The sequence below is a fragment of the Aethalodelphis obliquidens genome, unplaced genomic scaffold (genome assembly GCF_003676395.1).
Source record: "Aethalodelphis obliquidens isolate GAN/ISIS:26980383/991018 unplaced genomic scaffold, ASM367639v1 scaffold2, whole genome shotgun sequence".
In the NCBI taxonomy this organism is placed as follows: Eukaryota; Metazoa; Chordata; class Mammalia; order Artiodactyla; family Delphinidae; genus Aethalodelphis; species Aethalodelphis obliquidens.
In genome coordinates this window covers 62,162,479-62,223,426 of record NW_020837946.1, presented here as the reverse complement: position 1 = coordinate 62,223,426, position 60,948 = coordinate 62,162,479, and the positions used below count along the sequence as shown (strand labels likewise).

Below are 60,948 nucleotides of genomic sequence, written 5' to 3'. Positions count from 1 at the left end.
GAGCGCAGGCTCAGTAGTTGTGGCACACGGGCTTAGCTGCTCCGTGGCATGTGGGATCTTCCCAGACCAGGGCTCGAACCCATGTCCCCTGCGTTGGCAGGCAGATTCTTAACCACTGCACCACCAGGGAAGTCCCGGTTTGGACAATATTCTTGTTTTTGTCTGAGTTCAGGTATAATTACAGAATGGTCTTGTTTTGGTCTTGACCCATCAGTCAGAGAGTAACCTTGTTTCATGTTGGCATTCTGTGCAATTGTTATGTTCAACAGAATACCAAGGCTGAGCTATGAGTGCCAGGTCAGCTCCTGGCAACAGTAAGGCCTAAATGATAGTGACAGGACAGTTTCTTCACTTGTTAGGGGCTGTTTGTCTCCTTCTCACCTGTTTGTGGAATTATTAGGAGATGAGTCTAAGGAACAAACAGATGCCAACAACTTGCCTTCCTCTAGAAACACTGTCCATGTGAGAAAAGAAAATCCTTTTTGTTTAGTCACTGTTAGGGACTTTTTCCTTTACTTGCAGCCTACGGCATTCATAAAATACATATTTATATACAAATCACACCTGAGAACAAAACTAGGGTAATAATTTAAATCCACAGCTATAAAATTTCATTTTAGCTAATGATTTAAGTCATGAAGAAGTATCTTTTACAAGGGCTGACAAGTGGTTAACAAAGGGTGGCTCTAACTTTCCTCTTAGTAAATGTCAATGCCCTTCAGCCAAAACCCACCAGGAACCTGCAGTTGATGGACTTCTTGTTACAGCTCAGGAAAATGAACACTGTAGGAAACCATTTGGCAGCTCAATAAAAGAGTGTTAGAAAGAACCTCTTACAGGATTTGGGCTTTGGTGGGTAATTTCGGGGAGGGCCTAAGGAAGATGAGGTTTGCCCTATCTTGGGTGCTGTCAGGAAACAGGGCAATTCTGTGATTGGGTACCTTAATAAATTTTAACTATAGAGAAGGCTGACCGAAGTGGGGATAAAGCTGAAATTGGTAAAGAAGTAGCATTCATTCATTTAGCAAAAGGGGAATCTTTGGTATTTTGTGTTGCATAGTGAATTTGTCTGATCTTGATGTTCTATGAGATTCCTTATTCCCACAGGAGGCCAACATGCTTTAAATTGTGCCAGATTAGTTTGAAATAACATTGATGCTTAGCTATGAACATCAGATCAGTTTCCAAACATCAGGAACTGTTTTTCTTTTTTATCACAAGTTAATGAATGCTTTTTCTCCTGGAGTAATTCTGCCAGTAAAAAAATGTGTTTGTTGGATATAACACCAAAATTATTGGCACCAAGAGAACAAAATAGGTTAACTGGACTTCATCAAACTAAAAAAACTTGTATGCATCAAAGGACACTATCAACAGAGTGAAAAGGCAACCCACAGAATGGGAGAAAATATTGCAATTGATGTATCTGCAGGGATTAATATTTAGAATATGTAAAGAACTCCTACAACCCAATGACAAAAAGATTTCTTTAATGGGCAAAGGACTTCAATAGACCTTACTCCATGGCCACAGGCACGTGAAAAAATGTTCAAGGGGCTTCCCTGGTGGTGCAGTGGTTGAGAGTCCGCCTGCCGATGCAGCAGACACGGGTTCGTGCCCCGGTCCAGGAAGATCCCACATGCCGCGGAGCGGCTAGGCCCGTTAACCATCGCCGCTGAGCCTGTGTGTCCAGAGCCTGTGCTCCGCAACCAGAGAAGCCACAACAGTGAGAGGCCCAAAGTGTATGTATTATGTGACCCAATAATCTCACCTCTGGCTATCTTTCCTACAGATTTATAAACTTCAATATATAAGGATATACATAAAAGGATGTTTATTACAATATTGTTTATATTAACCAAAACTTGAAACAACTGAAATGTCCAATAGGAGAATGACTAGATAAATTATAGTATGCCCATACTATGGAATGCTGTATAGCTATCAAAGATGTTCATGGTTTTTTTTTTGTTGTTTTTTTTTTTTTTTTTGTGGTACGCGGGCCTCTCACTGCTGTGGCCTCTCCCATTGCAGAGCACAGGCTCCGGACGCGCAGGATCCGGGGCCATGGCCCACGGGCCTAGCCGTTCCGCAGCATGTGGGATCCTTCCGGACTGGGGCACAAACCCATGTCCCCTGCATCAGCAGGCAGACTCTCAACCACTGCGCCACCAGGAAAGCCCCTATACTTTTATTCAAATGAAAGCATAACATGTAATATGTGTGATGTGATCTCATTTTTGTCAAAGGGAGGGAGGAAGGATACTAAATAAGGATTTTTTAATGTTACAATAGGAATAGAGAAGAGTATCATTGGATACCTCAAGGAAATGTAATTGGAAAGGGTTAGGGGCAATTATTAAATTTTAAACCTCTATAGAATGTTCAAATTTATACACTTGTTTATATTACTGTGAAATATATGTGACAATAGACATGCACTTTTAAAAAGTTAAACATAATATTGGCAATATAATAGAAAATTAGAACAATAATTTATTTATCTATGGGTAGAAGCAAAAATTTTCATTGTTCTAAAGTAAATGTAGGTTAATTGTAGTAGTCCAGCCCATCTACTTCCCCTCTCTTGGTATCAGACTCCATACTTCACACTACAAAGACTGAAATGACCCAGGCTAGACCAAATCTAGTACTGCTTCAGGACCTTGGCCTATTAGATGGGTAATGATGTCTGCTGTAATGAATAAAGCCAAATATCAATGGCTTAATCTACAGAATTTGATTTCTCAATCACATCACATTACAACCAGTGGGTATCCCTGGTCAGTGGAGGACTTTTCTCCACACAGAGATTGAGGAAACTAGGCTTCTTCAATAATCTCCCAAGCCTTTAAAATACTCTGGATCCAGCTGATGGAAACAGGAAGACATGACATGGAAAAGCACAGCACTTCATAAATATCTTGGTCTGGATGTAATACACATCATTTTCATGCACTTTCCACTGATGAGAAGTATTTGCATATGCTTACTCAGATGCAAGAAAACGTAGTTCTTAGCAGGACAGACATTTCCCCGTGACACCCCTTACTTTGTAAGGGGAGGCACAAACATTTCCCAGTGACATCCCTCACTTTGTAAGAGGAGGCACAAACATTTCCCTCTCACTTTGTAAGGGAAGGCACAAATTTTGGGGCTGTCACTGCAATGCTAATCGAAGACTTTTCTGGCATTTTATAATTGGAGCTGGCAGAGACTCCGTTTATCAAGATGTGACATAGCCTCTTGAAGGAGTCAGTCAAGAGAATGAAGCCAAAAAACAGGTAAGTAGAATTAGACAAGAGAGAAGTTCTGTGACATTCCATCTATTTTTTCTTCTCTGTATTGGTTATACACTGCTGTATAAAATACATGCCCAAACTTAATGAATTAAAATAACATTTATTATCCCACAGCTTCTGTGGATCAGAAATTCAGAAGTAGCTTAGCAAAACAGTTCTGGCTCACAATTTCTAATGTAATTGAACTCAGATGTCAACAAGGACTGGAGTTATTTGAAGGCTTGACTGAGGCCAGAGGATTGCTTTTAAATGGCTCACTCACATGGCTGTTGGCAGGAGGCCTCAATTCCTCTATGGCTTTTTCCAGGAAGCCTGTTTCTTGCCACACGTGCCTCTCCATAGTCTGCTTGAGTGTCTTAAAGACATGGCAGCTGATTTCCCCTAGAGTGACTGATCCAAGAGACACAGCAAGGAGGAAATCAAAATGCTTTTATGACATAGTCTCCAAAAATCACAAACTATCACTTTGCCTTAGTCGTTGGAAGAAAGTCACATTAAGGAACTTACGGACATGTTTTTAAAGCCACCACAGTGTCCAACAGTTTTGTTTCACGAAGCAATACATTCCCAATTTTACCTAAACTACTTCAAGCTGGGCATCTCTTATTTGCAAACGAGAGTTCTCACTAATATTGGAATCAAACGGCACATACAGGGCTTCCCTGGTGGTTCAGTGGTTGAGAGTCCACCTGCCGATGCAGGGGACACGGGTTCGTGCCTGGGACCGGGAAGATCCCACATGCCGCGGAGCGGCTGGGCCTGTGAGCCATGGCCGCTGAGCCTGCGCGTCCGGAGCCTGTGCTCCGCAATGGGAGAGGCCACAACAGTGAGAGGCCCGTGTACCACCACAAAAAAAAAAAAAAAAAAAAAGGCACATCCAACAAAAATATTGTACAACCACTTCAGAAAACTCATTGGCAGTATCTACCAAAGCTGATTCTATCCACACCCTAAGATCCAACAATTCCATTCCTAGGTATATTTCCAACGTACGTGCAAAATATATGTGCTCCAATATACCAGATTCAAGAATTTCATAAAAACTTTATTCATAATATCTAAAACTCAAAAACAACACAAATATCCATCTAAAGTAGAATGGATAAATTATTCAATACCCATTGAGATGGTCAATTTTATGTGTCAACTTGACTGGGCCACGGGCTACCCAGATTAAACATTATTTTTAGGTGTGTCTGTGAGGGTGTTTCTGGATGAGATTAGCATTTGAACTGGTGGACTCAGTAAAGTAGACTGCCCTCCCCAATGTGGGTGGGCATTATCCAGTCCATGGAGGGCCTTAATAGAACAAGAAGGCACAGGAAGGAGGAATTCACCCCTTCTGCTTCCTGCCTGGCTGCTTAAGCTGGGATATTGGTCTTCCGCCCTTGGACTGAGATTTTCACCATCAGCTCCCCTGGATCTGGAACTTGGACTGGAATTATACCACAGGCTTTCCAGGGTCTCTAGCTTGCAGACAGCAGATTGTGAGACTTTTCAGCCCTCATAATCACGTGAGCCAATTCTTCATAATAATTCACTTCCTATTTATATCCTATTCCTTCTGTTTCTTTGGAGAACCCCAACTAATACACACATATAATGGAGTACTATACGGACATTAGAAATAACAAACTATTGTTGCACGCAGCAATATTGATAATCTCACAAACACAACATTGAGCAAAAAAGCCAGCCACAAATGAATATATATGCATAATTCCATTTATATAAGTTTCTAAAACAGAGAAAACTAATATATGCTGATGGAGCTCCAAATAGAAATTATCTTTGATAGGGGTGGGGTGATAGCATTATGGGGTGCGGGTATGAGGGGCGCTTCCAGGATGCTGATATTGCTCTATGTCTTAATCTAGTGGAGGTTACACCTGTATGTTCACTTTGTAAAAATGTATGAAGCTATACTTACGGTTTATGAATATATGTTAAACTTTAATTTTAAAATCCTACCCTTAAAAAAGGCATACAAAGTAAGTTAAGGTCTAACTGAAGTCACCCCTTGAAACCCCGTTTTGATGATTATAAAATTTTTTTCTTTAAATCTGTTAATAAAAGTGATTCTAACAGTTCACCTACAAGTGCTAGAGTCTAAATGTATTTCAAAATGCTAGCAACATCACAGCAAATCTTGTGTGCTCATAGTACGAAATGGTCACATAAACTAATTATGCAAATAACTATCTTTTTTTAAAAATAAATTTATTTTATTTTTGGCTGTGTTGGGTCTTCGTTGCTGAGCACAGGCTTTCTCTAGTTGCGGCGAGCGGAGACTACTCTTCATTGTGGTACACAGGCTTCTCATTGCAGTGGTTTCTCTCGTTGTGGAGCATGGGCTCTAGGTGCATGGGCTTCAGTAGTTGTGGCACACGGGCTCAGTAGTTGTGGCTCACAGGCTCCAGAGCACAGGCTCAGTAGTTGTGGCATATGTCAATATTACATTTCTCAGTACCTTGTAATTGGGTTTGGCCTTGTCTTATTTCTGGACACATGTCAATATTACATTTCTCAGTACCCTGTAATTGGGTTTGGCCCTGCGATTAAGTTTTTGTTGATGGAATTAGAGGCAAAGTGGCATGTATTACTTCCTTGTTTAGGCCTTAAGACATAACCTCTTTCCTTCCTGCTGCCTGAAACCGGCAATACACTCTAATCATGCAATGTCAAGGCCCTGGAGCATATTGGAATTATATATAAGGAACTCAAGGTCCTGACTGACTATATGGAGTAAAGCTGCCCTCTGATCTGGCCCTCTCACCTCAGATCTATTATGTAAGAGAGAAATAAATCCTTTGTTCTTTAAGCCACCATATTAATGTAGATAATAATACTTCCTGTTACTTGCAACATCTTCCTTCTTGGAACAATAAATCCATGTCAAATCTATTTGGGAAAGTTTTGGATTTCACAGACCAATGAAATTTCAACATGTTTGAGACCCAGCAAAGCATGCCAATTTTTCATTTGTCCAAGTAAGGACATCTAGAGAAAGAAAACAACTATCACATTCTATAACCATCTGAGAAAAGGTGATATGCTTAATTAAAATGAACAACTTATTTGGCTGTGCCACATGGCTTATGGGATTTTAGTTCCCCGACCAGGGATTGAACCTGGGGCCCCAGCAGTGAAAGTGCTGAGTCCTAACCATTGGACCAACAGGGAATTCCCCCCAAAACAACTCTTCTTAAGAAAAGAGCAGTGAAAACTTTGTCATAGTTCAGCACCAGCCACCAGTCCTTGAATGGACATTTGTAATGCTGCTTCAAAACTTCTTTCAAGAATCTTCTAAAATCTGACCATTTATAATGTATACTATATCTAAGTACTTATTAATATTTTACTGTTAAATAATTCTTCAGTCACTTCATATGAAAGTCTATCTCTCTAGGAAGATAGTATATCCTAGAACAAGATTAGTAATGTCACCTTTGTACACCTCAAAATGTTAACTATGGTATAATCTGTAATATATCCTCAAAGATGTCTCTGACTGAATGGGTGGGAAAGAGGGAGAATACACCAATGTCACAGCAATGCCACACATTACCTCTACTAGTAAGTAGAAATCTAAAAAATAAATCTGTATATCATAGCTAAATAAAAATATATTCTGAAGGAAGCTGAACAAACAAAAGTCAAACAAACCAACGCTTAAAAAATCTATCTTAATAGAGTGCTCAGTATAAATCGGATTTTTAAAGGTATTGTAGAATTCCCCTCCTCACTGCAAAGTGTAAATTCATACAACCTCTGAACTGTTCAAAGAGGAGTATGCTGCTGCTCCCCTGCAATGAAGGCAATGGCTTAAAAGTGGCAGGGATTGTCCTCTCAGTTTTACATTTAATAAAATTGGTGAAGATGCTTAAGAGTACCACATGCCCGACTGCTGTTGATAATTACTAATTTACCTCAGGTAAATGAGTGAAAAATTTAAATGATTGTAACTTAACGTTCTTTTCATATAGTAGTAAAATCTAAGTCCTCTCAGCTGTTTCCTTTAAAACTCACTCACCCCATATCTCCACAATGATTGCCGCCAACTCCCCTGAATAGCAGGGGGAATTAATTCTAAAAATCTAGGGATTCTCAGCCTGTTAAAACAATTAAATAACAATATATGTCCCAAAATAGTGGTCTCCCCTGGAGAACTGGATTTGCAGTCAAAGCCTTGCTCTGGTATTTAGGAACAGTGTGTCTGGGAGGGAGGCACTTATCTTCCCTGAGCCTCAATTTCTTTACCTGTGAAACAAGGATAATAATCTGTATCATGGGGCTGCTGTGAGAATATTTAAAAACGACAACAAAGAGCGTCAATGCCCTTTATAATTTCCTCCTTTTGTCAAATAGCACTTTGTTCATCTGTTTTTTAGAACTTGTGTCATAGCGTTAACTGGAAGCTGAACTGGAAGCTCCTTGAAGGTAGGGTCTCCTTCCCAGTAACCTGGCAGAGGATCAATAAATGTTTATTAAGTGAAGCACTTCATTTCACGAACGACATGGCGGTTACAAACGCTCTCAATCAACTCACACAGAAAGCATTAAGTTACCTATAAACCAGGCATTTAACAGACACCAAAATCCTAGAACTCCGGGGAGAGCGAGATGACGCGAGCGACGGATCACCCAAAGACGAGGTCCGCCGCGCCGTGACGTACTTCCGGCGCGACGCTTTCCCTCCACGCCGGGACTGGGGGGAGGGAGGCGGTCATTGGCCTTAGCGCCTTTTCTGGCGGCGGTAGATTTGAAGCGATTTAAAGGACTGGACCCCGGGAAGAGGAGAGTGTACTAGTGCAAGTAGGTGGCGCGGGGCCCGTGTTGTTTTGGTGGCGTCCTTTGCAGCAGTGCCGGGGTACGAGAGCGGGAAGGGCCCGAGGAGAGGGGCGGAGCCGACGCGATAGGCCCAGACCGACTTTACCGTCTTCCCCTCGAGGTATCGGGGCTGCCAGGTGCCAGAGGCGGCCCCCGAGGATCGTGACGCTAGCTTTGTAGCTCTTGCGGCCTTCTAACCGTGCCTCACGGGCCTGGGAAACGGCCTTCCCCCTGCCCGCCCCCGCCCTCTCCGCTCGGGCGCACACCTCCCTCCCTGACGCATTTTGCCGCACAAGCTGTAATATGGCGGCAGCGATGGTGGCCTGAACTCTAGGGAGCCGGGGTGATTTTGATGCTTCAAAATCGTAAGACTAAGCACGAATGCGGGGTAGGTGGGAGGACAGGTGGGGAAGTGGGACGCGTTACCTTCCGTCCTGTCAGATTAGGGTTGGAGAGTGGCAGGCGAGGAGCCAGGATCTCAGGGTTTAAGATTAGGCTAGGCTTTCCCCGTACTCCGACCTTTTCCTCTCACAGCCGGTTATCGTGCGTGGTGAAGTGACACAGGCCACTTAGTTCTCCTGAAACTCAAATCCAGGCTCTTCGCTTCTCATCCCAGAGCTGACTCCAAGTTCTCCCACGGTTCCGAGGAGCTGTGAGCAGTGCAGGCCTTTTTGGAGGAGATAGTTACTGTTTTGGAGGAGGGTGATGGCTTCGGAGCTCCATATGCCTTGGGGGAAGTGTGCGAATTTGCTTCGTCTTTAGTCTTTTAAGGTGTTGAATCGAGGTCTGCGGGAATGGAAAACTCAGTCGTTTTGGAAATGTTACAAAAGCACCATTTTGTGCATTGATTTTAATTTTTTCCCACAACAGTACTTTATGCAGGACCAAGTTTTTGCAATGGTGATCAGAAATACAACCAAGGAACAATTAAGTGTTTTGGAAATTAGGGGGTACGTTAATTTTCAGTAGCTTAAAACCAGATAGAAAAGTATGTGAGTGAGTCTTTGGATTACCGTTTGGCAAAGAATGGCCAGTAATTTCCCGGTTTGTATAGACGATGGAGAGGGGGTGCGTAAACATTTTCTGAAATCGAGGTATAAAATCCAGAAAAGGCACAGATATCTAGAATGGCTGTTTCTCTCATTCATATTTTTTATGCATCTGAAAATTTACTCATTTTATCTTCCGCTCCTCCTTTTTTTAGTTTAACCATTTGAGATGGGATTATTTCTATAAGAAATTACATACTTCCGTTTTAAACAGAGCTCATTTTACATTAACGTTTTCTAATTTATGATTCAGGATTGTTGGTGTCCTGAGATCCTAATGGGTCTTGTCTTGTAGTAGGATTCTGTGCTTTTTTCGTTTTGTTTTTTAACTTTGTTTACCTTTTTAAGGTTTTTGTCTTTGCAGACTCTTGTCTTCCCCTGTTGTCGGGGGTGTACAAGTATACAAACTTCCTAGGTCAGAAACTTTGAATTTGTTTCTGGCCCAGCCATCTTTCTGAACCTCAGTTTTATTTCATCTATAAAATGATATTTGATTTCAGACTGTCGTCAGCTGTGGGCTTCAAACATAAATATTCAAGGTTGCTAAAATTCTGTGTAAAAGAACTCCGCAGTTCTCGAATGAGTGAAGTGAAGAGCATACATTACATTTATTGTGACTTGTTAAAGGCCTTTGATTTTTCGTGCTTGTTATTGTGGTCTTGCAGTATCGGTGGCCTCTAAGTAAAGTCTTTGTCCTTTTGATATTTTGCATATTTTAAATTAGATTTCCTATCAGGCAGCATCCATTCTCTATGCAAAGGGAAATTGGTAGCCTTCATAGTAGGATGAACTAGTTCTATTAGTTATCAGGACACCGTCTACAATTAATTCTTCAAATGTTGCTCTTTTAAGAAATACATGTTGATGTTTTCACTTGTTTTTTTTTTTGTTTTTTGCGGTACGCGTGCCTCTCACTGTTGTGGCCTCTCCCGTTGCGGAGCACAGGCTCCGGACGCGCAGGCTCAGCGGCCATGGCTCACGGGCCCAGCCGCTCCGCGGCATGTGGGATCTTCCCGGACCGGGGCACGAACCCGTGTCCCTGCATCGGTAGGCGGACTCTCAACCACTGCGCCACCAGGGAAGCCCTCCCTTGTTTTATTTGTAGGATATTTCAACAGAATTATAATGTATTTATTTTCTGTATCCTGATGTACTAAGGTGTCTTACTTGTTCTATGTAGTTGGAATCCATAGATAATTAATTCAAGTGATTTGAAGAGTTTGTTGCAAATCTCACTGCTACGTAGTGGTATTCTTTTTTTTTCTTTAATGTTAGCACCAAGTTTCAGTTTTCATTTGATTAAGTGTCAGTAGTTTTGACCTGGTTTAATGCATATATGGTCTCCATAAGAACTCAGTATATTTTTATTTCCGTAAGGCAAATCTTGCATCTTGAAATTTACTACAGGCAGTATTATAAATACTCAGAGAAAACTACTGTAACTGGGACTGTGTACTTTTAGTGCCAGACAGGAAATCTTTTGCACTTTGTTTTAGTTTGAGTAGTGGCTTAAAATGATTACCAACTTGTTCTTGAAATTTAAATACATCATACTTATAAGTATAGATATCAGTTTTTGGTATTAAAATGGTTATTTTTAAAACATGAATGATTCCTTAACTTACTGATTTTTAACTTGCATGAAGCCTGGTGGTTTATATATTAAGCTACTGTTAATTGTGCATAAAGTTTAGCTTAAGGTTTATTCATAATTAAATCATTGCATTGTGGTCATATGGCGAAAAGTAAAATTATGTAAGCCATTATCTGGAATATTTGTGAATAAGCTAGTTTCTACAGTGAAGCTGTAGTCTTAACCAGAAAACTCTTGCTTTTTTTTCCGCTTGTGACTTTGAGCCAGTCACTTCAGCTCTCTAATCCTCTTGTTGTCGGTCTATTTCCTTCAAACTTCAAAAGTGTGTAATTTTTTATTTAGGAGTTACTGGATTGAATAACATTGCTAGTATGGTGTGATTCTATCTCTGAAGACAGTGGGATAAATTTATCATTATAAGAGTTTAGATAATTGCAGGTAAAATATTAATATTAGGAGAGATTTCCCAGTTAGTATATGCTTTTTAGTTTGATACTAACATAGTTGTACTATGTTTTTATGTCTCTCGGATTGTATGTGCAAAAAGTTATTTAACACCGAACTTGGCAACATTACAGCTTTTCTCTTTAAGTTTTCTGAAGGATTTAAGAATTTAGTAAGTGCCTATACACTGTTAATTATGTTTTTACCAGGGCCGAGGTTTGTGACTGTCAGAGACACTAAGGGAAGGGGAACTGTGCAGAAAATCATAGTTGCCTTTTTCTGACACCTCAGAACGTTAACTTGTTTGTACTTAATTCGCTAGCAATCTGGCATTCGTAAACGTATTTATATGTTTTTTAAGCAATCCTTTTTTTTTTTTTTTGCTGTACGTGAGCCTCTCACTGTTGTGGCCTCTCCCATTGCGGAGCAGAGGCTCCAGACGCGCAGGCTCAGCGGCCATGGCTCACAGGCCCAGCCGCTCTGCGGCATGTGGGATCTTCCAGGACCGGGTCACGAACCCGTGTCCCCTGCATCGGCCGGCGGACTCCCAACCACTGCGCCACCAGGGAGGCCCTAAGCAATCCATTTTTATTTCTCATTTGATATCTGTGAATTACATTAAGGTAGGGTAAAGAATGAATGTAAAATGTGAATGTTAGATTGCCATCTTTGAAAGTAATCTTCAAGATCTGCTATAGTTTTAGTTAAACTTAATATGATTGCACTTAGAGGTGGAAGACTTATATGAAAATTGTTACCTTTTTATTAAACTTAAGCAAATGAGAACTTCCCATCTTTGTTTCTTGGTTTTGAACTGAAGATGTTCTCTCTTATAGTGGATTCTGTTTAAAGAAAAAGAAAAGAAAAAGAAAAGAAAATAGACACTTAATAGAATGCAGCCCTAGAAGGCAGATCTAGAAAACAGGCTCTATTTCAACTGTGGAATAGGCCGAGAAGATTTACTAACTACAGATACGTATTAGCGATACCCCAGGTGAGAAGCAGTACATATGGGAGAAAAGGTACTGAGTAAGAGTCAGCTTCTGCTCATGCCTTAACTCGCATTCTCTTTGGTAATGTAGTCCTGGGCCAGACATTATGCTTGGTGTTGAAGATATAAAGGATCTGAGTTCAAGGAGTTTACAGACAAGTTTATGATAATGAAAATAAAATTGAACAAATGAGAATCATTTGAACTTTAGAGAGTTGGGGTGAAATTCCCAGAGTGTACTCTGGCTATGTTAAATTTTTAAGGACACTTAGGAATTAGCCAAGGGAATCAGAAATGTCAAAGACCCGCTTGTCATCTTAATAGTTAAAAGTATTTACTGTCTCCTTTTTCAAGACCAAATGCTATGCTGACTCCCTCATACTGTGTGAAACTTGCAGGTAATTCTTTGAATGTAATAAAGTCACTGCATTATTTATTGCCTAATTACAAATACCATGTTCTTTACTATATATTTTAATAATTAGTTGCCTGTGTCCTTCTCCTGCCCCCCCAATCCTTCATGTTACTTTAGGGTGAATATGGAAATTATTTTATGTATGAAACTACAAGATTAAACTTTTTACTTATGAATTTGTTACATCTCTCTGATATTTTTATGAAATACATTTGTTGCAGAAGTTTATACATCCTGGCATTTAATATTTTGAAATTTTGTTACATTATATATTGTTGACACACAAAAATGACTGATAGTGTTGATAAACATTTAAAACAACATATTGTAATTCTATCTGGTTAGAAGAAAGTGGAAGAATGTATATAAAAGTGTTAAAAGTCAGTATTTCATGCATTTTTGTGTACTCTTTTTTCAGTGAGCTTATTAACTTTGCTGATTATCTTTAAAAGTATTTTCATTATAAATAAAGTAGATGATATTAAGTATGAAATACTTAGAGAGTCAGGCAGGTGAGGTGAATGCAAGAGGTCAAGTAGATGATAAATGGTAACGGCTAACATGCAATAGTGGAAACTAGGTCGAACTGGAACATATATACCTCATCTAAAGGGGCACACTATGCTAATTGCTGTACAGGAGTGGGGCATGTTGCTACATATGGTGATTTTTTTTTAAAGAAAAATTTATATCTGCATTTTATAAAACAGCTGCAACTCATTTAGATTAAACAACTTTGCAGTGAACAGTTCGCCTGCAGACTACTGCTCTGAAAGCTGTCTTTATGTACTATCCTTAGGAAATTCATGACTTACTTTATTGAAAATTGCATAGACTTGAAAATTGCATAGGCTTGACTTTTTTCCCTGAATTGTATTTTTGATCTCTCAGTATTTTCTCTTTACTCTTTCTTGAAAAAAAAAAAGGAAAGAAAAATTGACCAGATATTTGTCTTGTGTTTGATTTTAGATATTGTAATACCAGGAAATAATAAAGAGGAAATACTGTGTCCTGCTTCTGATTAGATAAAATTTGATTTCAGTAATGTTAGAGACATAGCATTGAGCCATCTTTTGTGTCACCATTGTTCTTCATTAGCTACTAATATTAGAACATTTACATACTCAAGATATTTGTACAGTGCTTTTAATAATAATATGGTGTCTTTCATCTTTCTTAAACTTAAGGCATATTTGATTTGTTATTTCAAGCAACCATTTAAATCTATTTCTATGAAAAGTACAGTATCCCCACATGGTATAACATAAATATATATTATAAACACACAGACATGTATATTATAATCTTAGAAAATTATATGTACATTTTCTATTCTATTATGAATTTTTTATTATTAGCAGCAGTTATGTTTGTTAAAGAAAGTAGAAAGAAGTACAGTGAGGCAAAAACACTCTCCAGTCTTAAAACCAAACACCGTAGTGATTATTTCCTTTCAATCTTCCTTTTTTTTTTTTTTTTTGGCTGCATTGGATCTTCCTTGCTGTGCACGGGCTTTTCTCTAGTTGCAGCGAGTGGGGGCTACCCTTTGATGTGCTGCGCAGGCTTCTCATTGTGGTGGCTTCTCTTGTTGCGGAGCACAGGCTCTGGGTGCGCGGGCTTCAGTAGTTGTGGCTCATGGCCTCTAGAGCTTAGGCTCAGTAGTTGTGGTTCACGGGCTTAGTTGTTCCACAGCATGTGGGATCTTCCCGGACCAGAGCTCAAACCCATGTTCCCTGAATTGGCAGGCGGATTCTGAACCACTGTGCCGCCAGGGAAGTCCTCCTTTCAATTTTTTTTTTTTCTTTTTGTAAATCTTTGAATTTCAGGGTTAGGAGTAGTTTATAATTATTATTATAATAATATTGCATATACTGTTTTATATCTTGATTATTTTTAACAAATTATGAGCATTTTCCAAATTATTAATCTTTGTAAGCATTGCTTCCATAACTATGATATTTTGTTCAACTAGAGACCATAATGTAACCATTTGTCATAATATTGAATAGATTACTTGTGATAGTATATTACTGAAAGGAGCACTAAGATGGCCAACTTTATACATGAAGGCTTTCTAAATTTAAGATAGTTCCTTACAGTAGATTCCTAGCAATTGGATTTTTTAAGGTATAAACCAGTTTAAGGTATAAAAACTTAAGAGGTTTACATATGTTTCCAGAGGAGTTGCTTACTGTATTGGGAATTATTCTTTTAAAATATCTTTGCTATTTTAATAGGCAGAAAATTATCTCATTAGTATTTCTTTAAAAATACTTTTCCTGCTTATAAAATTAGTACCTGTTTGTTGAAGAAAATTTGGAAAACAGAAATACATAAATATTACCCTTAAATTCATGGCTCAGGTATTATCAATGTTAATATTTTGGTGTAAATCCTTTTTTTTTTAAGATGTAATTGACATATAACTTTATATTTGTTTCAGATGTACAGCATGCTCACTTATTAAATGTATACATTGCAAAATGATCACAGTAAGTCTAGTTAACATTCATCACCTCACATACTTACAAAATTTTTTTTCTTGTGATGAGAAGATTGTCTATTTAGCAACTTTCAAATATGCAGCACGATATTACTAGCCATGCTGTACATTACATTCTCAGTACTTTATATGTTCAGGTTTTGGATTTTTTTTAAGATTCCATGTGTAAGTGAGATTGTACAGTATTTGTCTTTCTCTGTCTGACTTATTTCACTTAACATAATGCCCCCAAGGCCCATCCATGTTGTCACAAGTGGGAGGATATTTTTCTTTTTTGTGACTGAATAATACTCCCTCTGTGTATGTGTGTGTGTCACACATTTGGAGTTTGTTTTCAAGAACATAGTAAATAGGAAATCAACTATAACTGTAAACAATTCAATATGTTTTGGGCAGTGCTATCTATACTATACTCATTTTGTAAGAATAAAAATCTCTACCTGAGATATGTGGCTAAACAAATAACTTTAGAAGGTTTTTTTTGGAGGAAAATAAATAAATCACTAAACTTCCTCTTCTCTTCTTCTACCCTCAAAAGTAGAGAATTTAAGAAGGCCTGTAAAAGTTATTTAGAAGATAAAAGATAATCAGGTACTAAGTAGTAATTTAATATTTCTCTTTAAGATAGGATAGTTTCCTCAGATTTATGGATTCAGTGTATTCTCAACTTCAAATGTGCATGAGTTGAAATTCTATACAAAAAAACTTAATGCAGCAAACTTGGCAAGATTTAAAAATTACTAAGTTTTGTTTTGTTTTATTGTTTTCAGGAAGTCTATGTCTGTAGTCTCCTGGAGGATTGAAAGGCATCTTTTTTGCTTTATTTCATGTGAAACAAATTTTTAGTATATATATTGTATCTTTTAGAAATAAAAAATGGAGGAAGTTGTGAGAAAATGGTATTTCCCCCCCATTCCATGCAATAAAGAATAAATACATAGAATTTGTATTTTTCAAATTGTTGGTAATTTGGGCAAAGTCTTCCATGCTTTTATTGTTGAGTATTCTGACTTGTGGTTTGTGGTATGTGTAAAATTGATAGGAATGGTGGTAGTTATATGAACCTATATGTGTGATAAAATTGTGTAGAACTAAATAAATACACACACATATGAGTACAGGTAGAACTGGGGAAATGTGAAGTGTATAAGCATTGTTATGCTTTTATGCTACAGTTGTGCTATTATACACAGTTGTGCTATTATATAGTTTTGTAAAATGTTACCATTGGGGAAACATGTATCTATGTATTATTTCCTATAACTGAATCTAAAATTGTCTCAATAAAAATTTCACTGGATTTAAAATATCATTCACTGCTTACTGAGCTACCAGCCTAGATACTATAATTTTCAGAAACGCATAAACATTTCAGTTAGTCTCTGTTCTAAACAGATGAAACTGTTATTTTTATAGTGCGCCATTTTGGATGCTATTTTGTTTCTTCTGCTTTTCACCTTACCCTGTCATTCTCCACCAAGTATTACAATTCAAACATTCTAAGTCCTTAAAATAAACGCCTATCAAAAGAATGTCTTGGGGCTTCCCTGGTGGCGCAGTGATTGAGAGTCCGCCTGCCGATGCAGGGGACACGGGTTCGTGCCCTGGTCCGGGAAGATCCCACATGCCGCAGAGCGACTGGGCCTGTGAGCCATGGCCACTGAGCCTGCGCGTCCGGAGCCTGTGCTCCGCAACGGGAGAGGCCACAACAGTGAGAGGCCCATGTACCGCAAAAAAAAAAAAAAAGAATGTCTTAACTAATAGCCATCTGTTATGTAGATAAAACTTACATAGAGTATCTCACTTACTGATATTTTTTGTGTCTACACTAGTGTATCAGTAAAGGCTATTGTTTCTGATCAAAAAATAGCTTTATATGTAAAATGTAATATATTTTTACTCAGAATGTAAATCTACCATATGTTACTATTACTAAAGTATCCCACTTTCTTTCTTCCTTGGGGAATTATTTTTGGCATTTTTGGGGAATTTGAATGTTTTTCTTTTAAAAAGTCCACCATTTTAATCAAAATTTATTTTGTTTTCTAGGCGCAAAAAGATTGGATCAGCTTGTCCTTGATTTTTCTCTATTTAAAGGTAATCTGCCTGCTTAGTTCACTAATCATACAGACTTAATACAATTTTCTGTTTGAGGTGGCAATCTATATTTGGTTGTTAAAATAGAAATTGTGTTATATAATGGCTAGACCTATAATGTCTTTTCTGATTGCCTCACAAGATGCAATCTAATCTCTCAAAGAAAAGAATAATTCATGTGATTTATGTCATGGAAATAAATAATAAAATAAATTCAGACTACATTTTTCATTTATGCTCCACAGTTTTGTTTTGTTTTCAGAAATGTATGAAAAATCTTTGCTGTTTTCGTCTGTTTGCCTGAAACTGTATTTTACTCATAGATTGAAGTACTGAAGCCATGGGAATAAAGGTTCAGCGTCCTCGATGTTTTTTTGACATCGCCATTAATAATCAACCTGGTAAGGAAATTAATGTCCCTATTTAACATTTATATGTAAGTACTTAATATTTTAAGTTAGTAAAGAAATTTAAACCAACTACCTTCTTTTTTAGCTGGAAGAGTTGTCTTTGAATTATTTTCTGATGTGTGCCCCAAAACATGCGAGAACTTTCGTTGTCTTTGTACAGGTTTGTTGACATTTTCACTTGCCCTAATAGTAGTCCCATTTGATTTCAGTTTGCTTTGATTTTTAATTTAACATGTTTTAGATTTTTTCAGGCATATTATTTCCTTCTCAGCATGCTGATGATGCAACATTTACTAGACATGAAAGTAATTCTTATACATATTAATTGTAATGGGATTGTATCTGAGATTGATTTCTACACTCAGTAGAAAAGCATGGGTGCTTTTTAAATGAATTTTTTAAAAATTCCTGAGGAAAGTTAAAATTCTGTAATTTAAAGAAGTCTGTATAGGTCAAGAGAGGTGTATTTTACTGGGCAAAAGCTTTCATCATTAATTTTTTTTTAACTTTTAAATGTTTTATTTATTTTATTTAAATTTTTCTTCTAGTTTTATTGATGTAATTGACATAAACTGCTGTATAAGTTTAAGGTGTACAGCATAATGATTTGATTTATTTGCATCATAAAGTGATTATCACAGAAAGTTTAGTGAACATCCGTAATCTCATATAGATACAAAATTAAAGAAGTAGTGAAAAATTTTTTTCTTGTGATTTCATCATGAATTTTGCTTTAATACTACTTCCTTAATTTCTTTTCTACTTAACAGCCTACTAATTTTTCTTCCTTGTAGGTGAAAAGGGGACAGGGAAATCAACTCAGAAGCCATTACATTATAAAAGTTGTCTCTTTCACAGAGTTGTCAAAGATTTTATGGTTCAAGGTGGTGACTTCAGTGAAGGTAAGACTTTGATTCCCACAAAGAAAATCATATATTTATATTCTTTGTTAAATACATGAATCTCAAAGTTAGACAAGTCTCTAGAAGTACTAGGCCAGTTTTCTTCTCAGCCCACTTAATCTTTGGTCAAACAATTAGAAGTACTGGGAATTCCCTGGTGGTCCAGTGGTTGGGACACGGAGCTTTCACTGCCGAGGGCCTGGGTTCAATCTCTGGTTGGGGAACTGAGATCCTGCAAGCTGCCTGGCGTGGCCAAAAAAAAAAAAATTAGAAGTACTCATAGAAATAGATAAAAAGGAGGAAACACATAGGAAAAAATTTCATGTTTGATATATGAATTTCAGAAATTTGCTTCTGGATTAAAAACAAAACACTATGCATCTCTTAGTAGCCTATCAGTGTTCATGTTTGATTTTGTCACAGCCAGTAATCCTTTACTACAGTATGGTTTTTACCTCTATTATTGTAAAAACATTGAAACTGTTTTTAAAGACACTTTGAGAAGCTACTAGTAATTTCTGTTAAAAGACCTACATAATCATTAGGATCTGAACATTCTTTCTTCTACAGATCTTAATAAACTTTGTTACACTCATACTGTTGTATCATAGAGGAGAGAAAGTAATTTGGGGTCTTGTCAGTATTGACTTTAAGTTAAGGTCTTACAATTTGCTGTGAACGTTTGAGTATTCTTGATTCAAAGTCATTCAAGTACCTACTTTGTAAGAAGCATTGTGTTTAGGTAGGACCTTCAAGGAGATTGCTGACTTATCAGTTCTAACAGTCCCATGTTTTTTCATTCTTAGGAAATGGACGAGGAGGGGAATCCATTTATGGAGGATTTTTTGAAGGTAAAAACGTTTGTTTAAATTGTTTTTAATGTTTTCTAGTATTCATTGATTTTTCTCTCTTGAATCAATAAGATTATTGATATACTAATATCCAACTACCTTCAACTAAACGAAGTTAATTTTCTTGTGAAAAATTTTATGTGATAGAGTTTTTATAAAGGTAGGATTTTTTTGTAATTAGTACATTCGTACATTATATTACTTGAAGGGTTTCAGTGATCTGTAATAAACTTTTAGAATTGTAGTGCTAGAATAGGAACTTCCATAGCTTGATCCTAATCTTTATTAAAAGAGATTCAGCTATATTTCGTAGTGACAATATCAACATTTTTGTGCATCCATTTTTCTGTGAAGATTTTTTTTTAATCTTTGATATTCTGAATTTGGCTGTAATGGTTTTCCCAAATTTAAGTTTTCTGTCTGGAATTTTTTATTAATGTGAAGATCATTTGAAAGACTATAAACATGTGATTGTGGAATTAATTTCATATTTCCCATCTTTCACTTTTGGGAGTCAGTGAAATTTTTTTTCACGTTCCACCTGCTTTTTTCCAATTCTAATCCAAGATTCGAAGGCAATCTGCTCTTTCTATCATGGCAGATATTAAGTTTAATGAGTACCTCTCTGTGCTAAGAATAATATTGAAAGGGGGTTGATAAAGTATTTCTATTTTATAGCAAGGGATTGAAAATTAGAAATATTTTAATCTGAAAAGATGGAGGAAATTGGTTAATATTGGATTTCTCTTCTTTTAACCTTTTATCTAAATTTTGTCTGACACTAAAGAGCACATGATATGAACACAAGATATGAAGAGGAATGAAAATGAATTTTGGGGGGGAGTTATACCTATAACTGAAAACTTTGCTTCTCTATAGATGAGAGTTTTGCTGTTAAACACAACAAAGAATTTCTCTTGTCAATGGCCAACAGAGGGAAGGATACAAATGGCTCACAGTTCTTCATGTAAGAATTAATGATCTGATGATTTAAAATATCACGTTTTTGGTGTGTCGTTTCTCTGTGTGCCTGCCACTGATCACTAATAAATAGGAGAGGGACGTATGAGGGAGAGAATTTTTGAAGGAGGAAGAACAAAGAATTGTTGAAAGGGGAGTTGAACTGTACTGCTAAAGTTTTCAAAAGATGAAGACTTTTGTCAAGAGGACTCAGGAGCCAGCTTGAAGGGGTGGCATTCCGCCTGGCCAAATTAGGACAAGTTGAGCATTGATTATCTTGAAAATAAATAATGATGGTATCATATTATCAAATAAAATGGAAATCCAGGAGTCCATTCAGATATAAATAATAAATGAATAAATAACAAGGGAGAAAGAAAAACTGTTCCTTAGTAGAATGCAACTAATAAATGTAAAAGGAATTATAGAGTTAGAAATGTCCCTGTTTTGCAGTCATCTCAGTAACATTGATTCAGGAAAGAATTACCTATGGATGGTAAATTTATAGGGTAAGTTTAACAAGGAACAGGATGTTTGCATTGAGTATCTCTTCGTAAATTACTTAATTATAAAGAGTAAAATACAGTTGTTCCTCATTCAAAGATTCTGTATTTGTGAATTTGCCTACTCACTAAATTTATTTGTAACCCAAAGTCAATAGTGCTAATGTTTTCCAATTCTGACTACAAAAAAATTGTTACCAGGGCTCTTGTCAGCAATTCATACTTTTTATCATGTCCCATGGGTAAAGATTTGCTCTCCTCTTCAATAACTCTTCAATAACTCTTCTGGTCTCAGAAGAACTTAATCTGTCAGCATCATGTGGATTATTGTGTTTTCTGTTCCACATTTGTAACTCCCTTCTTCAACAGTGAGAAATCTCCCTCCGAGTGTGTTCAAAATTTCTACTCATTTGTTGAATCCTATATTTAAAAATTGCCATCCTATACCACTGTGAAGAGTAACCTACTAACTAGAGTTCACTATTTATTTATAGCAATTTTTGTTTTTACAGTGAGGGTATGTAGTTAAATTATCATGTTTAAAAATGACCTGGATTAGTACTTTTTAGTGTAAATTTTGTGTGGTTTTGTGACTCAAAATATGTTAAATTCATTTCCGATTATATTTCATTTGTTCTCCCTCTCAGGTTGATTTATTTCTTGCCTTTTTGTTTTAAGCTTTTAAAACATTAACATGATTCCAAGAGTCAAAGCAAAGAGAATACTTCTGAAGTATCACTCGCACCTAACTCTTCATTCCATTCCCATTCCCCCATTTTTTTTACCTTTTTTTTTCCCACCACCTATCCATATTAGTAACCAACCTCATTAGTTTCTGGTTTATTTTTCTGTATATCTTTTTACAAACATAAGCACAGATGTATATTTTTTTCTTATTTTCCCTTTTTTCTTACACAATAGATAGCATACTGTATATGTTTTTTTCTTTTCACTTAATGATATAACATAGAAATCACTGCATATCAGTTCATAGAGATCTTTCTCATTTTTTTTTCCCCACAGATGTATAGTAGTCTGTTGTGTGTATATACTGCAGTTTATTCAGCCAATTGCCTATATACAGGTGTTTCTGATTTTTTAAATGAAAACAACTTATATCACATTTGTTGTAGGAAAATTAGAACACACAGATTAAAAGAAGAAAAACAATCCTATCCCCAGAGCATCTTTACATGCAATAAAAATACAGGTAGATAGTTGCATATAGTCTGTAATCAACTTTTGGATGTAATATAAATTTCTTTGTACATCACTAAATATGAATTAACATGTTAATCCATTGTTTGAATGTACTGTGGTTTTATTTATTTAATCTTAGTTTTGAACATTTGGTTTGCTTCTTGTTTTCAAACTGCTACAGTGAACATTGTTGTGTCTATTGTTTGATGTATTTTTTAATTCTTTTATGTAAGTTGTTAGAAGTTTACTTAGTGAAATGCTTACATATTTTTAAGGCTATCCATATATATTGCTACATTGACTTCCAAAAGGAAGTGTGTAGTTTACTCTAGAGCAACAGTATGTAAGTGCCAGTTTCACCAGATCCTCAGCAACACTGAGTGTTATCATTTATTTTCACTTTTTAAAATAAAATCCCTCCTGTGCTTACCAAAACCCATATGTTAAATTCAAATAACCCTTCATGTATATTCTCAGACTCTTCCAATTGTTGGTTTCTCCTGACCTCTTTCCACTTTTAGATAACTATTCTTTACTACTTCTGTGTTCTGTTTTTTTAAAGGAAACAACTTCAGTTTTTAATCTTTTTTTAAATGTTTTATTTTATTGTTTTATATTAATTATATAATATAAAATTTGCCATTTTAACCATTTGTTAACTGCATACCTCACTGGTATTAATTATATTCACAATGCTCTGCAGCTACCACCACTATTTCCAAAACTATTTCATCATTCCAGAGAGTAGCCATTTTCCCTTTCCCTCAGCCCCTGGTAACCTTTATTCTACTTTCTGTCTCTATGAATTTGCCTATTCTATATATGCAAGTGGAATCATACAATATTTGTCCTTTTGTGTCTAACTTATTTCACTTAGCATGTTTTCAAGGTTCATCCATGTTTTATAGCATGTATCAGAACTTCATTCCTTTTTATGATTGAATATCATTCCATTATATATACATACCACATTTTGTTTATCCATATTCATTTGTTAGTGGGCATTTGGGTTGTTTTCACTTTTTGGCTATTGTGAATAATGCTGCAGTGAACATTGTCATATATATTTGTTTCCCTGTTTTCAGTTCTTTTGGATAGATACCTAGGAATAGAATTTCTGGATCATATGGTAGTTCTATGGTTAGCTCTTTGAAGAACCACCAAACTGTTTTCCACAATGGCTACATCATTTCACATTCCCACCAGCATTATACAAAGAGTTCTAGTTTTTCCATTCTTATCAACACTTTTTCACCAATCTGAGAGTGACCATGAAAGCAATGCAAGTATTGGTTTAGGGGTTACAAATAAATTCTCGCGAGCAAGCCAGTGGACAAATACGTAATCTGTAAAGTGAGGATTGACTGTATCTTGATGCAAATTATATACACTAAATGTAACACAAATACATATATAGTGTATACCTAGGTTTTTACATTTCTAGGTGGTTTTAGCAAGTTCAGGTGATCATAGCTGTTACAGTGAGAAAACAATAACAGGTTATTAGTTTTTAAAATACGGTGAACTTTTAAAAATACATGTATGTGTTAGAATTTTTTTTAGTGTGTGTTTTAATCAAAAGTTAGCTTAAATTGTGTTCCTTCTTCCGAATTTCTAATGCCTTTTTTGATAAGATTTTTAAAATGACAAATCTTGTACAATGCCCATATTCAGTCTGTTGTACCAGTGTGTCTTCATAGCTACTCAGATAGCAGCTTTCTTAGCTACAAAGCTTTAAGGTTGATGTGGAGAAAAGAAGGACTTTTAAAAATTCCTTTTTGCTAATTTTAGGTTTTGTCCAAATTTTAATGCAGATATCTTTCTTAAATGTGAAATTTACTTTATGTTAGGGATAACAAACTCAAAATACCCATAGGTCTTAGGCAAGTAATATAAGGGAGTAAAGGCTGCTGGGACAAGAAACGTAATGATTAATCTCTGTATTAGAGAAGGCAGGGATACTCAGCCTGACCAGTTATTGCCACATGCCAGGTGCCATGTCTTTCCATGTTTTCAAAAAGGTCTGGAATCTGGATTTTTTTTTTTTTTTTGAATCTGGATTTTTATGTAGAAGTATCCAAATTTTTAAGTCTTGGCAGCTAATTTAAAAATTTATAAACACTACATGGACCATTTCTGTTCAGGTCCAACAGAACATGTATGAGGACATCTGAATATGACCTGGGCTTTAACTGTTGAAAATGTTAAGATTGAAAAACACTGTTGTTAAACCCATAAACTGGTGAAATGGTTTGCTAAATTATGATATGCCCAGACAGTAGAATACTGTACAACCGTGGATATTCAATAAGAACCCAGTTACATGCAGGAAACATGGATGGATAGAAGTAACACCAAAATGTGAACTTTAATTTCATGTAAGTTTTCAACAGTGTATAGGTATTTCAGAACAAGTTTTTGAAAATGCATTGTCGAAAGCATCTTGCATTTGATTCTATTTAAGGTTAAGGTAAATAAGATTCTGTTATGTTAAGATAGCATATATATGATTTCTTTGTTTGCTACTTTGTTTCCAATGCAGTTATTTTCTTTTCCTTTTTAGAGATGCTAACTTTGTTTTTCTCTGACTTTGTTTTTATTCTTCTATCTGATGACTTCCAAAAGAACAACAAAACCAACTCCTCATTTAGATGGGTAAAGATTATTTTAATTTATTTTACAACCTACTTTAAATTAATATTAAAATAAGAAGCTTTTATTTAGTCATCTTTACTTGACTCTTTAGGCATCATGTTGTTTTTGGGCAAGTGATTTCTGGTCAAGAAGTTGTGAGAGAGATAGAAAACCAGAAAACAGATGCAGCTAGCAAACCATTTGCTGAGGTGCGGATACTCAGTTGTGGAGAGCTAATTCCCAAATCTAAAGGTAAAAACAAGTATATATTTCTCTTTCTTAAAATCTGTTTGTTTATTTATTTATTTGGCTGTGTTGCATCTTTGTTGCTGTGTGGGCTTTCTCTAGTTGCAGCTAGCAGGGGCTACTCTTCGTTGGGTTGCGTGGGCCTCTCATTGCGGTGGCTCCTCTTGTTGCGGAACGGGCTCTAGGCGCACAGGCTTCAGTAGTTGTGGCTCACAGGCTCTAGAGCGCAGGCTTAGTAGTTGTGGTGCATAGGCTTAGTTGCTCTGCGGCATGTGGGATCTTCCCGGACCAGGGCTCGAACCCGTGTCTCCTGCATTGGCAGGCAGATTCTTAAGCACTGTGATACCAGGGAAGTCCCTAAAAGCAAGTATATATTTCTGATAACTCTTACGCACACAAAACAAACACACTGTAATTAGTTGACACGATCTTTACGCTAAAGTGAATATAAATATGAAGTTTTTGTGTTTTTAAATGTATTTTTGTGTTTTTCAAATGTGTTTTATCTTACTTCATACTTTGTTCATTTATCATGGAACTGCTTAACTTTCCTTGAATTATTTGCAGTAATTCATCCATTTGCTTCCACTTTATTTTTTGGGCTTTTTAAAAAGTATAGTTGTCTAGGGCTTGCCTGGTGGCGCAGTGGTTGAGGGTCCGCCTGCCGATGCAGGGGACACGGGTTCATGCCCCGCTCCGGGAAGATCCCGCATGCCGCAGAGCGGCTGGGCCCGTGAGCCATGGCCACTGAGCCTGCGCGTCCGGAGCCTGTGCTCCGCAACGGGAGAGGCCACAACAGTGAGAGGCCCGCGTACCGCAAAAAAAAAAAAAAAAAAAAAGTGTAGCTGTCTAAATAGCATGGTAAATAAATATTCTTCTAGGGAAAGAGATGGTGTGGGGAGGATGACAGTTGAAGAGATTAACATAGACTAATAAACTTCACGGGAATAAATTATTTCCCCTTCATGCACTGCTTAGATTCAGAAGCATCTGGCATGTTTGAGAGCTTTTTCTGTTACATGTTGCTAACTCATTAAAGTCTTTAATATTCCTTTCAGAATTGCCCTAAGTAGAACATTCTGTTCTCAAATTTTAGGTATACTGATGTGCTCTGTAATATGCACGTTTTATTTTGCTTTTCTTTAGTTCCCCAATCAGGGATTGAACCAGGACCCACAGCAGTGAAAGTGCCGAGTCCTAAACACTGGACCTCCAGGGAATTCCCTGGAGAAGGCTTATTTTTAATTTTCTTTCTCTGCATTCCACTTTGATTCTAATGATTTCACTTTCTTCTCTTTTATGTCAAATATATACCTTCTAAACCATCACAGGAATATTGCTGCAGCTCATACTGGGACTGTTTAACTTCTTGTGTTCAAGAGTCTGGCTATCTATTCTTATTTACAAACAGCAGTTATAATGTATGCCTTGTGTTCGTGATGATTCAGAAAGAATGAAGTGTCGTTGAGTATCTTACCTTTTTTTGAAAAAATAGAAACTAAAAAGCAATCTAAATCTTTGCATATTTTAGACCCTGAATCTTCTGCTATTTAATTCTTCAAAGTGTTGTCAGTACAATTGGAATATTTTGGTTTAAGATATTATTTCTTCCCACATCATCTAGAAAGTATTCATCTTTTATTCTGTACTTAACTGTTTTTTGGCTTTTTTCTTGTGTTTTATCGTCTTCAAGGATCTTGTGTTAGGATCTATTCTCTGCTTATAAAAGTTAAGGATGCTGTGTGGTTTACATATTTAGAAGAGATAATTAAAAAGCTTACATCTTAAACCATAAATGTTATCATAGACTCTAATAAATATGGTGTAAAGATTCTTTTGGTACTAAATGGTCAGTGTATGAATATTTGCTGAAAGGATGAGAAGGTGAATGAATGTCACTCTCTGTATATTATTATGTTTTTATAATATATTTTCACTTGAAGCAATAAATGCTAATTTTGCCCATGCCATTGTGGCCAGGAAGTTGTGCTGAAAGTTGATGTAGTGTTCTAGTGTGTGTTCCTCAGACTCATGCTAAGGAAGTATATCTTGCCCTTATCAGTTTCATCAGTTGGGGAAGATTTGGCCCTTTGTTACTGTCTGCACAGGAGTTACCGAAAGGCCAGATTTGTTTTGAGTCGTACCTTCCATGCCTGCTCTGTTCTGGATCACACTATAGAAAGAGGAAAAGATCTTTATGTTTGAGGTCACACAGTTTGGCACCTGTTACTCTACAGTCCTTCAGTTACCATTCAGAACATTGGTCAGAATGGATTTTGTCAAGCATCAATAAAATCTTTTTTTTTTTAGGCAGAGCTGAGTCTTCCATCCAATTTATAAGTTTGATGGCCTTCTTACAGTCTTAAATTGGACATAGTCAAAAAGCTTTGTGTAACACAGCGGTGTTCATCATCATCATCATATTTAAAACCTTGTTTGAGAGATACACTCCCCACTTTAAAAATAAATACCGAATCTTTTTTTTTTCTTTTTCTAACTTCCTGAAAGAAAACAAAAAGACTTCTGAAGAAATATGACTGTCTGGGCCCACCTGTAAGTGGTCTTGGTGAGTCTGGGCAATCATCCTGGGCCTTCCTTTTGCTGTTGTGAGATTGGAAATTCTACTTTTTGTGGCTATTTGAATGTGCCTGAGAAGGTTCAGAGTCGAGGGGAAGATCCTTCCAACAGATGCAGAGGAGAACACAGGAGGCTAATCAAAACTGCAACCCTGTAGAGGCTATCAAGGGGCAGAGTGTAGGATAGAACACAGACCACTACCCTGATTAAGGTACTTCCTGGCTTTTCAAGAGTTACCATGATCTCAGATCATGCTGGTCTCTTCAGAGTTTCCTGCAGTTGTTAAAGAGAGGTCTGTCCACCTTTGCTATGCAGCATGAGTTGGGGCTGATGATATATTACAGAGTACATAGAAACACAAGTGCTGAGTTATGGCAGCATGGCAATAAATAAATAGTTATATGAGCAGAAATCTTGTATATATGTGGTAGAAAACAGATTACCTGGCAGTACAGAAAGAAGAGCACAACAGAGGAAGCAGTTGGTGAATCTTGTACTCAGGATACAGTAGAAAAAATCAGACACTCATTTGTATGGTGACAGGATCCCATTTCAGTGTCTTTATCCTGGAATTAAGAGCCATGGTGATAGCACTTTTAATGGAGAATAGTGGGATGTTAAACTTCGAATCTGTTTAGAGGGGAGACCCAGTATTTTTGAAGTGAAAAGAGGTTCATTTGAGGTATAGTTCTCTTCTTTATTTCAAACCTTATTTTGATGATGGCCTTGAAATTTCCTTCAATATAAAGGCTTCACGTGAAATTCATTGGCATAAAATTTACACCTCTCAAAAAACTAGTAAAGCAGCATTTTCTTACCATATGTTTTTACAAGTAAAATGTTCTAGAAGTTTGTTTTTTCACCTTAACAACATACTAGTAAAGTCAGTACCCAGTAGTATTACACCATATCCTACCTCCCCTCCCAACAAAGGTCAGTGAACAGGGTTGGGAATTTCTTTTACATAGTGATTGATAAGCAAACTGCATAATCTAAATAATCTAAAATAAACTAACCAGAAGTGGCCCAAGAGTTAAAAAGTGTTGTTCTTTTATCTTAAGGATGGCTATATGCTTATAAATGATACTTTGAAATAGATTTTAAGTGGTTAGGCAGGAAGTAGGGTTTTTTGGAGAACGGGGTGACAACAATTGTTGTCAGACTTGGGAGTTTTAAAATTTAATACATTGATTTTGTTCAACATTTAGAAAGCATAAAAGGATAGTCAGTGAAAAGTCTTTTTTCCGTTTCTGCCGATCAGTTCCCATTCTCAAATTTTGTATACCATTCTACGTGTATGTGAATGTTGATAATATAAATTCCTAGAAATAGAATTAACAGATTATAGGGGTTATGCATTTGTAATGTTGGTAGGCATTGCCACTAGAATATAGGAAAGTTAATTTCCCTATGCCCTTTGCAGAGCCACATAATATCAAACTCTTTAATCTTTGCCAGCCTAATTACAGGGTTGGTTGTTGTTGTTGCTGTTGTTTTTAAAGCTGGTTTAAATGAGCATTTCTCTAAGGTATTTGATGTTATCATCTCCTTAGGAGCCATTTATATTTGTTTTTATATGAGTTGATTGTTAATTGCTTTGCCTCATATTTTTACTCAACTCCAAGCCTCCTTGTATTTCCTTTTGTTTGGAGAAATTGGCCATTTTTTTAAGGGTAGGTCTGCTGGTAACTATCTTAGTTTTCTGAAAATGTTGTTATTTCCTTTTCTTTCATGATGGGTATTTTCACTAGATGTAGAGTTCTGGGTTGGCAGTTCTTTCAACACATAAAAAAGTGTTAGGCCACTTCCTCCTGGCCTCTATGGTTTCAAGTGAGAAGTCTGTTGTTCAAATCATTGTTCCCTGTAGGTAATGAGGGAATTTTCTGTCATTATTATTTTAAAAATTTTTTTAATTTCAAATTTTTCTCCTGGGATTCCGATAACATAAATGTTAGATCTTTTGTTTATTGTTCTACAGGTCTCCGAGGCTCTGTTCATTTTTTTTTTTTTTTTTGGTAAATTCTGTTCATTTTTTGTTTGTTTTTTTAATTTTCTCTGATGTTCTGGTTGGGTGATTTCTATTGGTCTGTCTCTGGTTCGCCAACAGTTTCCCTGTCATCCCCACTCTGATATTGAGCACATTTTATTTCAGTTATTGTATCATTGTGTTTTTCAGTTCTAAAATTCCTTTTGATACTTTATATCTTCTTTTCTCCTGAGATTTTTAAACTCTTTTCATTTGTTTAAAGAACATTAATAATTGCTTGGGGAAGCATTTTTAAGATGGCTTTTTAAAAATCCTTGTTAATTCCAACATGTGAGTCTTCTGGGTGTTGGTGTCTTTTGATTGTTTTTTCTTTCTTAAGTTGTGATTTTCCTTGAAAATGGTTCTTGAAATTATTAGTGATATATTTTTTTAATTTTGTCCTGGAAATTTGGGGTATTGTATGTTATGAAACTCTGGATTCTGTTTATGTTTTCTATTTTTAGCAGGCAGTCACCTTATATAGGTTTAGCATTTAGGTCCTGGCCTCCTTTTGTAGATTGTGGTTTCAATGATAATTCAATTTCCAGAGCCCTTGCAGTACTATTCTGGTTTCATTTGTATGCTACTGAAAAACCGGATGCTATTCAACACTGTAGTTTAATTCTCAAACCTTTTGCCATATTAGTTCTGGTCAGTTTAACTTGGGGGTCTCCTCCCCAGGACTTCATCTGTAAATTTAAAGAATCTTTTTCTCTAGCTTCCTTCTCTGAAATCTGTGCCACCTGCTGGTGCAGTGAGGGGAGCTGAAGCCCAGGCTTCCCACTTTGTCTCTACTGACATCACTCTGGCAAGGGAAGGGGAACACTGCTTGAAGGGGAGGGTACCGGAAATCCAAATTCTCTACTTTGTCTCTGCTGATAGAGCCAAGAGGGAGTTGGTGAACTTTTTTTTTTTAAATTTTCCCCCTTAGTATTTGCTTACAGTAAAGCAGGTATTGGTGACAATTTTTTTGTCCTGCTAAACCATCTTTTTTCTATTTCTCTGTCTGGAGAGAGCAGGCCTTTCTTGGGGCTTTTACAAACCTGTGTCCGTTGGCATTTCTGAATTGCAGGCTTCTTCAGCGTGATGTCTAAGGTATATGGGAGACAGATTGAAAACCACCATGTCACCTTCAAATCCAGAGATCCCTGGCCACTCTGCCTTCTTTCTACCTTTCAGAGTCTTCTTATGTTTGTTTCTTTTTGTATTATGTCTAGGATTTCTACTTACACTTAGCAGGAGGATAGGAAGAGATGAATCTATTCCATCTTCACAATTTCTCCATTCCTTTCTTCATACTTATAAAGTGTTGTAAAATAAATCTTCCCTTTTATATCCAGAATCTACTCATCCTTAAATTACACCTATAAAGGAGTTTGTTCAGTGCTTACTAGCACATTGTAAGCACTCTACAGATACTACTCCACACTACTTTTTCCTGCCCCTATTTCAAATCCTAACATAGTCAGTTCTGCTATACTGCTTGTTTTGAAAGCATGCATTTATTCCATTCAGTTGATACATTAGAAGACAATTTGAACATAACATCAGTTTCACCTTTGCTTATGCATGCTCTTGTCTACAAGAAATACTGAGTGCAGAAAACCATACGCAGTTGAACAGCTTTACAGGAATACACAAAAATTACACATACCCAGGGGAGTTCCCTGGTGGCCTGGTGTTAGGATTTGGCACTTTCACTGCCCCATGGCCCAGGTTCATTCCCTGGTTGGGGAACTGAGATCCTGCAAGCTGTACAACACAGCCCCCCCCCGCAAAAAATTTACACATACACACACCTCACACATCTACTAAGCTACCTCAGTTCATCACATGTGTTATGAGCCATGCCTAAGTACAGTTTGTACTAAAACTTTCCATCTAATTTCATATCACCCCCCTTGCACTAACTTTACAGTAACTCACAAGCTATAGCCCTACTGACATTCACTTCCACAAGCAAACCCATGATTTTCTCAAAGTGCTGTATTTAATTGTCGTATTTATGTATTTCTTAACTATTTAACATGTGTGAAAGCTCTGTTGCTACTTCTCTTTTTTTTTTTTTTTTTTTTTGCGGTACACGGATCTCTCACTGTTGTGGCCTCTCCCGTTGCGGAGCACAGACTCCAGACGCGCAGGCCCAGCGGCCATGGCTCACGGCCCCGCCGCTCCATGGCATGTGGGATCTTCCCGGACCGGGACACGAACCCATGTCCCCTGCATCGGCAGGCGGACTCTCAACCACTGCGCCACCAGGGAAGCCCTCTGTTGCTATTTTTATTAGTTTCCTATCTTTTTTTTTTAATGTGTCACTGATGAAGTTTTTGAGTTTTGTGCCCCTAACCCCATTTTTCCTATAAGCCATGTGGTTTTTATTGTACAGTTTTTCATGGCACAGTGATTTATAGAAATGCATATGTTGGGGGACTTCCCTGGCGGTCCAGTGGTTAAGACTTGCACTTCCAGTGCAGGGGGGCGTGGGTTCGATCCCTGGTTGGGGAACTAAGATCCCACATGCCACGCAGCAGGGCCAAAAAATTAAAAAAAAAAAAAGAAATGCATGTGCTGTCTAACAGCAGAACTGACTGTGCTTCTCCAAACCTTTTCTACTTTACTCTTGTCCTTATTGACCATATTCACTAATAAATCCATATACAATTTACAGTCAGAGTTTCTAGAAAATTTATTACAACTCAATGTGTGTTTTCAGATGCTGTTTGCTGTTAAATTCACACTTGTTGGTCTTATTTTCCAAATAGACAGTAAACTCTGTGAAGGCAGAAGTTTGCTATGGAACTTCCCCATTTATACTCTACAGTTCTTTCTCTCCATGTCCTGGCATCATGTTAAATATATATCTATGTACTATTCACTTAAACATACTTGTTGATCTGAGAAGGATAAAATTTCAGATTCCCGATGTGCCTAAGTCATATTTTTAAATTTAGGTTAACACAAATTTTGACACTCAAGCTACATTCTGTTAGAACTATTATTGATATTGGCATGTCTCTATTTTTTTCTTCTTACTCTTCTGTTTTTAACTGCTCTTTCTCAGTCATTTTATCTTTTTTTTCTGAGCAGATTCATAGGAAAAGGGGACATAAATTAAATTTCACTAAAAAATAATGTTGAGAAACATGAAAAGAGGGAGCCTTTCAACCTTAGAGCTTTCTAGGTTCTATTCCAAGGCATCCTCCCTAAAAACACAGTTTATTTTCCTTTTTTCAAAAATTAATTAGTTAATTTTTTTTGCGGTACGCGGGCCTCTCACCGTTATGGCCTCTCCCGTCGCAGAGCACAGGCTCTGGACGCGCAGGCTCAGTGGCCATGGCTTACAGGCCCAGCCACTCCGTGGCATGTGGGATCTTCCCGGACCAGGGCACGAACCCGTGTCCCCTGCATCGGCAGGTGGACTCTCAACCACTGCGCCACCAGGGAAGCCCCTATTTTCCTTTCATAGTTCATATCGTCTAATACTTGGGCAGATTATATTACCCTAAAAATAGTTATAAATCTTTTTTATGATCTTCTATATTGTTGTGATATTTTGCTTCGCTCAAATGCTTACATGAAAAGTGAAGTGAAAACTAAATAATGGTTATTTGAAATATATTTAATACATTAGGTGGGGAGAATGGGCTTGCTTTTTTTTTTTTTTTTTTGGGTAAAGTTAGATTGTTTATTTGAGATTTTTCTTTTTTCTTGAGGTAGGATTGTATTGCTATAAACTTCCCTCTTAGAACTGCTTTTGCTGCGTCTCATAGGCTTTGGATCATCCTGTTCTCGTCATTTGTCTCTAGGTATTTTTTGATTTCCACTTTGATTTCTTAAGTGATCTCTTGGTTATTTAGTAACATATTGTTTAGCCTCCACATGTTTGTGTTTTTTACATTTTTTCCCCTGTAATTTATTTCTAATCTCATAGAGTTGTGGTCGGAAAAGATGTTTGATATGATTTCAGTTTTCTTAAATTTACTGAGGCTTGATTTGTGACCCAAGATGTGATCTATACTGGAGAATGTTCCATGCGCACTTGAGAAGAAAGTGTAATCTGCTATTTTTGGATGGAATGTCCTATAAATATCAATTAAATCTATCTGGTCTATTGTGTCATTAAAAGCTTGTGCTTCTTATTAACTTTCTGTCTGGATGATCTGTCCATTGGTGTAAGTGAGGTGTTAAAGTCCCCCACTATTATTGTGTCACTCTCAGTTTCCTCTTTTATAGCTGTTAGCATTTGCCTTATGGATTGAGGTGCTCCTGTGTTGGTGTATATATATTTATAATTATTATATCTTTTTCTTGGATTGATCCCTTGATCATTTTGTAGTGTCCTTCTTTATCTCTTACAATGTTATTTTAAGGTCTGTTTTATCTGTCATGAGTATTACTACTCCAGCTTTCTTCTGATTTCTATTTGCATGGAATATCGTTTTCCATCCCCTCACTTTCAGTCTGTATGAGTCCCTGGGTCTGAAGTGGGTCTTTTTTTTTTTTCCTGTGTTGTACAATATATCCTTGTATCTTATTTATTATTATTTTTTTATACAGCACATTCTTATTAGTCATCAATTTTATACACATCAGTGTATACATGTCAATCCCAATCGCCCAATTCATCACACCACCACCACCACCACCCCGCAGCTTTCTGCCCTTGGTGTCCATATGTTTACTCTCTACATCTGTGTCTCAATTTCTGCCCTGCAGACCAGTTCATCTGTACCATTTTTCTAGGTTCCATATATATGCGTTAATATACGATATTTGTTTTTCTCTTTCTGACTTATTTCACTCTGTATGACAGTCTCTAGATCCATCCACGCCTCAACAAATGACCCAATTTCATTCCTTTTCATGGCTGAGTAATATTCCATTGTATATATGTACCACAACTTCTTTATCCATGCGTCTGTCGATGGGCATTCAGGTTGCTTCCATGACCTGACTATTGTAAATAGTGCTGCAATGAATATTGGGGCGCATGTGTCTTTTTGAATTGTGGTTTTCTCTGAGTATATGCCCAGTAGCGGTCTTGCTGGATCATATGGTAATTCTATTTTTAGTTAGGTTTTTTTTTTTTTTTGCGGTACATGGGCCTCTCACTGTTGTGGCCTCTCCTGTTCTGGAGCACAGGCTCCGGACGCGCAGGCTCAGTGGCCATGGCTCACGGGCCCAGCCGCTCCGCAGCATGTGGGATCTTCCCGGACCAGGGCACGAGCCCATGTCCCCTGCATCGACAGGTGGACTCTCAACGACTGTGCACCAGGGAAGCCCTATTTTTAGTTTTTTAAGGAACCTCCATACTGTTCTCCATAGTGGCTGTGTCAGTTTACATTCCCACCAGCAGTGCAAGAGGGTTCCCTTTCTCCACACCCTCTCCAGCATTTGATTGTAGATTTTCTGATGAAGCCCATTCTAACTGGTGTAAGGTGATACCTCATTGTAGTTTTGGTTTGCATTTCTCTAATTAAATTGGTGATGTTGAGCAGCTTTTCATGTGTTTCTTGGCCATCTGTATGTGTTTTTCGGAGAAATGTCTATTTAGGTCTTCTGACCCTTTTTGGATTGGGTTGTTTGTTTTTTTAATATTGAGCTGCATGGGCTGTTTATGTATTTTAGAGATTAATCCTTTGTCTGTTGATTCGTTTGCAAATATTTTCTCCCATTTTGAGGGTTGTCTTTTTGTCTTGTTTATGGTTTCCTTTGCTGTGCAAAAGCTTTTAAGTTTCATTAGGTCCCATTTGTTTACTTTTGTTTTTATGTCCATTACTCTAGGAGGTGGATCAAAAAAGATCTTGCTGTGATTTGTGTCAAAGAGTGTTCTTCCTATGTTTTCCTCTAAGAATTTTATAGTGTCCGGTCTTACATTTAGGTCTTTAATCCATTTGGAGCTTATTTTTGTGTATGGTGTTAGAGAGTGTTCTAATTTCATTCTTTTACATGTAGCTGTCCAGTTTTCCCAGCACCACTTGTTGAAGAGACTGTCATTTCTCCATTGTATATCCTTACCTCCTTTGTCATAGATTAGTTGACCATAGGTGCGTGGGTTTATCGCTGGGCTTTCCCTCTTGTTCCATTGATGTATGTTTCTGTTTTTGTGCCAGTACCATACTGTCTTGATTACTGTAGCTTTGTAGTATAGTCTCAAGTCAGGGAGTCTGAGTCCTCCAGCTCCGTTTTTTTCCCTCAAGACTGCTTTGGCTATTCAGGGTCTTTTGTGTCTCCATACAAATTTTAAGATTTTTTGTTATAGTTCCGTAAAAAATGCCATTGGTAATTTGATAGGGATTGCATTGAATCTGTAGATTGCTTTGGGTAGTAGAGTCATTTTCACAATATTGCTTCTTCCAATCCAAGAATATGGTATATCTCTCCATCTGTTGGTATCATCTTTAATTTCTTTCCTCAGTGTCTTACAGTTTTCTGAATACAGGTCTTTTGTCTCCCTAGGTAGGTTTATTCCTAGGTATTTTATTCTTTTTGTTGCAGTGGAAAATGGGAGTGTTTCCTTAATTTCTCTTTCAGATTTTTCATCATTAGTGTATAGGAATGAAAGATTTCTGTGCATTAATTTTGTATCCTGCAGCTTTACCAAATTCATTGATTAGCTCTAGTTGTTTTCTGGTGGCATCTTTAGGATTCTCTGTGTATAGTATCATGTCACCTGCAAACAGTGACAGTTTTACTTCTTCTTTTCCAATTTGTATTCCTTTTATTTCTTTTTTGTCTCTGATTGCCGTGGCCAGGACTTCCAAAAACTATGTTGAATAATAGCAGTGAGAGTGGACATCCTTGTCTTGTTCCTGATCTTAGAGGAAATGCTTTCAGTTTTTCACCATTGAGAATGATGTTGGATGTGGGTTTGTCGTATATGGCCTTTATTATGTTGAGGTAGGTTCCCTCTATGCCCACTTTTTGGAGTGTTTTTATTATAAATGGGTGTTGAATTTTGTCAAAAGCTTTTTCTGCATCTACTGAGATGATCATATGGTTTTTATTCTTCAATTTGTTAATATGTTGTATTAGATTGATTGATTTGCATATATTGAAGAATCCTTGCATCCCTGGGATAAATCCCACTTGATCATGGTGTATGATCCTTTTAATGTGCTGTTGAATTCTGTTTGCTAGGATTTTGTTGAGGAATTTTGCATCTATATTCATCAGTGATATTGGTCTGTAATTTTCTTTTTTTGTACTATTTTTGTCGGTTTTGGTATCAGGGTGATGGTGGCCTTATAGAATGAGTTTGGAAGTGTTCCTTCCTCTGCAATTTTTTGGAAGAGTTTGAGAAAGATGGGTGTTAGCTCTTCTCTAAATGTTCGATAGAATTCACCTGTGAAGCCATCTGGTCCTGGACTTTTGTTTGTTGGACGATTTTTAATCACAGTTTCAATTTCATTACTTGTGATTGGTCTGTTCATATTTTCTGTTTCTTCCTGGTTCAGTCTTAGAAGGTTATACCTTTCTAAGAATTTGTCCATTTCTTCCAGGTTGTCCATTTTATTGGCATAGAGTTGCTTGTAGTAGTCTTTTAGGATGCTTTGTATTTCTGCAGTGTCTGTTGTAACTTCTCCTTTTTCATTTCTAGTTTTATTGATTTGAGTCCTCTCCTGCTTTTTCTTGATGAGTCTGGCTAATGGTTTATCAATTTTATCTTCTCAAAGTACCAGCTTTTAGTTTTATTGATCTTTGCTATGGTTTTCTTTGTCTCTATTTCAATTATTTCTGCTCTGATCTTAATGATTTCTTTCCTTCTGCTAACTTTGGGTTTTGTTTGTTGTTCTTTCTCTAGTTCCTTTAGGGGTAAGGTTAGATTATGTATTTGAGATTTTTCTTGTTTCTTGAGGTAGGCTTGTATAGCTATAAACTTCCCTCTTAGAACTACTTTTGCTGCATCCCGTAGGTTTTGGATCGTTATGTTTTCATTATCATGTGTCTCTCGGTATTTCTTGGTTTCCTGTTTGATTTCTTCAGTGATCTCTTGGTTATTTAGTAACGTAGTGTTTAGCCTCCATGTGTTTGTGCTTTTTATGTTTTTTCCCCTGTAATTCATTTCTAATCTCATAGCGTTGTGGTCGGAAAAGATGCTTGATATGATTTCAATTTTCTTAAATTTACTGAGGCTTGATTTGTGACCCAAGATCGATCCTGGAGAATGTTCCGTGCACACTTGAGAAGAAAGTGTAATCTGCTGTTTTTGGATAGAATGTCCTATAAATATCAATTAAACCTGTTTGGTCTATTGTGTCATTTAAAGCTTGTGTTTCCTTATTAATTTTCTGTTTGGATAATCTGTGCATTGGTGTGAGGTGTTAAAGTCCCCCACTATTATTGTGTCACTGTTGATTTCCTCCTTTACAGCTGTTAGCGGTTGCCTTATATATTGAGGTGTTCCTATGTTGGGTGCATATATATTTATAATTGTTATATCTTCTTCTTGGATTGATCCCTTGATCGTTATGTAGTGTCCTTCCTTGTCTCTTGTAACTTTCTTTATTTTAAAGTCTATTTTATCTGATATGAGTATTGCTACTCCAGCTTCCTTCTGATTTCCATTTGCATGGAATATCTTTTTCCATCCCCTCACTTTCAGTCTGTATGTGTCTGTAGGTCTGAAATGGGTCTCTTGTAGACAGCATATATATGAGTCTTGTTTTTGTATCCATTCAGCAAACCTGTGTCTTTTGTTTGGAGCATTTAATCCATTCACGTTTAAGGTAATTATCCATATGTATGTTCCTATGACCATTTTCTTAATTGTTTTGGGTTTGTTTTTGTAGGTCCTTTTCTTCTCTTGTGTTTCCCACTTAGAGAAGTTCCTTTGGCATTTGTTGTAGAGCTGGTTTGGTGGTACTGAATTCTCTTAGCTTTTGCTTGTCTGTAAAGCTTTTGATTTCTCCATCGAATCTGAGTGAGATCCTTACCAGGTAGAGTTATCTTTGTTGTAGGTTCTTCCCTTTCATCACTTTAAGTATATCATGCCACTCCCTTCTGGCTTGTAGAGTTTCTGCTGAGAAATCAGCTGTTAACCTTATGGCACTTTCCTTGTGTGTTATTTGTCATTTTTCCCTTGCTGCTTTCAGTAATTTTTCTGTGTCTTTAATTTTTGCCGATTTAATTACTGTGTGTCTCAGCGTGTTTCTCCTTGAGTTTATTCTGTATGGGACTCACTGCGCTTCCTGGACTTGGGTGGCTATTTCCTTTCCCATGTTAGGGAAGTTTTCGACTATAATCTTTTCACATATTTTGTCTGGTCCTTTCTCTCTCTCTTCTCCTTCTGGGACCCCTGTAATGCGAATGTTGGTGTGTTTAATGTTGTCCCAGAGGTCTCTTAGGCTGTCTTCATTTCTTTTCATTCTTTTTTCTTTATTCTGTTCCGTGGCAGTGAATTCCATCATTGTGTCTTCTAGGTCACCTATCCATTCTTCTGCCTCATTTATTCTGCTGTTGATTCTTTCTAGTGTATTTTTCATTTCAGTTATTGTATTGTTCATCTCTGTTTGTTTGTTCTTTAATTCTTCTAGGTGTTTGTTCTTTAATTCTTCTAGGTCTTTGTTAAACATTTCTTACATCTTCTCGATCTTTGCTTCCATTCTTTTTCCAAGGTCCCAGATCATCTTCACTGTCATTATTCTGAATTCTTTTTCTGGAATTTTGCCTATCTCCATTTAGTTGTTTTTCTGCGGTTTTATCTTGTTCCTTCATCTGGTACATAGTCCTCTGCCTTTTCATTTTATCTGTCTTTCTGTGAATGTGGTTTTCGTTGCACAGGCTGCAGGACTCTGTAGTTCTTCTTGCTTCTCGGGCTTGCCTTTTAACGAAACCAACTTCAGTGTATTTCTCAGGAAAGAATCACAATGCAAAATAAATATAAATTGGAGCTGGTGAATAAAGCTTTGTTAATCATGGGGAAGAGCATTACTATGTTTTGTCAAGTAATTTTAACAGCTGTATTCTGTGCTTATGTGGAATATTTTTATTTTGTCTCCATATTATATGGCCTCAGATATTTGTATTTAGAGTTACTCATATGCATTATGAATTTATTTTCTTCCTTAGGTTTCTTTAAGTTTGATTCTCCCCCCTCAGGTTTTTAGTGTATGCAAGTAGGTTTTTCAGTTTGCATACCCTTACTGCCTCACCATCAACAGTGGTTTTGGTATCAGATAAACAATTGGACTCATGAGACAAGATAGGCTTCACTCAGCACTAAGCTTATTTATCATTAAGAAAGAATATAGGACAGGAAACAGCACAGCTTGAACAGCAGCGTCATATTAGAGATGTCATGAGTTCTAGGCAGAACTTGCATATATCCTAGGCATCTCAGCTTAATAGGTTCGTGGTCCTGAGGAGCATGACTGGGTGACGAAGACTACCTAATAAGTTCATTGAAGCTATTACCTCTTGAGTTCCTTCAGCTTTTATACCTTGTTCCCATTCTCCAGTGCAGCAGCATCTCTTCGGTATCAGAGAAATAATCTTAACAGTGAACCACAGACCCTTGGGCAAGTACACAGTAACTCCAGCCAGATTCTCATTTATCTCTGTAACTCAGTACACTCCTATAAATTCTGAGTTAAGAGTTTCAAGAGGGACTTCCCTGGTGATGCAGTGGTTAGGAATCCTCCTGCCAATGCAGGGGAGGGACACTGGCTCGATCCCTGGTCCGGGAAGATCCCACACACTGTGGAGCTTAGAACTAAGCCCGTGTGCCACAACTACTGATCCTGTGTGCCACAACTGCTGAAGCCTGCACGCCTAGAGCCTGTGCTCCACAACAAGAGAAGCCACCACAATGAGAAGCCTGTGCACCACAATGAAGAGTTAGCCCCCACTCACCACAACTAGAGAAGGCCCCAATGCAGTCATAAATAAGTAAATACGTTTCAGGAATAATTTGGCCAAGTGCCAAATCCTCAGGTGTTCTGAAGCTAACAGAAAGGTTACAAACCAGCTGTTAACCCTTTCAATTAAGGTCTGTAAACAGCCAACAGTCAGTCCAAAGATATTGTCTTTGTTCTCTTTGATTTTTTTTTAATTATGGAAAATACTAACATGTACAAAAGTGATTGAAATTGTATAACAAATTAACCATGTTCATTACCCATCTTTACCAGTTAATTTATGGCTAATCTCATGTTACCTGTCCTTGGACAGTTCTCCATTTCCTGTTTGAAGTAAATTCTAGGCATAACATTTTATTGATAAATATTTCACTATCTCTAAAAGGTGACTCTTTTGAAAAAAATAACCGTACCATAATCATATGCAGACATATATACACATATGTTCCTAAATGTCAGAAATCCTTAACAGTGTTCAAATTTCTAATTGTTTAGTTAATGTTAATTTTTTGATGTTTGAATTTGAATCCAAATCAGGTTCAAACATTTGGGTTGGTGTTGTAAACTTTTTTTGTTTTTAATAGATTATCCCACCATTTCTTTTTATGTTTCTTGAGATTTATTTGTTGAACAAGCTAGGTCATTTGTCCTGTAGTGTTTCTTTCCCATTATTGCACACACTGAATTTTACGGATTGCATCCTTCTGTTATGTAATGTGCTTCTATTTCATATAACTTTGTAGTTAGATCTAGAAAATTGATCAGATATAGTTTTGATTTTTTTAAATTCTATTTGATGGGAGCAAGGGTCACTTAGGACAGGTTGTCTCTGTGCTCTGCAGTGGCCATTGGTGGGCAGTGCCTCCTTAGGAGTTGTGAAATGGTGATATTCTAACTCTGTAATTCCTTATTCATTTATTCTTGGAGTACTTTTGATAAAGAGCATCTTCCCTTCATCTTCTATTTGGTTAGCCAGTGGAACAATTCATATACGATAAGAAGGATAAATGATTTATATTTTATTTACCTATATCTGGATTCTAATGTATTTTCTGTTCCACTGTATTGTAGTTATCCATATATCAATATTGTCCCAGCTTTAGCCTGAATTCACTTACTTCTTTTTTAATTAAGGCATAATGGATTGAAAATATCCTATTGATTTCAGGTATACAACAGTGATTTGATATTTTTATACATTACAAAATGATCACTATAATAAGTCTAGTTATTCTCTGTCACCATACAGGGATATTACAATATTATTGACTATATTCCCTGTGCTCTACACTACATCCCCATGACTTATTTTATAACTGGAAGTTTGTACTTCTTAATCCCATAAACCTATTTCCCCACCCCCTTAATCGCCTTCTCCTCCGGCAACCACTAGTTTCTTCACTGTATCTATGAGTCTGTTTCTGTTTTGTTATGTTTGTTCATTTGTTTTGTTTTTTAGATTCCACATATAATTGAAATCACACAGTATTTGCCTTTTTCTGTCTGACTTATTTCACTTAGCATAATACCCTCTAGATCCATCCATGTTGTCACAAGGGGTAGGAGGTCCTTCCTTTTTTATGGCTAAGTAATATTCCATTGCGTGTGCGCGCGTGTGTGTGTGTGCGCGCGCGCTACATCTTCTTTATCCATTCACATATCAGTGGACACTTAGGTTGCTTCCATATCTTGGCTATTGTAAATAATGCTTCAGTGAAGGTTGAGTTGCATATATCTTTCAGAATTAGTGTTTTAGTTTTTTTTTGATAAATACCCAGAAATAGAATTGCTGGGTCATATGGCACTGCTATTTTAACTTCTTGAGGATCCTCCATGCTACTTCCCATACTGGCTATATCAATTTACATTCTCACAAACAGTGCACAAGGGGTCCCTTTTCTCCACATCCTCACCAATGCTTGTTATGTGTTGTCTTTTTGATAATAGCCATTCTGACAGGTGTGAGGTGCTATCTCATTGTTTTGATTTGCATTTCTCTGATGATTAGTGATGTTGAGCATCTTTTCATGTGCCTGTTGGCATCTGTATGTCTCCTTTGGAAAAATGTTTATTCAGGTTCTCTGCCCATTTTTTAATCAGATTGTTGAATTCACTTCTTTAAGTCCACCATGGTTGGAATTAGAATACTGTTAGGTGGGCGAAGCTCTGTCCAGTCTGTCATATCTTCCTCCATTTCCTGGTTAACCTCACTTATTTGTGTTAGTTTCCTCATCCTTAAAGCATTTGAGTTTTGGGACCCCTTTTAAAATTAAACTTCCTTAACCCAAAATAAAATTTAAATTTGAAATTACTTTTTGTAGAGACCCCAAAACATATTTATTAATCATTGGCAAATGACTACCACTACCCTCTGTTGTAAGTCTGCTGTTCAACCAAAGCTAAATTTCTTAATCATTAGAGGAATACTCAGGCATTGACTAAGCCCATGCCAGTGGAATCGTGTTTCTTATCTTTCCACATTCATGCATAGTATTTTTTCTATTACTTCTCTCCTACAGTTGTACTTCCAATATTGATAAGAGAAAAAGTTGAAAACTACAAAAAGATTAGAATCTGGGATTCTTGAGTGTTATTTCTGTGCCTTTAAAAAAGTATGTTATTCATATGATTCCTAAAATTAACTTAGTTTAATGTTTTAGATTTACCTATTTTCCAGAATTCTTTAGATATAAATATAACTCTGCCCCATGAGTCTGGAGATCTGGATTCTAATCTTGAGTCTTAACTCCTTTCCTGTACCCCTCAGGTCAAATAGCTGGATGAGCTAAGTGTTAAATACTGGACTTTGAGAATCTGCAAAAAAATCTAAACTTCCACTTACAAAGTTTGTCTAAAAAGTGTTCACCAAACCGTTTTGCTTTTTATTAAAGCTAGGAAAGAAGAAAAGAAAAGGCATAAATCCTCCTCCTCCTCCTCCTCATCATCCAGTGACTCAGATAGTTCAAGCGATTCTCAGTCCTCTTCTGATTCTTCTGATTCTGAAAGTGCTTCTGAAGAGAAATCAAAAAAAAGAAAGAAGAAACATAGGAAAAATTCTCGTAAACACAAGAAAGAAAAGAAGAAGCGAAAGAAAAGCAAGAAAAGGTCTTAATTTACTTTTACAGTAATGACTTTGTATTCTAATTCCCTTCTGTTTATATATAAATCTATTGGGATTTTGGATCAATTATATGGAACATGAAAATAGTGAGAAATGTTTCATAGCATGAAGTATAAGACCATTTTGATATTCTACAGTCTATAGATTAAATTTGGGGACATTCATTTTAATTTTCAACCAAACCATTCAGTTCATTTTGTCTGAATTCAATGACCTTTTGGTTATATAGGTTTGTATTTTATGGGAGGAATATAAGATTAGTGAGAATTATAGGAAACCAATGACTGTTTTATTTTCTGTAGCAGTCTCTCGCTTTTTTGTTCTTTATTTTTTTTCCTCCTATGATAGCATAGGGTAGAAAGCAGATAATGTCAGCATATTTCTTTTCTTTCCTGTTTTGTCTGAAATAATCTATGGTTGTACTAAAACTCATCTTTATAAACCTGTTGCCTCTAAAGCAGTTTCTTTACCTATATTTTCAAATATTTTAAATTTATCAGAGGGCATTGCACATGAAGTATCATATTTTGGTTCCATTTTATTGGAAAATATTTTTTGAGAATGTGATAACAGAAACATTTGGTTTTGGTTTTTGGTTGGTTTGTCAGAGGAATGAGTATTTTCCCCATGTAATTGCATTTTTGGTCAGAGATCGGGGACAGAATGATGCATATATTGTACATATTACAAAGGAAAGAAATACCAACAATTGGAAAATCGGGGTAGGTACATAATAACCAAGTGGAATTTGTTGTGTGTGTTTCTTTTAAAGCGCATCTAGTGAAAGTGAGGCTGAAAATCTTGAAGCACAACCCCAGTCTACTGTTCGTCCAGAAGAAATCCCTCCAATACCTGAAAATAGATTCCTAATGAGAAAAAGTCCTCCTAAAGCTGATGAAAAAGAAAGGAAGAACAGGGAGAGAGAGAGAGAGTGGTATGTGAATATGTTTATTTTATAAACTGGTCTACATTCTCTACCACAGAACCTTTCTTTTTTTTTTTTTTTTTTTTTCTTTTTGCGGTACGCGGGCCTCCCACTGCTGTGGCCTCTCCCGTTGCAGAGCACAGGCTCCGGATGCGCAGGCTCAGCGGCCATGGCTCACGGGCCCAGCCGCTCCGCGGCATGTGGGATCTTCCCAGACCGGGGCACGAACCCGCGTCCCCTGCATCGGCAGGCGGACGCTCAACCACTGTGCCACCAGGGAAGCCCAGAACCTTTCTTTTTTAAAAAACCATTTTTGCTTATTTTAGATAAGGTTTAATTGGTGACCTTGTCCCAAGATTGAAATTTCTTAATAGGATAATGTTAGCAAGGCTCCTTTTTGCTAACCACATAGCTGAAAAGATAAATTGACTTAATTCAGACAGATTTTTGAATAAAAGTTACATTAATTAAAAAAAAAGAAACAAGCACTGCAAATGGCAAAAAGATATTGTTAAGTGGCATTCCAAACAAATTCCATTTAAAACAAGTGTTTTACTCTGTTATTTGTATACATTAAACTTTTAAGCAAGTAAGAACCTTTATTTTTCAGTTTGTCTGATGGGGGAAAATGCTGTTTTCCTTGCCTGGTTTACAATATTGTGGTATTGAAAATTGACAGCATATTCAAGTACTTTGAAAATTTTTCTATATAAGTTCACATTATTAGTATTAGAAGTTGTTGGTTCTTGATGAATCATTTTAATAATTATGTCCAAAGATAGAAAAAAAGATGGGTATCTTTCTCTTATTTATAATTGGAAATAATGTATTTAAAAGTGGTAAAATTCTGAACATTCCCCCTATACTTTCACAATACAGTAAAAATATAAAAGTAAGTCTTGGTTACTTGAATTGGGATAATTTTGATGGATTGGATTGAGTTTATTCAGTTAATAGGAAATTGTGTGTCTAAGGAAGTAAACATTAAGGAGAAGATATTTGAACTACTTTAGAATGCATTTTTCAGATATAACATACACAGATATTGTTAGTGCTAATTAAATATTAACTCATTATTATTTGAAAATAAATAGTTTCCCTTTCTGGTATAAAGCATGATATTAAACATTTTGCTAATTCAGACCATCTTGTCTCTGTTTAATTCACATTAATTACATTTCTCTATAGTTTTATTACCAGTGAACAACTGCTTATAGGATAGTAAGATACTTTAGAATCAGATAGCTTTAAAATTGTTCTCTCAACAGCATGTAGCCTACTCTGAGTTCCTTAGCACTATCAGGTTGACTTCATCTTAGTGATGATTATATAACAGTGTTTCTCAACAGGACACAGTTGGCATTTGGGAACAGGATAGTTCTTCATCTACACACATTACAAGATTTTAGCATTCCTGACTTGTCACTCGGTACCAATAGCACCCTCTAGTCATTGACAGTTGTAAAAATGCTCCCATACTTTTCCAGATAACTACTAGGATTGATAACATTCCTGGTTGAGAACCACTGATTATATATGTAAGACTTTAAATTTATTAGTTTAGATCAGTAAAGCTATGTTCTCCAGATTTATTTTTATAAAATAATGTTTTTTAATTTTCCCTCTGCTTCCTTCTAGTAATCTACTTAACTCCCAGCCTGCTTCATACCAGAGGCGACTTTTAGTTACTAGGTCTGGCAGGAAAATTAAAGGAAGAGGACCAAGGGTAGGTGATTCTTTTCCCAGAAGTTCTAATAGTATTGCATTTATCTTAAATAATCGTAGAGTGTTTCTTAAGTATTGTTTTATACATAAGTAGTTAAAATTTAGAGTAGATACGGATGTTGAATTATATGTTCTCCTTTTATAGTAACTTCTTTGTGTTGGTTCTTCCACATTGAAAATCCATGGGATGTTAATGGATTTTACATGTACATGGTATAAAATGAGATTGAGGTCTTTCTTGTACCCCTTTGTTACTTCCTGACCACTGTGTCCCTATGCTTGTTAAAAATTAACCCTATTCTTATATTTCATACTCTTTCTCTTCACTGGATTCTCCTCATCAGAATTTAAATATCTTCTTGTTTTTTCAAAACTTTTAACCAACGTGGCTATACTTAGTATATTATTTCTTCACTTCCTACTTGTTCCTCAGCCATTTCAGTTTGTCTTCTGCCATTCTGCTGAAAAGAGCACTTGCTTTATGGTCAGTTCCAAGTCACAGAATCCATTGGATCCTTTCAGTCTGTGTCTTATTTAATCTCCCTCCTTGTAACACTCTTTTCCCTTTGCTTCCATCATCTTTTCTTCCTGTCTCTGGCCAGTCTGTCTTAAATTTCCAATGCTAGTTCATGCTCTTCTACCTGATGTTTAAATATTGTAGTACCTCAGGGTTCTAACTCTTCTCACTTTGCATATGCTTCTTGGGCAATATAATCACTCTCGTAACTTCACTGGGTACCTGTATGCTGATAACTGTCAGTTTTTCATCTGCCTTTCTGGCATCAAAGGTTTATTTGATGACCATTTAGGTGCCTAATGGGCACTTTAAACTCATCATATACAATGGTAAGCATAAACACTTCTTCAGGCCTGACCCTCCTTTAGATTTCTGGTCTCAGTGACAGACACTACCACCTGTGCAAGCACTTAAACCTGAAGCCCAAGAATCATTTTGTTTCTCCCCTTTACTTTCCTACCTTATATAACTTATCCATCACCAAATCCTGTCTGTTCAACCTCAACCTCCTAAATACTCTGAAATGTATCTGCTTCTCTCAAGCTCCACTCCTACCATCTTAGTTCAGTTCACCATTGTATATTCTCTGAACTATAAAGGGCTTCCTAACTATTCTCATAGCAGTTCTCAAACTTTTTTGTCTTCGGACCTCTTTACACTCTTAAAAATGATTGAGGATTCAAAAGAGCTTTTGTTGATGTGGGATATAGCTATCGATATTTACTGTTTTAGAACTTAAACCCAAGACATATTTAAAACAAGAACATATAAACACACATTTCATTAGCAATGAAAGCAAAGATATCAAACCACATTATGCCTCATTGATTTCCTACCTGACAATTGGGAAATTTAGTTATTTTAGAAGGCATGGAAATATCAGACATTTTTGAACCTAGAAATATGTACACTTTAGCAATTGTTATAATGCTTTTATATTTTTATATATTAATTTTTCCCCTCTTTTTTTAAAGCGTTATCGAACTCCTTCTAGATCCAGATCCAGGGATCGTTTCAGACGTAGTGAGACTCCTCCACATTGGAGGCAGGAGATGCAGAGAGCTCAAAGAATGAGGGTATCAAGTGGTGAAAGATGGATCAAAGGGGATAAGTAAGATTTAACTCTTATTTCAAATGCAGTAACAAGTATTTTTTTTAACTATTTAAAATTATTTCATTTAAAGCCATTTCAGTTGTTTCTGAATGTCTTAAGGAAAATAGAATATCATTTCAGCAATAATGGACACCATTGTTTTCCTAATAAACTTTCCCCAAAACTTTTTTTCTTCCTTTTTTAGGAGTGAGTTAAATGAAATAAAAGAAAATCAAAGAAGCCCAGTTAGAGTAAAAGAGAAAAAAATAACTGATCATAGGCATGTTTCTGAGAGTCCAAACAGAAAAAGTGAAAAGGAAAAGAAAGTTAAAGATCATAAATCTAACAGCAAAGAGAGAGACATCAGAAGAAATTCAGAAAAAGATGATAAATATAAAAACAAGGTAAAGAAAAGGGCCAAATCGAAAAGTAGGAGTAAGAGCAAAGAGAAATCCAAGAGTAAGGAAAGAGATACAAAGCATAATAGACATGAAGAAAAGAGGATGAGGTCAAGGAGTAAAGAAAGGGATCATGAGAATGTTAAAGAAAAAGAAAAGTCTGATTCTAAAGGAAAAGATCAGGAAAGGAGTAGAAGTAAAGAGAAGTCTAAACAGTTAGAATCCAAAAGCAATGAGCATGATCATAATAAAAGTAAGGACAAGGACAGACGTGCACAGTCTAGGAGTAGAGAACGCGATGTAACTAAAGGCAAACACAGTTACAATAGTAGAACAAGGGAACGAAGCAGAAGTAGGGACAGGAGCAGAAGAGTGCGGTCTAGAAGCCATGACCGAGATCGCAGCAGAAGCAAGGAGTATCACAGATACAGAGAACAGGAGTACAGGAGAAGAGGAAGGTCACGGAGCCGAGACAGAAGAGCAACGCCAGGAAGATCAAGAAGTAAAGACAGGAGGAGAAGGAGGAGAGATTCACGGAGCTCAGAGAGAGAAGAAAGTCAAAGCAGAAACAAAGAAAAATACAGAAACCAAGAAAGTAAAAGTTCACACAGAAAAGAGAATTCTGAGGGTGAGAAGAGAATGTACTCTAAAAATCGTGATCATAGTAGCTCAAATAGTAACAGGGAAAAAAAGGCTGATAGAGATCAAAGTCCATTCTCAAAAATGAAACAAAGTAGTCAGGACAATGAATTAAAGTTCTCAACTTTGAAAAATAAGGAGGATGAGAAGACCAGATCCTCAGTGGAAAAAGAAAACCAAAAATCAAAGGGTCAAGAAAATGACCACACACATGATAAAAATAAAAAATTTGATCATGAATCAAGCCCTGGAACAGATGAAGACAAAAGTGGATGAATGAGGTATATAAACTTATTTCCATTCTGTCTCAAATTTTAAGTTTTAGAGACTTGCTGATGAATCCCCTTTATGTTGTTTTCATTGTTTTGGGTTTATGTTTGTCCTTTTTTTTTTTTTTCCAATGTGGACTTTATTGAGTCGATCTTTTGATAATCTGCAACCTGGATAATTTGTACTGCAAAAGTTTTAATAAACTTGAAATGAGAAAAACACTTTGGTGTAATACTGTGTGCTGTGTTTAACTATTTCATGTATGCATTTTTTGTGTTGCAACAATCAGCCAGTAGCAAACATGCTTTTCTACACCCTGATTTGTGTGATCGGCCAGTTGGAAACAAACATAACTGATTGTTGGAATACATTGTTACAAAAGCTTGTGTTTCTCATGATTAAAGTAACCTTAGAAGCCACTAGGTAGAAGAAATCTTGTGTAGATTTTTCTATAGCATTTATAACAGAGGCTTGCAGCAGCAGCTTTTAATTACACAGAAGTGGGACCCTAATAACTTGAGATATTAAGTCATTACTTTTGATTTTATAGTAATTTGTGCTTTAAAATAGATATTTATATTGCACTTCATGTTACTCTTTATATTTCTACCGGTAGCTTGTTTCATATTAATATTTTTCCTCTTTAGTTTTGTTTTACTTCACTGTCTATAAATATAGTTGAGTATTTTTTTTCAGTTGATGTACTGATTGGGCTTGGCTTGCTGTTACACAGCATCTGACAAGAACTGTACCTTGAAGATCAGGTTGTAATTCTCAATTCTGTGTTGCTGTTGGTCTGAAGAGATGAAACTTGCTTTGGGGGAATGTTTTATTATTATTATTACCATTACCCTTCTCTAAAATGAAAAAAATAGTTTTCTCACTAAAACATACCACTTGTGCAGGTCTTTATGTTAGACAGATTCTAAATATTGTTAGTATTGACACATTAACTTAGATTTCTCTTTTTGGCCACTGACCTATATAGAGTTGAGTATTAATGTTGCATGTTTTTTTTTTTTTTAACTTGAACTGACTTCTCTAACTCTCATAACTGTGAGCTTCAACTGGCAAGAAAATGCATCTTTTTTATCTATGTATCACAGTAGGCTGTAGCATGTTTATGACTCTGGTTTCTTCTATTCAGGGGGCTTTATACCGTAACTGTTAATCATTATTTTAACTTGGCATGTATAGCATTGCCACATAGAGTAGAAAGTAGCAAAATTTGATAGCTTATAGTGTGAAACACTAAAGATATCCAAAGTCCGTTTAGAATTTTGTGTGTGGTATATTGCTATTTTAGTGATGTGTGGCCTTTTATTCTGTAATTTCTCTTCTAAATAAAATGTTGAACATACAGTAAACACAAAACCTGCCTCATTTGAAAAGAAATTTCAGAATTCCAATTAGTAGTTGCCTCTAGAGTGCTTTTGTACTTTACTATTTGTCAGTAGTGTCAAATACCTACTCTGTTACCAAGGTAGCTCCTTCGTAAACCCAGTAGCTACTCAATGTTATTTGTACTGAGCAAAGCAATGCTTATTAGCATAGTACTTCCCGTTATTGATTAAAACAGTAATGATACATTTGGCATTGTGGTAGCCATTTATATAACAAATAGGGTAATGATTGTTTGCAATATCTTGAAACAAATATCTGTAGCAGAGTCTTACCAAATTTTTTTCCTGATGGTAAAAGTAATAGATGTTTATGATAATCCAGGGTGGTTGATTCCTTAGAGACTTTGACCACAAACCTTAGAGATAATTGAGTCTTGAGTCCCCAAGCTGTGTAATGTTAATATATTTTAAATTAGTTATTGTTTGTCTTAAATTCAGTAAACTGCATTTAAAAAGTCTTTGTTAAACTATTTGAGCTTCAAGAAAGGTGCTGTTTAAGAAAGGATTTCTAATAATTATATTCAAAAAAAAAAAAAAACATGCTAAGTAAAAATACTTCTATGTTGTCTGATCCCGGAGCTTTATCCACTAAGAATTATAGACAAGTAACCATAGGGGGGAAAAATAGTAATTTCGTTAAGTAGTATTCTGTTTTGGTCATCAAAGAAGCAATTCCATGCTAAACATTATTTATAAGCCTTTAAAAAAACACTTTGTTAGCTGTTTTTACAATAGAACAGATATGTGAAGGAGTTGAAGTGTGAGAGATGACAATCAGCTAGATTTTATTTTCAGAATATAAATAACATTTAGAAAATGATCAAACAGCATTAATTGTACCTCATCTGCCTTTGCATCTGAATAGTACACCAATCAAATGATCCTTTCATTACATTTTTAATAGTTGTGCAACCTTTAGTTTTTACTTTGAACAACTTTGTTTTCCTAAAAGTCAACTATTTAATTCTTTACTGCCAAATTGATAATAGTTTGAGCTTACAGTTTACCTCAAAGTGTGTTTGATTTAATATCCTCTTAAAGATATTTAGTTTGTTTTTATTACTTGATTGGCAATATATGAGAAATTTTTTCATGATTATTTCATGTGAATTCTTTTTCTGGGTAAACCATCTGCCACAGAAATTGACACTGCAGAGTGATTAATGTTAAAGAGCTTGTAGAGAAGCTACTAGGTTGCTTTAAAACATTTTTAAATTACTCTATAGGTAGTGAGTTCATAGAGCATTGTAGTTTCTAAGTTTCTTAGTCAGATCCCTCACAGAAGTTTCAAAGAATTTGTCTTATAAATCCATCTTTGCACAAGTGTAATATTGATTCATATTGGCTTTGCCTAATGGCCTTTGATTCTGTACTCAGTGGGAGATATGAAACTGAAAAGTAAAAATTTCTTAATATTGGGGACGGGAACACACTGGGCTTCTCATGTTTTCAGTAGTAGTAATTACTGACAGTTCTAATTTGTTTTCAGGTTAGTGTGTGGAACAAATTAGTATGGTTTTAGTAGTTGATTTTGCTTTACTCTGGGTGGCAGTATTTTTCATCACACTTCGAACCTTTATGGAATTTGAAAAATTCCATCAGCAAGGTTGGAGAAGGGAGTTGTTGAGGGGTTTTGTTTGTTTTTATGTACTGGGGGGAGTGGTGGGATTGATTTATGTGTCTGCCCTGCCCCCCTTTTTCAAGCAAATTCCTATGTTTACCAAAAGCACATGCTGTATATTTTGTTCCCCCTTTGTGTGTTTATAGTATTTTGAAGGATAAATGAATTGGGTATTTGTATGTGGGTATATTAAAAGTTATGGCTGCTCTCTTTACAGAAGGGAAAAACAAATGAAGTTAATGCACTTCTTTTCCTAGCTCAGAAGTCACTGTGATGTATATTTTTTTAATGAAATTTAGGAATAAAGCTGTTGTTGCAATTGTATAATTAGTTTCAAAATGCTGCTTCTCTTATCATTAGTCTAGTAACTGTTAAACTGTTTTCTGCAAACTGCATTTTACAGAATTTAAACTCTGAAACTATCAACTTTTATAGTTAAACATTGTATAAAATAAACTATACTATCATAAACAGTTTGTTTTTGTATTTTTTAAATCATTGTGTTAGCTTATTCGGCCTTTATTTTTATTAAAAGCTAAATAATGAAGATAAATCAATTAAAATAATACTTTTATTTTACCCACAGAAATTGTATTAGGAAAAAACTGAGCAAAGAGTTTAACAATGTTGAACTTCTTTTAAGAATTTAGCCAGCAGTGACAATTTCCAGGTTTAGGAATAAGTTCTAGTGTAACTGTTTAATCATAGTGCTTCACATTGCAAGGTGTCTTTTGCCTCAGCAGACTTTTAAGGTTATACATGGAATTTGCATTTCTGTCAACTGGAATGCTACTATTTGCTTTTTAATTCCTCCAAATTTCTCAGCAGCAGGAACACTGTATTATATTCTGTGCCTGCCAGCTTTAATATAACACTTACCATTGTAAAGCCATATAAGTGTTAATTGAGTTTGTAAAACAGATTGTCTAGTTTTTGGTTTCTTGTTTATTTTTGGTTTTAGGGAAAATTAACCTAGTTAACTTGAGAGTTAGTCACTGAAAATATATATGCTTAAGTAAAAACGTTCTGACCATTCAGTGGTTTATATGTGTTAGCAGGTGAATATTATTAAACTCTCAAATTCTGGAGTGTTTTTAAATGTTTTATTAAGCCAGGAGAATATGTAAAATGTGAGTGCTTCATATGGACTGTGCAAATTTGTTATTAAAATACTTTTAGTTTCAATGTGCTTTTTCTATTTTCATTGCTTTCTAGGTTTCTTTCCTAAACATACTTCCTAACCTAGTACTGTGTTTCTTTTTTAAGTGTGGATTCATAATTTTCACACCTCCCCCACCCCACCAAGTCCTCTCAATACCCAAAATGTCCTAGTTCCAATTTACATCTTTGCCACAAATTTTAGCTATGGTTTCTTTTTATCAAATTAGCAGATCAGAGCAGTTGTGTACTAATAGGTGCAGGTTGTACAATATTATGAATATACTTAATGCCACTGAATATTCTTAAATGGCTAAAATTATACATTTGGTTGTGTATGTGTTTTATCAAAATAAAAAATGGAATCTGACTTAATCTTGAATGGGGAAGAATCAGATCAGACATAATTGTACTTAGATGAAAAGCAGCTTTATTAACAAATTATAAGCATATAATTCACTTGAATTTGTAGCTCATAATATTAGCTATGACTTAGTCTTCTTAAAAATAAACTTTTTTCTACCATGTAAAACCTAGCCTTCCCTTAGACTTTTGAAAATTATTATATTTTGATCCCTGAGAGGTATAAAAAGGGAGCTGGACTCCAGTAATATCATTTGCCTGATACCTGGGTCTTAATACACCTCTGTCCACAAAAACTGGCCCAGGACCACCTCCAGGTCCTTCCTGTACAGCTTTTACAAGAGGATAAATATACTTGTTTGTTGATTCAGACTCAGATTCAATTACTTCTCTGGCATAATCCTGAAATTCCTTCTCCTTTTCAGCCACAAGAGCTTCAGTAAGTCTGCAGTACTCTAATTCTGCTTGTTTTGCTTGCAGTGCATTAAATTTATTTTGGGCCTATTTGGGAAGGAAAGAAAAAATACACTTTGTATTAGTAAAAAAAAAAAAAAAATCAATTTTTTAAATATATGTAGCATTTGAAGTTGCAGATAGAGCTTTCTAAACTCATTGATATTTGACAAGTCCTGACTTAACAACTATATACTATAATTTATTTCATAAATTCTCCCATGCTTCTCACAACAGTATCATGTTCAAAGTAGTGGCTCAGTATTATGTGATGGTACATCTTTAAACAATGCAGCATGAAATTAAAAATCAAATAACCAAGTTTAAAATCCTGTTTCTACCATTTAGAAGATGTGTACTTTGACAAGTGTAGAAGACATAATAATCAATCGCTGTCCCCATCCATCCACTATTCTGAAGGAATGCACCCAAACCCACTGTCCCAAATCAGCCAGATATACCATGTGACTGAGCCACATAAGATTAAGTCAGCAATGAATATCTGAATTAAGTGGTTAAACCAGTCACATTCTCTTTCCTAAGAATTTGAAGTTGGAACAAGTGACATTTATCAATGTTGGAGCTAGGTAGAAATAAGCAATCTACCTACCAAAAGCCAGTTTACTAACATTTCATAATTTTTTTCTTTTAACTTTATAATTTACAAAACCATTGTTCTTTTAACTGCTTATATGGGGTGACTAATGGGTTTTTAAAGATTTCTATAAAGTTTTGGTTGACACCTTTTCCTTGTGTCTTCTCAGAAGCATTTTAAGAAATGCTGAGTATCAAAAATTAAGATTTTGTCTACTTATGAATATAGTATTCATGAAAATATATTTCAAACTCAGTAACCAACACTTCAGCATAAAATAGTAGCTTAAACCTGATATATCTACCAGGAATTGAAATTTGTGAGGAAATAAAACAACCATATGAATACAAAATAGCAAATTTTTGTTACTGAGTGCTATGTTTCAAAACAGGCTTTCATGCTATATGTTGAATAGGGGATAGGATACTAGGAGTTTGAAAAATAGAAAATGATATTCAATAACAGGAAAAAATCAGAGAGACTAAGAACTATCTCATCAATGGTAAAATGCTGTAATTTGGATCTTAACAAGGAGCAGTTGGGATATACTGTATTGGTTTGGTAGCAGTTTTGTAGAAAGATGTTGAGGGAACAGGGAGAAATACTTGAAGTACAGAAAAGAAATGAGAATGGAAGGAAAGGTAACCATAATGGAATACATGACTGGTACCTTAAACTTTATATACATTAAGCATAAATACAGATTTGTAAAGAAACTTAAAATACTGGTTTAAAACCCTAAAAATTATAACACATGGGGGTAAAGTAACAAATACCTTTGGAGGATGCTAGAGAGCTAATTATTTTGAAAACTCGAAAATACAGTTAAAGAATCAAATATCCTGTCTTTTCTTTTAAAATTGTACTGCAGAGAAACTGCTGATCATGAAAATTTCTTTGAAAACTTCAGCAAATCGATGAGAAGGAAGCAGAAAATACTGACATTTTTCCACCTGATGAATTAAATCTAGGTAACAATCATCAAAGGCTGTTTGTATCACAGAAAGTGAGACAACAGTCATTACATGCCTTCTAATGGAAGTACACAACACCAGTTACGAGTTTTCACCAAAAAACTGAACCTGAATCTGACCTAAACTAGATTTTACATGAAATGTGAGGAACAATACTACCCTGCAGGGATCCAATCAGCAAAATGCAGACTATAATAATTCTAAAAGATAAGAAACCCTGTTCCTTCAACAAATAAATTGCAAGATAAACATAATGGAGACAAGGAGGGAGAACCTAAGACAAAAACAGAGGATGGGGGTGGAGGAGGAGTTATAGGTTAAAAGAAACTTGAAAGACATATCAACCAAATAGAATATATGGACCCTGTTTCATCCTCAAACAAAAACTAAAAATATTCATGAGACAATCTGGGGGAAATTTAAATGCTGAATGTTAATTGTTTTATATTTTTGAATGTTAATTGTTTTAGATGTTTTAACAGAATTGTGATTGTTAATTTCTAAAGAGTCCCTGAGCTTTAGAGATAAGATACTGAAATATACATTGATAAAATGATATGATATCTGGAATTTGCTTCAAAATAATATGGCAGATCCTACTTCTGATAATGGCCACATGCGGAGGTAGGCCAATTATTCTCCATAGAAAACAAGTTTATTATTAAAAATTATTAAAATCAACCATTTCAGAGCACTGGTAAGTGACTTGAGAAGTGTTTTTTCATGAAAAACTGCTACTAAATCAGAAGGTAAGAACCGCAAGTTTCTGGCATTCTTTGGAGGGCATTGCTATCCCTCCAGCTCAGGAGGTGAAAACTTGCAATTTAACTGGATAATGATGTCAGATTCTATTTGGGTTGAGTGGCAAAGCAGCTAGAAATTGAAGGGGGAGATTCTGGAATGAGACAGAAGAGTTGAAATGATAAACTTTACAGACATCCCTGACTAACTGATAAAACACATTCACACAGGATACCTCAGGAGCCTGGCAAAAAAAAGCCTGGGAGAAATTATGAATTTAGTGTTCTTTGGACTACCACCCTCAACCTGCCCACAGCTTGCATAGCAAGGGTAGGAGTAAAAACATTACTGGCTGAAGGTGTCTGAACATAAACTCTACCCATATTATTGGATGACTGTCAACACCAGTACAGTGAGGAACCCTAGGAGTCGAGGCTTTAAAAAATAAAAGTGAGCAAAGACATCAGAGGCTACCTTCTGTGGTGAAAACAGATTTCATAGCTTGCGTCCAGGGAAAGCAGTTGCCTACTAAAAAAGCAACAACTCTCAGAACAAAACAATCTACAACATATTCTATAAAATGTCAAGTTTTCAACCAAAAATTACTAGACCTGCAAAGAAATAGAAACGTGTTACATTATTCCCAGGAAACAGAAACTAACTGAATGAAACTGCGTATTGACTTTAGCAATTAGATTTCAAAGCAGTTATGAATATATCCAGTGAATTAAAGGAAATATGCTCAGAATGAGTGAACTGGCAATCTAATCAGATAAATAGAAACAATATAAAAAATATAAAAAAGAACCAAATGAAAACTGTAGGGTTGAAAGTTCAATAATTGATAAATTCATTAGATGAGCTCAACATCAGAACCAGTGAATCTGAAGGTAGATCAATAGAAACTGTCCCATCTGAGGAACAAAGAGAAAAATATTGACTAAAAATGATCAGAATTGTCAGAGGTTTCTGGTATAATATCAGATGTCTCTGTGTATGTGCAAATTGGGTCCCTGAAGAAAAAAGGATAAAGAAGCAGGAAAAATATTTGAAGAAATAACAGAAAACTCCCCACATTTGGTGACATTAACTAGCACATCCAAGAGGCACCATAAATCCCAAATAGAAAAAACTCAAGGAAAATGCATCATAGTCAATCTGCAGGAAGCCAAAAATGAAGAAAAAAACTTCATTTTCAAGAGAAAAATGACACATCACATATAGGGGACAAACTATGATTGAGAGCAGATTTCTAGTCATAAACAGTGAAGGCCAGAAGACACTGGAACAAACATTCAAAAGGCTGAAAAAAATGATATCCAATAATTTCATATCCAATGAAAAGGCAAGATAAAGACATCTCCAGAAAAACATTAACTGAAAGAATTTATTGCTAGCCCACCTGTGCTATAAAATGTGCTAAAGGAAGTCTTCAGACTGAATAAGCATATGAAAAGAGGCTCAACATCACTAATCATGAGGGAAATGCAAATGAAAACCACAATAAGATACCATTTTAAATCCATTATGATAAGCAACAACAAACACAGAAAATGTTGAGAATTTGGAGAAACTGGAACCCTTGAACATTGCTGGTCAGAGTGTTAATGGTACAGTTGCTGTAGAAAACAGTATGGTGGTTCTGAAAAAACTTAAACATATAATTACCATATGATCCAGCAATTCCACTTGTGGGTATATAAGCAAAAGAATTGAAAACAGGGACTCAAACAGATATCTTATACCAATGTGCAGAAGCATTATTTGCAATAGCCAAAAAATGGGAAAAACCCAAATATATATTGATGGATGTATGGATAAACAAATTGTGGTATATATGTACAATGGAATATTATTCAGCATTAATAAGGAATGAAACTCTGACACATGCAGCAACATGAATGAACCTTGAAGACATAAGCTCAGTGAAATAAGACAGGCAAAAAAGGACAAATATTGTATGATCCCACTAATATGTGGTACCTGGAATAAGCAAATTCACAGAGACAAAAAGTAGAACACTGGTTACCAGGAACTGGGAGGAAAGGGAACAGAGAGTTACTGTTTAATGGGTAGAGTTTCAGAGTAGGATGATGAAAAAGTTATGAAGTTGGACAGTATTCATAGTTGCACCTCAGTGTAAATGTGCTTAATGCCCTTGGACTGTATGATTAAAAATAGAATCAGTGGTCCCCAACCTTTTTGGCACCAGGGACCGGTTTCGTGGAAGACAATTTTTCCACGGACGGGAGGGGGAGGTATGGTTCAGGCAGTAATGTGAGCCATGATTCAGGTGGTAATGCAAGCAATGGGGAGCGATGGGGAGTGGCAAATGAAGCCTTGCTCGCTCGCGCACTGCTCACCTCCTGCTATGCAGCCTGATTCCTAACATGCCGCGGACCGCTACCAGTCTGGGGCCCAGGGGTTGGGGACCCCTGGTTTGAACGGTAAATTTTATGTTATGTATATTTCACCACATTAAAAAAATAAGTTAAAACTCAACAATTAGAAAGAAACCCAGGGCTTCCCTGGTGGTGCAGTGGTTAAGAATCTGCCTGCCAATGCAGGTCACACAGGTTTGAGCCTGGTCCGGGAAGATCCCACATGCCACGGAGCAACTAAGCCCATGCACCACAACTACTGAGCCTGCGCTCTGCAGCCCACAAGCCACAACTACTGAGCCTGTGTGCCACAACTACTGAAGCCCACGCACCTAGAGCCCGTGCTCTGCAACAAGAGAAGCCACCGCAATGAGAAGCCCATGCACTGCAACGAAGAGTAGCACCCGCTTGCCACAGCTAGAGAAAGCCCGTGTGCAGCAATGAAGACCCAATGCAGCCAAAAATAAAAAATAAAAAGAGAAAAGAAAGCAACCCAACTAAAAAATTGGCAAAAGATTTAAATAAACACTTCACAAGGCACACAAATGACTAAAAAGTACATGAAAAGATGTTCAATATCTTTAGTCATTAGGGAAATGCAAAATAACACCATGAGATAACACTATACTAGAATAGTTAAAAATTAAAGGATGGCAATAACAAGTGTTAGCAAGGATGTGGGGCAACTTGTCCTTGTACTCATTGCTGGTAGGAATGGAAAATGGTACAGCTATTCTGGAAAACAGTTTTTAGACACAAATGATTGGTTGCCAGGTCTTCCATACATGTTGTAAAATCTCTGGGACCCCCACTCACCTCAAATATGAAACCTATGTGATCCCAATCAACATATTCTCTGGGTAGTGGTTTTAAAGAGGGGGAAAAAGTAAAGGAAGCATCATGGCCTGCCATTTGCATTTGTATTTTCTTAAATATTTATCAAAACACAATAGAAACTAAAGAAGGATAAATAGTTGTGCAAAAGACATAAACCTAGTGTGAGAACTTCAATACCCATAAAAACAAAAACTAACTCTTCACATTTTTAATACATTTTATTGTGTCATAACCATAATGACCATCTGATCTTACTTGATAAAGGAAACTGCTTTAGGAAACAGAAAACTATCAAGAACTCTATATTACATATTTATTGCTAAAAGAAGTATAAACATTTAGGAATAATTACCATTTGCTGAATATGGGCATCTTGAACTTCTCGACGTTCTTTATCAGCTTTCCGTTTTTTCTCCTTTTCATGCTCCCAGAAAATCTGGTCTGCTTTCAGGACAGCTAGCAATTGTTCTTTAGCCTCTATTTTTCTTTGTCTTTCTTCTTCCTCTTTATTTTTTATCTAGATGATAAAAGGCAAAGGAAAAAATTAAAACCATTTTTAGCAACCAACAGCCTTCAATAAGGCACAAAGTTAGAAAGCTCTAAGCAGAAAGTCAGCCAGGAGCAATGCAAGGGCAGAAAATTGGACACACATGGACTGATTCCCACGTGGCCAGTTTACTTTGATTTTGTTCTATTTCCTTAATATCAAGAAACAATAAAAACGTAAGTAGAATGATACTGGTTTTAAAAAAATACAGGAACAGAAAAGACCATCTCAGGAACAGAAAAGACCATCTCAGGGTAGGGAAATATTTGTAAGGTAAAAAATTAATTGCTACAATGTTTATAAAGTATCCAATTTATATCTTATGACAGTCAGTCACGTAGGAGATACATTCTGAAGGATTAAGATATACAGAAACACAATGGGGTAATTTTTACTTGATTTATCTTAAAAACATTCAAACGAAAGGTATATTAAATGAATAACTTTTTGCACTTCAGATGCAAACAAATCTCTTCTGAAACAGAAGAGATTATTATTACTTTGCATCTATAAAGATCTTATTTGTAATTGTCTACCATGTCATTTTCTGTTAGAAATTAAACATGGTCTGATTTCAAGACTACAGGAAGATAATTTATACATTGTTTTTCAAATCTGCTAGTTTTTGTCAAGGAGGCAGAGGGAGTATATTAGGAGGGAGTAAGGAGAAACTACAGTGTAAAGAGCTCAAATTTGTTTTTTGATTTTTATTTGTCATCATTGAATTGCTTACCACAAGAGCTCTATGTTCTGCAATTGCTTTTAATTCTGCTTTGTTTTTTTCATACTTTTCT

At 36.1% G+C, this 60,948-nt stretch overlaps 2 protein-coding genes and 1 non-coding gene across 5 annotated transcripts in view; 1 reads left to right on the top strand and 2 right to left on the bottom strand.

Moving 5' to 3' along the window:
* Positions 1-6,412: 6,412 nt before the first annotated feature.
* Positions 6,413-6,485, bottom strand: TRNAE-UUC (transfer RNA glutamic acid (anticodon UUC)). Its single transcript has one exon. It is a non-coding gene; the product is annotated as a tRNA-Glu (tRNA).
* A 1,515-nt stretch (positions 6,486-8,000) lies between these two features.
* Positions 8,001-49,313, top strand: PPIG (peptidylprolyl isomerase G). 3 transcript variants are annotated; one of them, XM_027128925.1, is made up of 14 exons: positions 8,001-8,117; positions 17,178-17,225; positions 17,549-17,626; positions 17,721-17,795; positions 18,430-18,537; positions 19,344-19,388; positions 20,268-20,355; positions 24,677-24,706; positions 24,798-24,937; positions 43,285-43,498; positions 44,287-44,448; positions 46,078-46,165; positions 47,656-47,792; positions 47,980-49,303. In XM_027128925.1, exons 3-14 carry the CDS (start codon positions 17,566-17,568, stop codon positions 49,085-49,087), a joined length of 2,256 nt encoding a protein of 751 aa, XP_026984726.1. In that variant the 5' UTR covers positions 8,001-8,117; positions 17,178-17,225; positions 17,549-17,565; the 3' UTR covers positions 49,088-49,303. The 3 variants fall into 3 exon arrangements, with proteins under 3 accessions (XP_026984726.1, XP_026984746.1, XP_026984735.1); XM_027128934.1 differs by lacking the exon at positions 8,001-8,117 and adding an exon at positions 8,285-8,497 and having other exon boundaries at positions 47,980-49,313; XM_027128945.1 differs by lacking the exon at positions 44,287-44,448.
* A 4,359-nt stretch (positions 49,314-53,672) lies between these two features.
* The window catches only part of CFAP210 (cilia and flagella associated protein 210), a 36,764-nt gene continuing 29,488 nt past the window's right edge, over positions 53,673-60,948 (bottom strand). Inside the window, exons 7-9 of the mRNA XM_027128959.1 lie at positions 60,888-60,948; positions 59,960-60,124; positions 53,673-54,127 (exon numbers count right to left, since the gene is read on the bottom strand). The exon at positions 60,888-60,948 is cut by the window's right edge and continues 132 nt beyond it. Of these exons, the coding sequence (XP_026984760.1) occupies positions 53,783-54,127; positions 59,960-60,124; positions 60,888-60,948 (571 nt within the window). The 3' untranslated portion in view covers positions 53,673-53,782. The remainder of the gene's footprint in view (positions 54,128-59,959; positions 60,125-60,887) is intronic.

What these genes read in the sequence shown, in the direction of transcription:
- PPIG (XM_027128934.1), top strand. Translation starts at nt 17,566, where the DNA reads ATGGGAATAAAGGTTCAGCGTCCTCGATGTTTTTTTGACATCGCCATT. An exon ending in CGCCATTAATAATCAACCTG is followed by an intron (nt 17,627 to 17,720) that starts GTAAGGAAATTA and finishes CTTCTTTTTTAG; the next exon opens with CTGGAAGAGTTGTCTTTGAA. An exon ending in AGGGAGAGAGAGAGAGAGTG is followed by an intron (nt 44,449 to 46,077) that starts GTATGTGAATAT and finishes GCTTCCTTCTAG; the next exon opens with TAATCTACTTAACTCCCAGC.